This window comes from Siphateles boraxobius, unplaced genomic scaffold (assembly GCF_051911475.1).
Source record: "Siphateles boraxobius isolate OS27281-9 unplaced genomic scaffold, OSU_SipBor_1 1, whole genome shotgun sequence".
In the NCBI taxonomy this organism is placed as follows: domain Eukaryota; kingdom Metazoa; phylum Chordata; class Actinopteri; order Cypriniformes; family Leuciscidae; genus Siphateles; species Siphateles boraxobius.
The window spans coordinates 10,780,910-10,846,439 of NW_027508699.1; the positions used below are offsets into that span (position 1 = coordinate 10,780,910).

Genomic DNA, 65,530 nt, shown 5'->3' on the forward strand with positions numbered 1-65,530 from the left:
TGTTGTTGTTTGTTCTACTGGCGTACTATCTATGCGTCCACAGTATCAAGTGTTTCATTCAACATATGAATCAAGCTTCTCACAAGAAAATCACAGTTCCTACCAGAATAGACTATTACCTGTAGGAACGTCATGGACCCTAAAATTGCATGTTTGTTTCTGTGTCAGCATGCAATTGCAGAAAAGCAAACACAGAACACGCATTATGTGCCTGTAACGATCACAAGTTACAAGAATTAACTTTTAAGTGCTTAAATTTGTATATAATGTGAGAGTTATTAGAACTCTCAAAGGGGGAAATGTAGTGTTACAAATTTATTAAATGTTTTTAGGTTCCAATACAATAGTATATACACTGAGAAAGTTTAGTAGACTGAATTTAGCATTTGAAGTATAAATGATGATATCAGAATTATCAGTAAGAGATTCATTGCCAGTCCTGATCTCTCTATTGTAAGTCAAGCAATTCAGGTGTCGGACATTAGCTTTTGTCTGTATGCACTTCCTGGCCATTAAGATGGGTGATACAGTCGGGTAGATTACTGAAACTCTCACCTTTTGCTCTAATGGCTCTCGGAGCCACTGTCCCAGTTGGTGAAGAGTCTGGCTGATTGGATTAGGATATTTACATTTGAATCACCCTGCTATGCTGACGAGATCAGGGCTGTGGAACTTCCGGTAAAGTGCTGATTCCTTTACTTCACATTTAAATGCTTTGTTCAGATTGCCTCCCCCCCCCCTTTTATGTAAATCCCTCCCCCTTTGGAAGGATAAAACACTGTGTTTTTTAGATATTGAGTTAGACTTGGGTGAGATTTTGGACTTGGTGACTACAGCATGGCAACAGCAAAGTCTTCAATAAAGAGTAAGTTCTGCATTGAAAGATATCCCAACGTCTCCTGGTTTTTCGCTTCTAAGTCTCCTACACTTAAGAAGAACAAAGTTTACAACAGCTGAACATTCAATCATAGGAAAGTTGGTTGATGTTGACTATTGTTTGAGCTTGTACTCATCTCTGTTGATTCTCTCTTCTTTGCACAGCTCCTCTCATTACTGTGTTTCTGGTCAAGTTTGTCTTTTTCCATTCATGATTTGATCACTCTGTTCAGATCAGTCTCTCTCACACACACTGGCCAGCATACACTCTTACAGGTTGTGCTCTAAATGTGGCACTGATAATTTTAGCCACAAGGTCTGGTCAGGTCAACACAACTAAACACTATTGAGAAGTGTCAATGATCATAAGGTTTAGTTTAACACCATTGTTATAATCCTTTTTTTCTTTTTACAAATTCTAATAGTAAGTATTTTAGAATATTAGGCCTGCCAATGTAATTTTTCAAATGCATTTTTTCATTTGTTGTTCTGATTTTTTCTATTCTTTTTGCTTTTTGCTCATGAGCCGCTTTAAGAAGAAGTATTGGAGTTCTCTGCATAATCTTGGATCCAGGGCCAACAACATTTCCATCTCATCATCCCAGTTTTGAGAGCTTTTTTTGCGATTTCATAATTTTGGACTTTTGGAGTAATTTTTCTCTCCAATCTATATCTCTAAAAACTTACCAAAACAAAATAGAGTGACCAGTATCATTGTTTTGCAAACATTAATAATAATCTTTGACATTTTGTGTCTATCTTTTTCTTTGCCACAGAATATTTTTTCTAATGCTTTTAGCCCTATAATCGTTTCATATAATAGGCCTCACTATACCAAATCCAGCCTCAGATTGAACTATTTAGTGAGTTGAGCACCCACTTGTCTGTTTCAGTGTATTTTCTTTCTTTTTTATATGGCTATATTAATAATAATTAACTAAATTTGAAGCAGTCTCTATAGAGGGATCATTGAAGTTGCCAGACCTGTGGTGCCTCTAAGGGAAGGATGCCAGTCGGTTTTACTGTTTTTAGATTATCAGTCTGTTAAAGCTTCATGGCTGTCACTCTGCATGTGTCGTCAGCCTGTCACTCAAAGGCTTGGTGTAGTAAACTGTATATTGGCTCTGTTGTTTCTCTGCCTCTTCCGAGTTTGGGCTTTTGATAGATTTTGACACAGTTTTGCATCTCAGGATTTTCCTCTTGTCCTCAGGAAAAAGTCTCCAGTGAAATAGTGAAAGTTTCACCTTTTCCAGCATTAAATCAGTCTTTCTCCATGCTGAGTTTTCCAGTCACTGGTCATCTTCAGAAGGGGAGCTGAAAGCCCCTCACCAACTCTTCTTCTTCTCTCTGCAGTCGTCTTTGACCTTTCACCTCTTCCTTTCGACACTGGAGCCATCTGAAACTTGAACACTCAGAGAGCTGCATAGATCAAATTAATCTTTCTAAATATTTGTTCCTGAGCCAGGGTTTTTCCTGCATAGACAATTATGAGGCGGCCGCCTCCGTCAAATTTCATGCGCCTCGGCCTCTCGTCAAAACTCGGACAGACAGTCACGTGCTCATATACACTTTTTCCACCGTGACAGTTCTGTCGCGATTCCCGCTTGTGTCCATTCTCTAACCGTGTAGTTTGCCGATAGTGCTGCAAGGATCATAATCCGCGGGTCGAGTAATAAAAACATTCCATTCAATCGAGGGTGCATGACAGCTAAATGAGTGTAATAAAGACACGGAACTCCCATCATGGTACCTAATGTACGAACGGTAACAAAGTTGCGCTGTTGAGTCTCGCGCAGTTATTTATAATATTAATTATAGTTAAGAAACCTACACACGACCAGAGTGCTGTTTTCCTGAATGCCATCACGATTGAAACCGAGATATTAATTTCATAACAGTTCAATAAACAAATAGTTAAAATGAAGTTAAGTTCATTTTTAGACTGTTTTTGTTCTGTTTTAGCAGCGAAAATAGTTCCAAACAACAGAACCATATCGCGTCTCACAGCAACACTCATCCATGATTCATTACTGAATCATTCAGCGTTTTGAACTAATCGCTTGAGTCAAAGATTCAATTGCCCATTATTAAACCGCCTCATTCTGAATCAATCAGCCGTTTGAACGAATCGTTTACATTAATGACTCAATGACTCGCTCATTAAGACGGCCGCCTGCCGCCTCCTACTGGCGGTTTAGTTTCAAAGTATCATTCTTTTCAACATTCCTTGTATATTCAAAAAATATTCAAAATAATCTCATTTAATACAGTTATAATTTTTCAATGTAAATGATTTAATTTGATTGGTAACAGCCTAGTGTCTTATTTTAATTGAATGTATTGATAAAAGAGCAAGGTCTCTTTTACGATCTTGATCTTGCTACATGCACAAAGCGCTGTACATGCTAAGAAATAATTATTCTTCTGTGGCCATGGAAGATATCCTTTTCTTAGAATAAATTAATAATCAAAAGCGTTCGTTGGACGAACTGAGTAATTGATTGTAATATTAATTTAGCCATGTCAAGTTAATCCAATTAACTGACCCAAATATTCATAATTAATCATAACAAGTTATTATTGATTATTAATATTTCTTACAGCTAAATTCGCTACATCGCCTTGGGGTTCTAAGCATGTGTCAAAACCGCCGCCATCTTGGAACAGGGGTCTTGTCATAGGAAGGAGTTAGGTCATGCCGCTATCTACGCCTGTACTGTACTGTACGAATTCATGGATGATGCCGGACTTTTGTGCTGCGTATGGATGTTCACACGAACGAAATCTAAAAACCAGACAGCAAGGGATTACATTTCACAAGTAAGAATGTGTTTTATGATATTGAATGTTACGAAATTATATTTCTGGTTACGTTGGTTCGTTTCAGTCCTTGGTTAACGACTGCAGCAAATCCATGCTAGTTAGCTAGCTAGTTCCCCATTAGTTTTTGAAAGTTAGGAAAACCGACAATGAACAGAATGTATTCATATGAATGTAATATGATCGTAACATGTTGGAAATGTGGACAATTGTTTTGGTCTCTTTTCAGTAGTTTCTCCGACTGGCGCTGTGTGACCGAGTTCAGTCTCCGTCTATTTCCAGCTAGCATGCTACGCTAACTTCAGTCAGCATTCTTGGCTAACGGAGATGAGTCTTAAGTTAAAACGTCCACCTGAACAACATGCTGGTACTGGCTGTTTACCCCGATTGTATCTGATGAGATACGACGTGACGGAAAAAAAAGGAAATGGTTTACAACAACAAAGAACCGGGAACAAACCTTTTCAGCCAGGCCCTTTACTCTGCTCTCACTTGGCTATGTCCCTTGGAGTACACTAATAATACACTAAGAATGTGACTAATAAACTTAGACCTACTAGCACTATGCATTATATTTTGAAAAAGAAGTAGATTATCTTAATATCAAAACCCAACATTTTCTCTGGACTCAATGATAAATACATGTCTGACCGTTGGAACAAACCAAAAAAACTAGAAAATCGCATTCATGACGATTCATGGTGATTTTATTTACGTTAGACCTTTTCCTACATTGATGTTGATGCATTACTGTACGTACACACCACTGCCGACTTGAGCTTCCAAAGCTACCGGAAGTCACTCATTTTCAATCGAAGCTGGCTTCTGTCAGCTGCAAGGAGCGTCAAATCCATCAGCGTTGCGTTTCGGGCGTTTTGAGCATCAATCAGAAAGTTGAAAGTAGCCCAACTTTATGGTAATGAGCTATGACGCGGTTCAGCGGCAAAACGGCAGCAACCAATCGGAATATAGACGTCCTTCGTGCTGGCTGATTCCGGAGAAACATACGATGTAAACTTTCATTCCTACCAAAACATTAGTTCCGAGAAAATGGAGGAGAAGCTTATCATCACCGTTGCTGAGTTTCCTATATTTTATGATATGACGTTGTTTGCATATAGATAACGGTCCAGGAGGGTGTCATGAACCCAAAATCTCTGAGTCCGACTTCTTTTCCGCAAATACAATACAGCAGCATCAAACAACTTTGCGATGATCCATAATGATCCACTGATACTCATTTGAGGATGAGCGCAACTTTTATTCGAAATATTACAAATGCTCGTTTTAAGCGGGAATGCAATTAATTTGCTCACGGTAACACTGATGTGACCAATTGTACTAGATGCAAATAATAATTATTATTCTTTTTTTCCAACCAAATGTAACCAAAACGGTTATAAAAATGCTGTCATTTTACATTTCGTGTTGTGACACTTCTCCACTCTCGAACATAGAATACTCCTACATCAGAGCGGCCAAAGCGTCAACAAGCTTCCCCGTACTTTCTGACAAGCGTCCTTGACAGGGCGGCCAGAGCTTTCTTTGCCGCTCAAGTCAGCGGCGATGTGTACATACAGTTAAAGGGTAACTAAACACTAAAACAACTTTTTTTAGTTAATGATCTGTAAGAATGGAGCTTCCTAAATGCTGTTCATTGATTCGAGTAAATGTTTTGACATTTGGGTATAAAGTGTTTTAATTTTCAAATATTTGGTGTAAAAACGTATGAGTGCTGCCCTCTTCAGGTTAAACGGAAAGCTCCCGAAGTAGGGGTACTCTGTGACGTAGGGTACTCTGTGACGGAACTCTGTCATGGCACGCCCTTGGTGCGAGCTCACCACGCCCTTGGCAGCCCCTGGTATAAAAGCATCTGGTTCCGTCAAAACTACTGTAGCGAGTCAGGAGTTGGAATTACGAGTATTGAAAACGATCAGGATAGTTTTATATTTGAAAATCAACAAACAACAAATAAAACAAGCAGCTCTATGCACTTTTTAAGGCAAGATTCTATTCTGTGTCATTTCCTTCTGACCGTCGTCAATAGCCACGCATTATAACACAGCGCAAATCCATGTATTACAACGGACCCGCTCTCGTTTCATTCAAATACAACTTGCCGTCTTGCGTCTCCGTTTTTGATTGTATTGAAAATGAAATCAGAGTTAATTTATTGTTTACAGAGCTTGATAATATTGTTGTGATCATCTTGTTTGGACGATTGTTTTGTACGCTGTACAAAATGGATTTATAAACAGGTAAGATTTAAAACATTAATGCGAACTTTTCTTCGTGGATGCTTCACGTTTATTTCAAGTGAGTGAGCAAAACTCAAAACAACATTTTGAAGTGTATTGCAGCGACTTTTTTTGTGCATGTTCTGCAGACAGGGGGGCCATCATCTATTAAAGCGGCACTATGCAGGATTTCTGTTTTTGTCAAACAGCGATCCCTAGAGTCGCTGTAGAGTACTTGTATTTAACGTTACTGTCGTAAACACCAATCACGCAGAGCGTATCTGCACTCACAGCCTCTGCACTTCATAATAATAAAGTAGCCTACCGCGTTAGGCTTACCTGAGCCTAAATGCCAGATGACACCAATAAAGTGTATCATGTACGTCGCTTTATTTCACAGGGCTCTCAAGTTTTGAAGACAGGCAAGAGTGACATCCAGCCGACAGATACATTTTTGTCATTGATTGTTTCGTTAAATCTTACCCAGATACAATAGTGATATTTTCTGATTGGTCATTGTGTAGCTCGACGAATAACACCAGAGGAGACGCGCTTGATTCCTGCCGGTTCCACAGTGAGAGCGGCGCGGCCAGAGTTTTGGCATATTAAATATATTACAAATAGTTTTTCAGCGTGAGAAATACAATGTGTGGCGGGAGAGCGTGACAAAAGACCGAAATGAGTGACTGTCACGCTCAATGCGTGACACTTGAGAGCCCTGATTTCGTAACAATGTCCGTTATGATGTTGTTAGACAATTTATCATAATAGTTTGCAAATTGCGCTCATTTACACTATTTACAACATGTAGGCTTATTTATATCCTGATAATTATGTGAGATATTGACAACTGTTCTCATGATAATAGCAGGAATCAACTTTAACAGTGAAAGCTTGAGCGAGTGGGACTCTTGTCCGGTTCCTCGTGCTGTCAGATTCTCATTACCTTTTTCTAGACTTTACCGACCGCGCTTTCTTCGTTTTTTTTCGCCATTCTGAAAACGCAGGTCCGATGTTTACTCGTGTCTGACTCCTCGCTCGGTCAGTCTGCCATTTCCTCTTTCTCTGTTCCTCCTAGAATGGTTTTCTAGCTTTCTGCTTCTTATATGCAAGCTTTGCCATGGGACGATAGTTGTTCTTATAGCTAGCCGTATCCTGGATGGGGGCGTGTACGCGTGCAGTGCCGTAAAGCAATTCGTCACCTCGCGAGACCTGATATCACACGATACTTCGTAACACTGAGGCCGGCGCCCCGCCGGCCCAAAGTTGCAAGGGTGGTTTTGCGGCTCACAGGCACCAGGGCGGTGCGAGACGACCACCATTCAACACGAAATCAGTAATATAAACATTACAATGACTCCAAAGCTGTTCGGTTAAGGTAAAAAAGTTACTTAGTTCTGCTTTAAGTTTCCCTCAGGACTTTTGTAAAAGCTAAAATATGACCACACCTCAGATTTGGTCCTCTTAAAAGGCAGAAAAATCCGGTGAAGGTGGGGAAGAAAATACTTAAAATGACCGCTCTGTTGCAAAGCTACTTGCATCACTCCAGTTGCTCTCCATTTTAGCGAGTCTGACAGCAGCTGTCAATTAATCCGTCACTGCGGGTCTCAGGTGCACGCCCCCCCCCCGCTCAGCCCCGCCCTCGGTTTGTCCCCTCTATCTCTGCTGGGGTCTGCCCCCTTTTCCAGCATTTTTCAAATATTGCCAGTGGGTGGAGTCAGGCTCTGACCAGGGGTTTAGTTACCCTTTAAAGAGGTAACGCTTAATTCTGCTCCCCTGTTCCATGATTGCGGCTCTATTGACGCATTCGTTTCAATCTACTGTCATGGCCAAGGCGACATCTAGTGTATATATCTATGTGCATATTTAACGACTCTTGGTCAATCAATTGACCCTTTCACATTTACGGGTTTCCCAGAAGCGGAAGTTGTCATAGTTGGTAATATAGCTGTGAATGTGAGTCTACATTAAATATGTTTTTCATGTTCCCATTTGCTCAAATAGCAAAAGGAAAACTCCACAGTAGTGTTTTCAAAACTTACAAAAAAAGAGTCATAGAACCATTCCAATAACTCCGAAGCTATTCAGTTAAGCTAAAAAAACTGCATAGTGCCGCTTTAAGAGAAAGTACACCGCCATCTTACTCCGACGAAAGTGGCTTGAACGCACCTGCCGTCGTAAACACGACTTCCCACCTCGTAAGTACGAACTTCCCAGGAGGACTTGAATGCACCATATGTCTCCCTCATTTAAAGGGGAATTCGGCAACTATTTCAACTTAATAAAACCATTTAGAAATCATTTGGATGGTTTAATTACCTGTTCTGGTGAGAATGGTGACTTTCCCCGCTCCCCCCAACGTTCCTAAGCAAAAAACCAACCTTGCAAGATGGGGACTAACGTCCCGGTAAGTTGGAAATAGGAAGTCACGTGAGAAGCGAGAACGAGCGAGAAACACAAACTGCTTAATGGCAATTCGACATAAACACACTCTCACACCTCTATGCGTATGATGTATTACCCACCTCGGTAGACATACAGTAGCTCCACACGATAAAGTTGGCCGGCTCCGATAATAACAAATGCACATGAGCAGCGGTAGAAATTGGGAGGAGGGGTCCGCAAGTGAGTTTTTTCACGACCTTGTTGTGAAATATACCCCCCACAGCTGTAGGGGGAGCTCGTTGAGAAAACATGCGACAACAAAAGTGAAAATCAGCGAAGAAATATCTAGAGTTACCGAGTTCCCCTTTAAAGGAGCATTTCACCCGTGGGAACATTCATGTTTATTGAAAGTAGCTCATATATGAAGTCGAAATATAATACAATTTTTGAATTTGGTGCCTTCCTGACCGAGTAAAGATAGAAAGTAACTTTAGGGCGCATTTGTACTGAAAACCACAACTCCCACAATGCACCACATTGCACAGGTCCGCAAGCCACTCCCACTAATCCAGAACAACGCTGAGGAGGTATCCGCCTATCAGATTCAGAGAAAGCACTCTACCGTCTACAAGGCTGGATGCCGCCAGAGTTTGAAATTCATTTCAAAGAAAAGAAAATCTAGTTTGTTGCCGAAATCATTATTGAATTACTCCTCGTTTCTATTTATGTTGAATGTTCAGTCCGAACATTGTAATGCAATTTGGATTTTCAAAATAAGAATAAAAATATGTAGGCATGACCATTTTTGTTATCTATTATCATGTAAGGTAACAGTAGGTTAGTAACATTAGTTGCACTGATGGAATGTTGGTCGTCCAAATTTATCTAACATACACGTGGAATAAAACACTAATAAGGAAAACAACGTAAATGTGAACCATTTATTTCAATAATGATATCAACAAAAATAATTATGTTAACAATAAAAGTTCAACAATACAATAGTAACAACAATAGTTCCTCCTGAGCTTCCTCCACTTGCTGGTGCCCGCAGTACTGGCAATCTGGAGCTGGATATTTCACGAGCTGGAACGACAGGACCGTGACCTGCCTGTCACGGACGAGGAGCCCGAACTGGCTCAAGTTGAGGCGGGCTGGTCATGTCGTTCTACCTGCTCGTGTTGGCAATCTGACACGAGCGGGTAGAACGACAGGACCGGTCCGCCTCAACTCGAGCCAGTCTGGGTCTTCTGATTTGGCTGATGGAGGAACAGGGCGTGGCTGCTGGGGCTTCTGCAGCCGATGCAGAAGAGCTGCCTGTCACGGACGAGTAGCCCGCACTGGCTCGAGTTTAGGCGGACCTGTCCTGTCGTTCTACCCACTCGTGTCGGTAATCCGACACTTCGCTGTATTGCGGCTCATAAAGATAGCCACGAACATCGGATTTGAGCAGAAGACTTTCAAAATCATCTTCTTCCATATCATGTTTATTTCCTTCCATCATTGTCGTAACTTCCCTTCTGGCTCCACAGCACTTGTTAGCTTAGCTTCCAAACAAGATGGCGGATATTGCTATTAGTTTCTGCAAGTGAAGTCCCACCCACTGATATGTAATAGGTCTGTAGTGTTAGTGGGCCCCTTCCCCTGAATAAATGATGAGCTACTGTTTGTAGTCTTAACCCTTATACAAAGAAATGGGACTTCCTGCTTTTCATGACGCAAAATGACGATTTTTACATCATAAAAAGCAGGAAGTGGAACACTTAAATCCTTATTTCTCCCATCTCAGGGGAAAATAAGGGAATAAATCATGACCATTCAAAAATATGACTTGGTTTCTAAAGATACAAAGCTTAATGCAAATGGGTGAAGTGTCCCTTTAACAGACCTGATTCAGATCATCAGCTCTAGTGGTGGGCATTCCGGCTCTTTTTCGTGAGCCGGCTCGTTTGACTCAGCTCACTGAAAAGAGCCGGCTCTTTTGGCTCACAAACGGCTCTTTTAAAAAAAGAAATGTTTTACCTATGACTTTGACTATAATAGGTGTGAAAACAATTCCAATTAAATTATTAAATAAAATCATACTCCCAATTTCTTTAAAAATGTATTGATTTGTTATGAAAAAAAAACTAGGCCTTAAACATTTGCATTTACATTTCAATTACAACTTTTTAAACTTTTTAAAAACAAAATTCAAAACAAATACAATCTGAATCTGAACAACATAATAGAACCCATATTAAAGAGAAATAAATAACTGGAATACCTAGAAAAGAGCTCTAGCTGAACTGGGTGTGTCAGATAAAGGAGGCATGGGCTATAAAATGTGCAGAGCTGTGGGTCCCCAGGACGAGGATTGAGAATCACTGAAGAGACTACACTCTTTTCACAAAATATGTCTAATTTGACGCGCGTGACGCGTCCCCTTTAACATTAATTTCAACCAATACGGTAGTGTCCTTGTCTTACACACACACTCATTCCTCCTTAGCTCACTTTACAACTTCCTCAGAGCAACAGTTTGTCAACGAGCAAACCAGGACAGCGTTCTATTGTAAGCCGACCTGGTAAGTCACTCTATATGCTCTTTAAGTTTTAATTTTTTGATATAAAAAAAATATTATTTGCCGAATAACAAATTTGTCATTAGTCATCACATTTACTTTGTTATATTGTTAACTTATTAACTTATCTAACGCGTCAAAACTAACATAAAACTGAAATATAGCACAAACACGCTTTTAATTTAAACCATTTCAGACAAAAAAAGTTTAAAGTATAAAACACAATAATACTGTTCAAAGGGAAGACAGAATGGTGTTTGGACACTTTCTGCTGCTTTGTGAACGTGAGGAGACCTAACTTCGTAGCTAACGTTATATCCACTAATCACTTACTTAAAAGTCAACCACTTATAAAAACAGATCAGAGGTTCAGAAACGAAGCAGGTTGTTCTGAGGAAAAGTCCAGCATTATTTGTTTGCAGTTGCTACTTGGTTTGTAAATATTATGCATTTTATGTTCATAAGTGTCCTGATACTTTTTTGTGGCCACTGTATGTGACTGCCTCGTCTATTTCAAACACAAAGTTGTTAAATCATAAGTTTTAATGTAATTCAGGTATCTGAACTCATCTCAGATGGGTGCTATGTTCTCATTTTTACCTAATAAATCAGGCGAATATACTGGTGAACTCCACTTCAGTTAAAATTACTCTATTCTTAGCATTAACTTAGCATTTTTGTGTAACTTGTCAATTTCCCATTTGTTATGGGAATGGTTCACCAAAATTATAATTATTCTATCATTTACTCAAACCTGTATGACTGTCTTCTGAGGAACCCAAAAAACATTTGTTGTTTGTTCAAATACAAATACAGCTGTTTTTGTTCATATTAGGGTAACTAAATCATGACAAAATTTAAGATTGTGGGTGAACTATCCTGTTTTTAACATCTTGTTGCTGTGAATGCTGGTATACTAGTTAAGCTTGTTCTGAAGTTACTGAGAAATTACCGTTCGGTGGGATCCGAAGCATTCTTCAACTGACACTTCTATTTTCATTCTTGTTCAGGAGTTTTTTTAAACTTCACAAATAATTTACTGAACCTTAAAAGTGTAACCGTCTGCAATTTTAAATTGCCTTGTTCTGAACTACCTCTGAATCAATCTGCACAGAGAGAAGACATTGCTCCCAATGGTCATGTGTTCTTAGGAATAGAAAAAAACCGTCCTTATCCTCAATGCCCTGACATCACCCTTTTGTTCCGTCGTATGTTTTCTTAAATCTTAGACCCAGTCTTCAGAAAGATATCAGGGATGTCATTGGGTTTCAACAAAGAAAACACAGATACAGATACAGATTCGTAAAATAAAGATACAAAATACCTCACTTAAAATTTATCAAAATAAAATACCAAATACGGTGTGGACATTTTTTTAAAATGTAAATAAATATAATATTTTGTATTTTAAAAATATTCATGTGAAATTGGCCATTCAGTGAGGGGTCACTATAGGCTGAAATTTATTGAAACCTATTCTGAATCCTCACCTTATCATATTTCTTATGAATGCTGAAAATTCACACACCCGATGCTAGATGAAGTCTTAGAGCAGCAGTTCATGTGAATGAAAGTTGTGGTTGGTACAGGATATCAGCAGCCTTATAAGGAGGTAGACTGCTGCAAAGTATTTTGAAAAAAACTAAACTTAAATGTATAGTATTTCTACTATACAGTATTTTAATAGGCCTTAAAATAATAAATGCAAAATAGTATTTTGTATTTCAAATACATATTTTAAATGCATGTATTCCCATCCCTGCCCACAGGCCTGATTTTCTCTTCACATTTGCATTGCATAATATTTGCATCGCATAACTTTAGATGTGAGAATATGACGCATTTTCTTTTAGGATTGCATAGATAAATCATTGTTTTATTCTTCTATTATTCGTAAATACTGCTTTTTTTGTAGTTGCTCTTTCCATCATCTCAAACACTGGCAAATTCTTGCAAGCATAGATTTGCCAATCCGATGAAAAGGTTACTCAATTCTACTCAAGTTACTAAATTGAGCAAAGATTGGCATAACAAGGATCTTGCTTGGTTTACAGTTGGATAGACTAGATTCTTGCAAAACAGGATTTTTCGAAATGGCATGCATTAGAAATAACCACCAAAGCTTGCTAAACCATTACATTTGAATGAAATGCATCCAATGACCGCTGAGATTGAAGGACAATGCTTTGTTGTAGCACTACTGTGGTGGATTTGCATGGGGAAAAAAAGTGTTTTCTCTCTCTTCAGTTTTTCCTCTTTCTGATTTTCCAAGATTATATATAATCAGTCTAATATACTATATAGCCTAATCCGTATTAGACTGTACTGATCTGAGTATTCTTAGCAGAAGGCATGTCTAATGGTAGAAACGTAAGGATAGGAGATGATCATTTTGTCAATGCCAGTTTTAAGTAACCTTAAAAGGATGGTTTGCTAAAAAATTATTTTGTCATTTACTCACTCTGATGTATCTCCAAATTCTTTTGACTTTCTGTCTTCTGTGGAACATGAAGGAATATATTGTGAAGAATGTTTTTGTCCATATAATAAGTCAATAGGGTCCAAAGCAACATGGCACAGAAAATACTTTTTTTTTCTCTCTCTCATAAATATCTTCTCATACATGATTGGAACGACATGAGGGTCAGCAAATGATTACATAGCTTATTTTTTTACTCTACATATTTTTTTTATATTTAAGACCCATTAATATTATACAAAATAATAAGGTTTATTTGACATTACAACATGTCCTAGTAATTATTAAAACAGTATTTGGTGTAAAACAACAAGTAGTATTTGAACACTCTGCGACGTGGCTCAACTTGCCCACAGTGCAAGTTGACCCACATTACGAAATGTTCAGGGATCTCGGATATTCTTGTAATTGATCACGTCCACTTGGTCATCTCGTCTTTATCCCTATTCGGACGGTATTGGTTTACCATGGAGAGTTGGGGTAAAGTAATTATTACCAGAGCTTCTCTGTGATTTTAGTCCCGTCCGAATGTGCCATCTCAGTAATCGTTACGGACGTAATCAGTAAAGATTACGGCGACTTTTAGCTTCTGTAAAAAGGTCCGGAAAAATTAACGTTGGTGATACTAATCCTGTGAGAATAGACCCGTTGTAAATATGTACGTAAATATTCCGTCATTTCCTGTTTAAAAGTAGTTTTCCTCGGTTTATCAAGTATGGAGACGCTTGAAAATGCATTCAGTTGCGATCTAGGCGGTGGGACGTCAAGTCTGTGGCAAAACTATGTTTTCCACATACCATGCAGATCAAAAAGAAGGTCGAAAGCACTTGTTAGAGGCTTAATACATCGTTCTACCGGACCTAACTATTTTATATAAATATAGGTTATATGTGTTTGCTCATATAATATCAGGAAGCAACATAATACACACAGTGTGTAAATTGAGTTACCCCTCTCTTATCTGCTAGTTTTACTGAGATATCTTATCCCGTGTGAATGTACCATTATTATTATTATAGACGTCCTGTGGTAAAATAACATTACTTCATTTACCTTTGTAAAAGTAATCCTGAACAAATAGGGTTTTTGGTCATCCTTGTACAGGGTAAGTCAGCTGATCATGTACATTTCTCTTACAGACTTCCACAATCACACCGGGTGAACCTCATTGATCTTTTGTCATGACGAGGGCTTCAACATCAGTGGCAGCTGAGCAATCGCAGTACCTGACTATTTCTCTGATTTCCAACCCAGACTTGGACACGTTTTGAAGGCCATGTTGACTCTAGTGAAACCTAGCCAGGAATCTCATGAATCAGAACTGGAGCCAAAGTCATGATGTTTCTCAAAATGCCTAGATTCAAAAAACACCAACTGCGGCTAATATCAGTGTGCTTTAGTGCCCTACTGTTCATGGTGTACTGGGAAAAAATTGACAATAACATTGTAAGCCACGTAAAGTCTTTCTCTTACCGCCACCTTCTCAATAGCTTCACGTTCATTAACGCAAGCTTAAGAGTCAATCCCAAAGACTCTCTACAGTACAGATACCTCATAAACCACGAGAGGAAGTGTGATGAAAAAGACATTCTGCTCCTGCTCTTTGTGAAAAGCTCCTCTGAGAACTTTGAAAGAAGACAGGCCATTCGCTCCACTTGGGGAAACGAGACGTACATTAAGAAAACGCTGGGTGTTACTGTGAGGGTGCTGTTTGCTCTCGGCCTCCATCCCGAACCCGAGTACAGAAGCAAACTTAAGAAGCAACTGTTCTCTGAGGACCAAAGATTTCATGACCTCATCCAGCAGGACTTTAAAGACACCTTCCACAACCTTACTCTGAAGCTGCTTTTGCAGCTTGGCTGGAAAGAAAACTACTGCCACCATTCCCAGTTCCTCATGTCTGCAGACGACGACGTCTTTGTCCACACTCCCAACTTAATTCGCTACTTGCAAGGGATGGGCCGCTGGAATGCCAGAGACCTTTGGATAGGAAGGGTGCACCGCGGTTCGCCACCCGTCCGAGACAAAGAGAGCAAATACTACGTGTCCCGAGACATGTACCCGTGGGTGTCTTACCCAGATTATACCCCTGGATCTGGGTATGTCCTTTCCAAAGATGTAGCTACAAGAATCTATCAAGCTTCACTCTCCATAAACGCTTCCTTTCACATTGATGACGTCTTTCTTGGAATCTGTGCTAAAGTGCTGGACATTTCTCCTAAGGATCACTCGTTCTTCGCGGGAGAAGGAAAAGCTCCTTATCATAGTTGTATCTACAACCAGATGATGACCTCACATGGACACATCAGCGATATTCGTGAAATGTGGAAGCGTGTAACGGAAGATGAAGTTGGTAAGGTGTCCTCAGGACTGATTCGGAGGCTCTTCTGCACTATCACAAAAGTGAGGCTTCTATGTTTACCGTTTATTTCAAATTCTTACCCATGTAAGGCAGCTTTTTTTTTTACATGAAGTAAAAATAAGAACCCTTTTGTAACAAGTGCACTTATGTTGTGGTCATGTTGCTAGAGAAACTGTACAGTTACACATGTCAGTTAAGGATGTTTGTGGTATGTTGTGGATGGGGGAAGTCATTTACTGAAATAAACATGAACTAGTTTAAAATGAAGGTTAAACGAAAGCTCAGTGTTGCGACGTATATCATATTTAAATATTTATGAATGAATGTTTATTTATGAATGTTCAGCTTGCATTTTTGTTGGTTCCTATGTTAGGTTGAGTTGCAATCAAATTAATTTAGCTTTCATCCATATACATGTTGTTTTACTCTGTGTGTGTGTGTGTGTGTGTGTGTGTGTGTGTGTGTGTGTGTGTGTGTGTGTGTGTGTGTGTGTGTGTGTGTGTGTGTGTGTGTGTGTGTGTGTATATATAATGGACCATTCCTTTTCCATTTGTACATTTGACATCTAATATCTAATAAAGATATTTAATTAAGAGTACTATACTACTTTGGGTTGTTGGGTTTTTCTTAGATTGACAACATCCAGTTGAACCAAATCCATTCCTGGCCTGAATGAATAGCCAGTCTATTGCAAGACTAATTGAAAACAGAAAGAAGAAAGAAATGTTCTCTCAATTTCAACTGCTTTTATTTCCAGTCAGTTTTTTAACATTCAAGTATGAACAATAAAATATTGCAACAACAGACATAAACTGACCAAGTTTCACAGAGATTGGATGAACAGAATGGATTAATGAGTCTGTGAAAAGAGCAGGGGTTTCCGCGTCAAAAGTAGCAGTGAGTGTCTGGTGTGGCGCCAGATGCTTGAAGTTCTACTGTGAATCTCCTTCTCACAATCTTCTGTCCTTCCTGTCGCTGTGTCGCTTGTGCAGCTTATTGCTCTGTTCACATGCCCGCCCCGCCGCCTGCAAACTGTCTTCCGAACTGTTCCACAGGTGCAACGAATGTTTATGATTCACTGAAAAAGCATTAGAATATAGTTTGAACCCGTGGATTACAAGGTTAATACACCTCACTCCATTTAATAAATTGTATGCCTCATTTAAAAAAAAAAAAGCATTGTGACATCACAGACATCAAACTTTCCATCATGCCACATTATGCTCTCTTGAGGTTGACGCCAGTCTGTCCTCTCACGCATCATTCTTCTGCTAATCATTAAACAGTTACATGTCCGAGGTATGGTCATGCATACTTTACAGGGAGCAGAATATATTGCTGTGCTGCTTATTTCATGTGTGTTCTATTTGTAGAATACATCTTTAGAATATGAATAAAAGGGCAGCTTCTAATTATGATTACATTCCTGTACACATAAGTGGTGTTAAATAGTTAACAATGACAATATTTATATCCCGGGCAGGGATCATGGTGTGTATGGGCCATTCTATAGAATTGGTTCTACAGCGCTTAGCATAAGTGAACACACCCATGCTAAAGTTGAGTAAAAAGTAAAAGTAATCTTTTGGAAATTGATCTTAATGCCCTAATTTAGGAAATGAGGAAAAATCCAACCTTTAAGGACACCAATTTTCTTTGTGAATGAATTATGTATCGTAAATAAATAAACGTTCTTCCTTAAAATACAGGTTGCATAGGTCAAGACACCCCTATGTTATATTCCCATAGAGGCAGGCAGATTTTTATTTTTAAAGGCCAGTTGTTTCATGGATCCAGGATACTATACAGCATCCTGATAAAGTTCCCTTGGCCAAAACATCACACACACTTCACCGTACCTAGAGATTGCCATGGGGCACTTTCCATAAGATCATCTCTCAATGCAAATCATACCAGCTATTAGCCTAACTGACTTAAAACCAAGCCAATCTCTAGGCATGGTAAAGAGAATATGATGATGTGGGATATTTTAATTCCAAAGGCCAAGGGAACTTTATCAGGATAAAAAGTCTACTGGATCCATGAAATAACTGGCCTTTAAAAATAAAAATCTGCCTGCCTCTATGGGAATTTAGCATCGGGGTGTCCTTTTAAGGAAGAACATTTATTTATTTACAATACATTATTCATTCACAAAGAAAATTGGTGTCCTTAAAGGTTGGATTTTTCCTCATTTTTTTAATTAAGGCATTAAGATCAATTTCCAAAAGATGATTTTTTTTACCTTTCTGGGCCTTTGGCTGGTTCAGAAACCTCTCGGATTTCATCAAAAATATCTTAATTTGTGTTCCGAAACTGAACGAAGGTCTTACGGGTTTGGAACGACATGAGGGTGAGTAATTAACGACAGAAATGTAGTTTTTGGGTGAACTATCCCTTTAAATAATGTGTTGCCTGAACCTGTATAATAACCAAAATAGCTTGTATGATCGCTTACCTCTGGCAAACTCTGAACTTTGCAGAATTTGACCCCATTCCGTAACCTGAAACAACCAAAGGAATCAATATTAACACTTTAATTTCTGCAACCACCTCATTCAAGTTGTTCAACAACAAGTTCATACTCACTTCTTGCATTTTTCACAGCTGTACATGTTGTCTCCTGAAAAACAAACAAACACCCAGGCCAGTAAGAATTGCACCACTGATGTGCTAAATATATAAAGTTCACTATAAAGTGAAAGATTTCCATAATTATCTTCATTTTTGTTTCTTTCATTTTTTCAGACTCAAAACAGTACTTATCAGCTATTGGTTAGTTTGGGTGACATAAAGCTTTGAGAAACGTCAAACCTTTTAGTTCATCCCTGGCAAAAAATGCAGCCGGACAGTCCTGCAGCGTGACCACAGGCCCCCAGAACCAACTAAAATCAATGAGCAGAAATAAACAATAAGGAACACTCATTCAAAACCAACACGTTAAGTCATTTTCCCTGGTCTACAATGTTATACATGGTTATACACAGGGACCTAAAATGGGCACTAGCCAAGTGCCAAATAAGAGTATCGGTGCTGGTGAGTATATGAAGCGTGTATCGGTGCTGGTGAGTATATGAAGCGTGTCAATCACAAGTTGCCTGGTAACATTTTTATGAATTTTAATAGGCTTGCTGCTACTAGTTGGTGTTCAGCCACAAAACTATTCCATCACTTGCCCACCACAGTAAAGTTGAGCTTCCATAGGAATTAACTAAAGACGCCCGCTCTGTACCAGTGGACATGCACCACAAGTGATTTAAAAGCGAGGTGGGGAAAAAAAAGGAAAAACTCCAACGTCCCCCTTAAGGTGATACCAGTATTACCGCTGTTGTCAGACATTGATTAACCGGTAGGAAAATTTCCTCACCGTCACATCCCTCAAATCTAACGATGCAAAATGGCGAGAAGATGCACAATTTAAGCCGTGCCAATTTAAATATTCAAACTCAAGACGACGCGAAAAGGAACTCAATTCGTTACTCGAGCGATTGTGGGAAGTTTTCTGTGCACAAACCTCCGAAGCGCGCGCCCAGAAATCCGCATCTCAGACAGTGCGCGAATACTGAATTGTATTTCACGTCGTCTTGTGCTTGAACAGACATATTCAAACAAAATTATGTCAAAATGGCCGTCTTGGAAAGTTCTACTTAAATGAGTCAAAAAAAGAAAAATCAAGAGAAAATCAAGTTTTTCTTTTTGTTTATATGTCTGTGTGGTGTTTGTAAATTGCTTTAAGACAAACCATGTGTAAATTCATCAGCCAACACAATTGCTGAGTATTTTCTCCTTAAAACGGCAGTTTACCAAAGACAGTCTCAAAAACGAGGTATGAAACCGCCCCTTTTCTCTACGTCACGAGCACGTAAGCAATCCCGTGGGACGGGGCCTTTCCCTATCATTATTTCTAAGGATGCTGATTTTTAAAAGCCAGCGTCTAACTCTGAGATGGCGAACGGGAATATGGTTTGTATAACATAAGCAACACATTATTAGTTGTTTGATAACCTAGTCAAACCAAAAGCTAATATCAATGTTCTTCCTTAAAATACAGGTTGCAAATACACACGGATGCACATGTGTAATGTGTATGTAATTCCTCTTTTTAGTCAACTTTAGCATGGGTGTGTTCACTTATGCTAAGCACTTTAAGTCAGAGTTGGAAACGTCTTGAAAATATTTGGTCTTTTTTTGCACAAATTTTGCATGTATGCAAATTGTAGAGTATATAAAGGTACACATTTCTAGTAATTGTGCTGTTAATTATATTGTATTATCAGAAAGTTTTGGAATATTTTTCCTCTCCCCAAATTTGTCACTACCGAAACACAATAATAAATAATTTGATTAGGCGGTTTATATTGGCCTATTAATATTTTGTTTACATCTACCTTGTACATACAGGTGCTGGTCATATAATTAGAATATCATAAAAAAAGTAGAATTATTTCAAGAATTCAACTTAACAGCTGAAACTAATATATTATATAGACTATAGATACATGCAAAGTGGGATATTTCAAGCCTTTATTTGTTATAATTTTGATGATTATGGCTTACAGCTTATGAAACCCACAAAATCAAAATCCCAGAAAATTAGAATATTACATGAAATCACACAGTAATTACACAGGAATACCATGGTCATTGAACCAGGTTTTGGTTATTTTGGCAGTGTGGGCAGGTGCAAATCCTGCTGGAAAATGAAGTCAGCATCTCCATAAAGCTTGTCTGCTGAAGGAAGCAGGAAGTGCTCTGGAAATGTTCTGGTAAATGGCTGTGTTGAGTGAACAGCACAGTGGAACAACTCCAGCCGATGACATGGCTCCCCAAACCAACACAGACTGTGGAAACTTCACACTGGACTTCAAGCATCTTGGATTGTGTGCCTCTCCATTCTTCCTCCAGACTCTGGGACCTTGGTTTCCAAATGAGATGCAAAATGAGCAATCATCAGAAAAGAGGACTTTGGTCCACTGTTATTTATTAAATCCAGAGTCAACGCAGCCGTCTACCAGGACATTTTCAGAGCACTTCATGCTTCCTTCATTTTCCAGCAGGATTTGCACCTGCCCACACTGCCAAAAGAACCAAAACCTGGTTCAATGACCATGGCATTCCTGTGTAACTACTGTGTGATTTCATGTAATATTCTAATTTTCTGGGATTTTGATTTTGTGGGTTTCATAAGCTGTAAGCCATAATCATCAAAATTATAACAAATAAAGGCTCGAGATATCTCACTTTGCATTGTAATGAGTCTATATACTATACAAGTTTAACTTTTATAACGGAATTACTGAAATAAAATCAACTTTTTGATGATATTCTAATTATATGACCAGCACCTGTATATTTTTTGCTATTTCAAAAAAAAGTTTTCACAGGTAAACCAATAACTATTACAATTTTAACTATATTTCAAGTGTAATTCAAAACGATATTTGTAAAAACAACGGAAAATTTTGAAAAGAAGAAAAAAAAAACATTTCAAAATTTTCACAAGTTGAAATTTAGTGGTTATGGTTATGGTTTTGGGGCAGCCCCCTCCCAATTGAAAGTACCCAATAAATGATGATTTTATATATATATTAAACGTACTGATATTTTAAATATTATTGTGGGATTCAATGGATAATAGAAAGATCTTTGTAAACATCTAAAATTTGAATACTTAAACACATTTAAAAATAATTTGTTTGTGGGACTTTAGTTTGCACCAATTCTGTAGAATGGCCCATACAACAGATCATAGCAAGATCAATGGACTTAGACTGATTGCAAACCCTCAAGCAAACATGAACAGGCAATCCATCTGAAACCTGGCATTTGATTTGAATGAGGTGAGCGGCAGCCAACACAGTAAGTTTTCATTGCATGCTTTTCATATTTCAGAGATCATTTTCTGTCCTTCTAGTGGACTACTTTTGTTTACTGGACACTTTAAAGCTCAAGACTTTGCGACAGGTCTTCTGTCTGTAACCACACATGGAAAATGAGCGGATTTGCCATTCAAATGGCAACAGGATGCGTTTTGGGTTGAAGAAACAAAATACTTCCTGAGGAAATGTAAATCCCATTTTTATCTGGCGAGTGATGTATGCACATATACATTACATGGTATTTTTTATACACCTAATCACAACAACCCAAGTTTTCTTTTGGATTGCAGAAAATAGAATCTTGACCACTAAACAACTTAAGCCTAAATACTATCAGCAGAAATAAAAAGCTAAATGGAGGACATAATCTACAGTAAAGTCTCATGACAACTCTTTCAGTCTTCAAGACAATGGAAGTGCTGAAATGCTTCCTCCTTTCTGGATTTTGGTCAACTCAAACATATTCCTTTGAACAGGATTGGCTCTGCCCAGATTCCAAAACTAAAGACTGAGAAAGTGTCGGAGCATGTTAGAACTCAACTGGAAATAATTCAAAGCATGTTGACAGGACACCAGACCCACTTACTCAAAATGGAGGACCAAAAATGAGGAAATCACTAATGGAAAATTCCCAGAAGCACGGAAACTTGAGTGAATGAAGGTGTGGGATCCACATAACTCAGGATCTTGGTGTTGAGCAGGGATTACATCAAAACACGGTCCATTTCCCTAGAGCGTTTTTCCAATTGATGAGGTAAAATAAGGTCTGTAGTAAATAAGTTATGATACTCTGAAATTTTGTTCTACAAAGTAAATGACAAACACCCATTCTGAAAACATTGGGCACAAATGTGCAGTTTATGTTGCAGTAGAACAAAAAGTATCATCAAGGTTTTCCTATGGGGGTTTTCAATTTATGAGTAAAATAAAGATTGTGGTAAACAACTTGAAGTAACCAGCAGCAGACCCGTCGCCAGACCTCAGTCTTAAGGGGGGCATATGAAATGTATGGGGGGGCACAATTATTATTAGCCTACTACAGTATGTATAACTTATTTAATAATCAACTCTAGTCGCGCAGCACGTAATCATCACGTTAAACATATAACCAACAGCAATATGACCAGGTAGCCTAGCCTACACCACATTACACCGAAGCAATGTTATGAATATCCATAAAACACTTGACTACACAACATATTAGATGTAGCACTAGAAGCATCTCTCAAACATTGCATTTTAAAGCAGTCAACAGAGGGATATGCATTGCCATGACACACACTCGCACAGATACTTTGAGTGGAGGCAGCGCTATCCTCTGTCCAGTCCCAGTACAGCGGGAGGAAGCGTTTCTCCGAGCAGAACCTCATCAAAGTATCATTCCACTCGGAAGGAACTGAAGCGAGTAAGCCGGCGAAAACTCGTTTTGAAACAGCTTTTTTGGGGCTTTGGGGCACAAGTAATTTTGGGGCGGGCCCGGCCCCCTATGGCCCGCCCATAGCGACGGGTCTGACCAGACGCAAATCAGTCTTCCGGGTTCTGACATCATCCCTGCACCACTATTTATCCAAGCAGAAATGAGGTTCAAAATAGCAGCGATTTCTCAAGATTCTGAGTAAGAGGTTCAAGAGACATGGAACAACGATTCATGGACAGAATAATCATCCTCTTTATTGTCAAATGGGCCAAACACTATATGGAACATCGAGTGAAAGCGTTGAGACCCACCTTTGAAGAGGACTTCACAAAAAGTAGTACTTGATAAACAATATACATTTAAATTAATACATTCCACAGAAAAAAAAAAAAAGCCTTTATATTACTAAAAGAAAAGGTAGGTGAAGTGAACAGTTAAACTGCACACATATGTTAGCATAACATAATTAGCAGACTTAATGCAGCACTTGTATTTTTTAGTCCTCAAGTAAATTACTAAACGATGAAGAACATCTAATACATACATTTTAAGCATACTAGGGAAAAAATACCTGAAAAAGAATACATGTAAAGAACCCATGTTTCGTAAACGCCACCAGCAGTAAATACTGATATGGTTGGAGTCTACAACCGTCCACACAGACTCAATGTCACGTATCGAATTCGCAAGTTGTGTCTTCCAATAAAATAAGCGTAAATGGAAGTGATAATTCAACAGCTATCCCTGCATTCAAATCTCCAAAGTTTAAATCAGGTCGGCGACGTTCATGGGCATCTCCTCAACAGTTGTGTTGTAAAACGTTTCAATGTCTCGAAGAATCCTTTTGTCTTCTTCAGTCACGAAATTGATGGCTACGCCTTTTCTGCCAAACCGACCTCCACGGCCAATCCTAAGAGGGAACGATTACAGCAAAAGAATAAACATCAAATGCATTAATGCAGTCAGAGACAAACATGTCAACACCAGCAGGTTTACTCACCTATGGATGTAGTTCTCTCTATTTGTTGGCAAGTCATAGTTGATGACAAGAGAAACTTGTTGAACATCAATTCCACGAGCCTATGGAACAGATTTTAGGATTACTAAAATGGACAAAACTCTTAATTGAAGGTTTAAGTCTATAGGTGATGATACACAGGGCAACGGTGCAATGTTGCTTGGGCACTTTTCCCATTGAGTATGGGCAACAAATTTCCATCTAGATACTTTAGATCGGTCGTGGGCCCTGCCTCGCACCTAGTTGCCCGTTGACGGCAACATTGCTCAAAAAGTTGTCCCGTGTATCATAACCTTATGTCATTTTATAGAGGTATTTTCATGGTAGAATTCAGGTATATATATAAAAAAAAGGTATATATATTTAAAAAAAAAGAAACCTATACGAGTAGTCATAGCTAAGTTTAATTCTGGAGCGATGGTTAACCTTCAAGAACATTAGCAGGATAAAATGTTTTTGCTCAGGTCGTCTAGATATAAGTCATTACGCAACACTTGACTTTTCCATACAAGTATTTCCATTAATCACTGTGTAATAGGGGTGTTGGATTTAATTGTTGCATCGATGCAGAAATAGACCATAATAGATCATAGCCTACTGACGTTTCTCTGACATCATTCGTCACATAGACGCTTCTCACACTTGTGTAAAATGGCAGAGGTTGGCGAAACACAAAAGAGAGAAATAAATGCACCCACTAATTTAATATTTACAGCATGAGGCTGCAAGTGTGTATGAGTGTTATTGTAACTTAAGTACACTTGTCAGTTTCATGCGCTTTTAGTGTTAGTTCTAAATGGTCCTGTCGTCTGTTGTTCAGACACAAGTTGTGTTTGATGTTTGCTACATTCAGGAAGTGGTGTCAAAATGTCACCTACGAGCTGAAGAGATCTTTGCAACAAAAGGTGTTGCATGACAAATCGATAACCTGCCATTTCTTAGAAATGGTCCCTCATTCTCTCACGCATTCTCCAGAGAAGGAGGGACCATTTTGAAGACAATAAAATGTCCTTATATGGTATACATGAATATCAGTCACATGACCTCTTACATCATCCGCTCTTTTTCCAGTTGACTGCCGCCATCTTGAGTACCTGCCGAGGACTGTCTACAATACTGAAGGCATTTGCTAGGAAGCAGATTTTCTCTGTTTGTTTCACTTTATACATAACCAACTTTGTTTATGTAAACCCTGTGTGTATTTGACAGTATTCGCGCAATAAGACCAGAAAGATAACTTCGTTCAGTAACCTGTCGTTAGACAGGCTTAGTGTACGTGCGCGTCGGGTGTACGCACTAAGAAAAGCGCTCGTTAGAACCGCGCATCAACACGTGAATGACTTGTTAGCACATACAAATAATGAACTTATGTGAACTGCATTGTCCCGTTCCTTTGCGTTAACATTTGATGTGAATATACGTTGCGTTGTAGCCTATGCTGAGACGGAGGCGCCAGAACTGCAACTGATAGAGTGCACGATACTACGACATTTCTTCAAAAGCAGACGGTGGATATATTTTAATCCACGATCAGGCCATCCTTAAAATATTCTTGTTTGCCGTAACCCGACCGACCCTGTCAATTTAGGACTGACCCAATTATTATTATTTTTTCCCTTTTAGTCCGACCGACTTGCCGGTTGTAACTTGCGTTAAGACCGACCGGCTTTCAAAGATTAGAAAAAAAGATATTTGAGATGAAACCATTACAACTCATTCTGTCTAGCGCAACTTCCTTCCCTTCACAGTGATCCGCTGTCATTTCTTCCTAAAACCCAAACGTACCGCCAGAATCAGCACGATCGGTGATTAGGGGTGGGAATCTCTAGGCACCTCACGATTCGATTACGATTCAGAGGCCTGCGATTCGATTCAAAAGCGATTATCTGAATCTTTTGTGTGTGTGTGTGTGTGTGTGAATATAAATACTTTGCTTTAAAAGTACAAAGTAATGACCCATAAAGAATTAACGTACAATATATTTTATTAACATTGCAAAAGAACCAACAGGAAAATAAAGTGTGCCTGAACTAGCAGCATACTTGTAGTAAATTAATAATATAACAACAACAGGTGTTCTGACGATTCATGCTACCCATCGAGATGTGCTATTTACTGGTGCATGTGGAGACTCATTTTTCTTCTGCTTACCACGCCCATAAATCTATGCATCCTTGCTGTGGAGACTTGTAGGAAACTTTGACAGGTCAAAGATGAATATTTGATGATAATTTTTACTTTTCACAGCGTTTTAAAAATAAAAACAGTACATTATACTGTACTCTTAACTTCGAATTTTATTATAATTTTATTTCATATAATATTATCATTTTTACTTGTTATATCAAATGTGATAATTGCTAGTTCATTTAAAATATCCAAATATGCTCCCCATACACTTACCTTAATTAAACTGAAATAACGATGTTATAATATTGTGAGATTTACACCATTATGGAAACAATAGAGAATGAATCAACATTATCTGTGATCGATTCGCGTTTGGGTAGCATTTTTCGACAAGGCAGCAGAAATCGTCTGAACACCGGTACAGCCCAGAGCCATAGAGAGAAACGGCTCTGGTACAGCCGAGTGTTTTTCCTCCTCTGGGTGGAAACGTGTCATATGGCTTCTCATATTTGTCGTGTTGCCGAAATATTGTAGTTTTATTCTACAAAGCTTACAACTAGTGTGGCTCTTGTCCAGCTCCTTTCCCCCTTCAACTTCATAGAAGCCAAAATATTTCCACACGTCAGCTTTTAACGAGGAGGGTGTTTGGATTTCGCGCTCAGCCATCGCGTCTCTGTTATGTGCGCACGCCACAGACAGACGGTCCGGGCACTGCACTTCCGCGCTGCAGAGTTCCGTCTTTTGCGTTCCGTCAATATTACGTCATTATAAATAGGCTACATATCTAAAAAAAATTTTTTTTTTGTTGAAAATCGATTTTTGACATTTGTGAATCGATTCAGAATCGTCCACGTCCCCATCGCGATGCATCTAAGAATCGATTTTTTCCCCCACCCCTATCGGTGATTGTTGTAAAATGCAGACTCTACTGTTGCTAAATTGCGGACGCGTTTAATCATTAAAAGAGCTATTAAAAGCACAAAAATCTGCGCAATCTGTTCACAAGGCGACGCGCGCTCCGAAATGGACTGCAAAGAGAGAAGAAAAGTATACTTAGTTTAGATGCGCACATGAAGCCCAAAGTTATCAAATATTCATAAAATATAAAAATGACCAGCTCTGAGATTCACTGAAACACAGTTTGTGTCTTAAATGGACGTAAATAGTTGTGAGAAAATGATGGTGCATCATTCACCTATTAGATCTGCACTCGGTCTTAACCCTCTGAGGTCGGCTATCGCGCCGGCGCGATAGTCTCGCTTTTTTTCTTATCAGTGCAAAAGAAACTCAAATAACTCCGTCGATTTTTGTCATACAGACAAGTGTTTTGCATTTTTAAAAACTGTTAAATGTCTTTTTTTTGTGTACACTAATAATAAAAACAAAAAGTTGTGTTTTTCGTAAAATAAAGAAAAAAACATGATGCACGTTCTGTCTTCTCTCTCAATGTGAAGTTCATTCTGAAACGCGACCGAAACTGATCTGTAACTCAGCCAATACTTGCAACCCACACATGAAAGTAATGTCTTTACAAAGTTCGAAGTCTCCTTTTTTAAATGAAGTAAAACATATCAAAAACAAATATTCTCGGTTTAAGAAATCCGTATGAAAGCAACGACATGTACAGTTTCTCCAGCCCGAGCTCATTAACTTTAATTTGACCACACCCCCACGCGCGCAGCTGTTCTCATTCAAATTATCCACGTGAAGGAACGCAGAGCTGTTAACGCCCTCATCAAATCTAAACAGAATCAGCGACTCCAGTATTTCTCTACTTTTCATCAGTTTGGAAGACTGTTTGTACTGTGGAATTACCTAAGAAGGACACATTTTTATTATGAGAACAATTTTTAAGGTAAGAGACATATTAGTAAGTGTTTTATTGTTGCATAAACTTTACATTGTAGCTACTAAACTCAAACTGGTGCAGCCTAAAATGTTATGAAATGATATACAAGTAGGCCTATGCTAGTATGAATGTTTATTCTAATATGGTGAATATTTTAATGTTTAGACCTGTGTTTACTGTTAAATACTGTTTGTGGATATCTGCTCAAACGTAGATGTATAATGTAACAACAATGTTTCATAGTTTGGAGCGGCTCGATCGCTGCACGCTATATACGTTTAGCGATATAACAATATATGTTTGTCTAGTGTAGTGTTACTGAAAAGTGTTCATTTTTAACGATTTATAGGCTGCCTGCTATCTAGGCTATTGTTATTTTATGCAGCCCTACACATGCCTATATACAAGGCACAACAAACTAGGTGTTCCTATATATATTTACAAAATACATATACATATATACACTGCCGTTCAAAAGTTTGGGGTCGGTACGATTTCTTATGTTTTTAAAAGTCGTCACTTATGATTAGATTATTTTTCAGATAAATGCTGTTCTTTTGAACTTTCTATTCATCAAAGAATCCTGAAATAAAAATGTAAATAACTGTTTTCAACATTACACATACTAATGTGCTTTTTGTCCTTTGTTGTGTATCTTTGGATGATGTTGTGTTGTAAATAAATCCAGACAATCTAAAAGCCATTCTTTTCTTAATTTCTCCTTATTCTTTGTGCAAGGCTCCTCATAATGATCAGGCCTGATAGCACCTGATAGGGCCATTAGGTAAGGGTCTTTGTCTTTCTCAGGTGTAAAATGCATTCATATTAATGAGAGATCCACACCCCTTTGCATAAAGCTTATTGTCTTCTCTAAATGAGTATGCAGGATGATTTTCACATAGTTTTGGAGCAAATATTCTAGGCTACGTGATACAATTTTCAAAAGTCTTGTGAAGAAATAATCACTATGGGTTTTATGACCTTATTTCAGTGACATTTGTTTTTTGTTTTTTCACAAACCACGCATAAACATTATTATCTTAAAAATACAAACATGTACATACATGTTGCTCACATATTACGGTAGCCCCGTTTGTGCTATCTAGAGTGAATTTACACCTTTGCCATTAACATGTTTATAAATAACTGAAAAAAGCACAAATGTCAGAGCATGTCAGAACACCTCCAGGACCCAGAAAACACCTTAGACCTCAGAGGGTTAAAGGGGCAGCGTCTAATAAACCTGCTGACGATTGAGCCGTTAATGCGAATCAAACAACAAAAGGCAGAGAAAATCACTCACAGCTCTTGAATGAATAACTTAGATTAATGCTTATTAAAGTTTATCTATGATAAACTATGCAGTGTTATTTTACATTTGATTACTAAATTAAATTTATTTTCAGACAGAAACACTTAGTCCTACCTGAAAAGTAATTTTAGACCTTCCTGAAATTAAAGCACTGTGTATATAATTTGTATCTTTGTTTAATTGTACTCTTTTTTTGAACATGTGTTTGTACTTGTTTTTGCTTATCGTATCCCATCTCATTTTTATAAAACAAAAAAGCCTGCACACTGCTGCATAAAGCCTAGATATTTTATTCGTTTTGTTAAAGCATTGATTTTTCTTTTGCTATAGATAATTAACATTTGCTTTATATTTTGAAATGTAAAATATTACCCGAATGTAAAAAAAAAAAAAAAAAAACACCAAAAAGAATACCTTTAAAGTACCGGATCGATAAGCAGTATCGGTAAGAGTAGTAATACCATTAAAACCTTAACGATACCCATCCCAAGTAATGATGAAGTAAATAAAATGTTCGCGGTCACCGTTCAAAGTCATATGGGTTTGGGCACCATAATAAATGCATTCTAAAAAATGCATTAAAACATCCACAACGCTTTAACTTGGCACGAAGTTCTGGAAAAACTGTGCCCAGATCTTTCCACCTCCTTCTCACCTGTCTAACGGTGATCGTGTCGACTGACCTGAAGGAAACCACTAAAATGTTGGTGGAGGGAACTCAAACTATTGAGGACGTCCTACAATTTGACCCCAAAATCAAAGTGGTTTCTTTTAAATTGAAATTTCAAAGTGAGCCACCACCGGCCTTTTTTTTTTTTTAAACCAAAAATGTGTTTTAGGTGGACAGATCAATACAGTACACAGAACATGTAGGATCTTGGAAAATAATGTCTTTTCTGTTAACCAAATGCTTTTTAATATTCACTGTTACTTCAGTGCAAGTGAACATGCTCGCCGTTATTTGTTGCTCAGTGACGTGTGTGTTCAAGTAAGCCAGAAATGGGCAGATTCTGCGCAGATGGCCTCAAATCGTGATATCGCACACCCCTAAGCTAGCGTAAGCTCATTTTTTACATCCACTCACCACAGACAACATGAACACTGCACAGAGAGTTTGCACACACAAACCACTGTTATATATATATACACACACACACACATACTGATATATATATATATATATATATATATATATATATATATATATATATATATATATATATTATATATATACACACACAAGTCCTTCTCAAAAAATTAGCATATTGTGATAGTTCATTATTTTCCATAATGTAATGATAAAAATTAAACTTTCATATATTTTAGATTCATTGCACACCATGGAAAATAATGAACTTTATCACAATATGCTATTTTTTTGAGAAGGACCTGTATATACATACATGCACACATATAGGTAATCACTAAAAAAAGAGAATGATTTGGTTTATTACATTTATACTAAGTAGTGATCGATAGTGGATAACAGGGTATCTGCACACTTTTAAAGTCAAATTTAAGGCCTTTTAAGACCTGAAGAAATCAAAATTAATACCTTACATTAGGGGTGCACAATATTGACAAAAATCGAAAATATTTTCAAAGTTTTGTTGATAATTAGATATTTTACTGATTGTGTTTGTGTGCTGGTGCCATGGCTGGTTTAGGCCTGTTGTTGACAGCTGACTCACGAAGATATTCATATTTTTCATATTCTATACAGTGGTCAGTTCACAGCAGTGAAAGAAATTAAAAAAAAAAAATTATTAAAGGGCAATATTTGCAACCTTAAATCGAGTTCCAGGGGCATTTTCACCCATATATGTACTTTTTTTTTTTTTTTACTTAAGCCCCTTTCACAGTGCGTTGATCCCGGAAAATTGCCAGAACGCCTTCTGTGTGAACGCAAACATGACCTGGGATTGATGCCGGGATCGATACCGGGTTGGGGACCTAGTATTGGGGATTGCCGTGTTCAGTCCCGGAAAGCGCGCTGTGTGAACAAAAGCGGTGTCGTAATGATGGCGCTGAAGTGAAGTGAAAGCAGGAGTGAAACGGTACGTACTGCGCTAGTTTATGATCGAATCAGAGAGAGAAAAAAAAAAAATGCACAAGTGTGGTTTCTCCAGAGAGAGAGAAAAATCACAGCTCATAAGCAAACTATAGACGCTGCTGAGACATTACATGTCACATCGATGTCACGTGTCTTTACGGGATTTTACGGGTTGTGTGTGAACGCACGGAAAATCACTGGCAGTGTGAATTAACCAAAATCAAACGAACCCGGGTCAAATCCCGGGTCGCTTTATCCTTGCATTTTCCGGAATCTCTGTGAGAAAGGGGCCTTAGAGGTATGCATCACCTTTTATGTGAAATTCTAACTTTCAAATTAAATTATATTAGAAGAATAACACAATACCACTGTTACCAGTTAAATTAAATCATTAAATCAAAATCCATCTTTGCAGTGCAGAGTAGACACAGAAGCGGCATCAGAACTGGCATTAATATATTTACACTCCATTTACAATTGCATAAATAGAGCTATGAGATATTCAATTCTTTCAATTCTTCAATTCTTAATTCAATATTAAAATATGGTGAACTGATTTCTAATTGTAACATTTTAATTACAGGGTACTTTAAATGTGAAACTAAACCCACCAGTAGGTGGCGGCAAGTCACCGTCTCAGGGAGTCACTCATTCAAATGTATTCAAACGGCATTCATTCAGAAAGTGCAAGTGATTGTTCATTGAATCGTTAAAATTATTCACTCAAAACATGGATTTCAGTCAAGAAATCATCGCTGTTGTTGCATTGAGACTCTGCTACGGTTTCATTTTTAAATTCTCGTCAGCGAATTAAATGGGAAACAAACAATATTGTTTATAAAATTTAACTCACAATGTTCATTTAACTGTTATATAAAATAAATATCAAATTTGCTATTGTGCACGGGAAAACAGCCCTCCTGCTTATGTAATATTGTATGATAACAACATATGATATATAAAATACAAAAACGTTATACGTCTATTAGGGAACATACCTATAACTGCACTGACACATCACGCAGTGAAAGCAAGCATGAGAGATAAATGCGATGTCAGCTCGCAGTGCACCCTCGTATATACTGAAGTTTAAGTATAAATTATTACAATATCATAATAGACAATACACATCGCACACCACTACACACATAGAATGAACTTACAAATTGAACTGAAATTTACCAGCTTTCCTGCGGTCTTGCGTGCAGGAGACAGACGTAATGCTGGCGCGAATGTGACGCGAAAGAGCAAATCCACAAAGAACGAATAATAAATGAAAAAGTACGCCAATTAGATAGTTTTAATTTGGAAAACATTTAGATATGTCTAAGTCAAATTGCCATCGAAAATTTAAGACCTTTCATAAGTAAAAATAAGACTTATGACTTTTTATGGCCTTAAATTTTTCAAATCTAATTTAAGACTTTAAGGACCCGCGGACACCCTGGATAAGATAGACTATTACTGATGGTAGCAAAGTTGCACTGTCAAGGCTCACGCAGCCTCTCGAGAAATGAAAACAAATGAGATAAGCTCACAAAGAAACTCCGTAAACATTCGTTCCAGCCTGCATCCACTTTTGTCTCCCTAAACGCTCGTTTTTTGGGGTCGACAGCTTATAAAAACTTATTTCTGGGTTTTTTAGCTTGTTTGCTGTACGTCATGTCACAAAAAATAGAGATGCACCGATTACAATTTTCTAGGCCGATTCTTCCATTCAGTTTGACTTGCCGATACCGATTTTAGCCGATTTCGATTTCATTTTTTCTAACCACTTTACAGCGCACACAAATATTTATTTTCTCTTTTTTTTGTGCATAACATAGAACTATATACTCGTGGTGTGGGAAATTCACACACATCTAAAGTGCAGTGTTATGGAAGAACTGTTTCCTTTTCACATCCAATATCCAACAAAAAAAAAAAAGTGATTATTTAGCAAACTAAACATCTGTATGAAAACAGGTAATGGCAATAAAATATTATATAGCCTAAATAACAAATAAAAATAGCCTTGCAGTATAAAGTTCTCAAAACGCAGACCTATTGGAATCACTTGTACATCAATGGCAAGTTTTTCTTCACAAACAGAAGCATTTCAGCTTTTTCACCAGATAGTCTGTTTCTTCTCTCTGCCACATGACCAGCCAGACTAAACAAGTGCTCTGTCAACGCTTGTACATGGTGCAGAGAGGTAAAAACAAGTTTAAATGGGTAAATTTTCTATAAATATTTGAGTTTTTTAAAGATTACATTTTCTTTTCTGACATAGCCTACTCCAGTTCTTGTTAAAACACACCAGACATACAAATTCTATGCATTTTGGGCACTTTTTGTGTGAAATCAGTTACTTTGTCCATCAAAAGTATGGTTTCACTTTAATTGAGCATGAGCAGCGCAGCAAAAATATACTCGGATCTGCTTCACGGTTGATCACACGCTGCTCCTGCTTGACGCTCACACAACGCTCCTGTGAATGCACTCATTGATTAACAAGCACGCCGAAAGAAAAAAACGCTGCTAACGTTGCGGTTTGAAACGGCCGAAATTCACGAGGTTCCCTACATGTGCGTTCCGTGTGCACGTGTGATACTGATGTTGCGCGATGTTAATCATGTGGCGCCGGAATGCATTTGACCGGCATAAAATTGGAATATGTCAGACTGGCTGATCACGTGAAAATTGTCCAATTCCGGTCACCAGCCGATCAATCGTGACAAGGAGGCAGCTTCTTGCAATGCAAAGTCAATTGATTGGGGATTGTTTGTATATTCAAAAATATTTCAAACAATCTCATAACATTTAATGCCGTTGTAATTTCTCCGTGTAATCGATTTAATTAGATCAGCCCTAACTACCTAACTCTTATTAAATGTATGCTTCATCTATCATTTTAAATTCCTAAATTTGATCAATTAATCCAAATAGAATAAGATTGGGGGGGGGTATATGACAATATGCAGATTTAAATATATCAAAGCTGATTCAACACTGTATATTTATTCTGAAGCAATATTCTCATCAATTTATTTTTTCGGACAAGCAACTTTTTTACTCTGACAAGTGAATGACAGATTTACTTGTAAGGAGGACAAGCAAATGAATATCATATCATTAAATAACCATAATGTAATAACTCCAGTATTTAACAAATCACCATGCAAAATTCATGACAAACTAGATTTACAAACAAGAAATTGTGAAAATAAAGGCCTACTCACCAGCAAATCTGTGGTTATGAGCACTCTGCTGGAGCCAGACCTGAACTCTCTCATGATTATGTCTCGCTCCTTCTGATCCATGTCTCCATGCTGGAAGACACAAAGACTTTAACTTGGACGAGCCAGCATAAATGCCTTGCTTGGTTACAAGATCTGGATAAGTATGATCAGTTGTGTTTAAAAATTTCTCCATAAGAGGTCAGTCCCGAAAGATGATGAACATCATTTCATACTTCATCCAGCATTAAACAATGTGCTATCTGTCCTTTAGCTCAAATCACTGGCCCACAATTAACTGCTTAAAATCCAAAACACAGTTTGGCACATATGTTCTTCTTGGACCTACCAGAGCAGACACAGTGAAATCTCTAGCATGCATCTTCTCGGTCAGCCAGTCAACCTTTCTTCTCGTGTTCAAGAAGATAACAGCCTGGGTGATCGTAAGAGTCTCGTAGAGGTCACACAGTGTGTCCAACTTCCACTCCTACAGAAGTAGTGAATTAAACATTAGCAGAGCAACAGTGCAAGGAATAATCTACATCAATATACTGAGGTTCATGATGTGTATGGCACAAAATCTCGAGACCTTGGACACCGGACATTAAGAAAGAGGTCCTTCCTAGACTCATTTCCGACCGTGTGCTTTTGCTCTACCTTCTTTGTGATTAACCAGTACTAGCATGAACACCAGAGCAAGACCCGAAGGTCTTGGGCTGGTGATTTTAGCATGGTGCTTTTTAAAAGAAGGGACATTAGAGACAACCAGTGCCTCACCTCTCGTTCTACATTGATGTAAAACTGCTTAATACCCTCCAAAGTCAGCTCCTCCTTTTTCACCAGGATGCGAACAGGTTCACGCATGAACTTGGTGGTCACCTCCAGCACATCAGCAGGCATGGTGGCCGAAAGCAGCACAACCTGACAACACATGCAAGCAGTTATATAGCATGAAAAAAACAACAACTATACAGTGCAATAAATTATGAAACAAAAAAAAATGAAAGATTATTCTGCATTTAATATAATTTGTAATGGGTAGATATTATCAGCAATAATTTAGAAAAATTATAAAAAAAGAAAAGAAAAAAAAACACTTTAGTAACTAAAAAAAGAAAAAAAAAACACTAATGATTTCCAGTTGAAAATGCGTGTATTGTCGCACTGGACCTTGAAACACAAGCCACTGGACATTAAGAAAGAGGTCCGACTCTGTTTCATTTCCGGCGCAGGGCTACTGCTCTTCTTCCACATGATACTCTGCTAGCATCATTGCATTTACCAGGAGAACCTGGACTCTGCAATTTTAGCACAGTTCTTTTGAGCGGAAGACGCCTCCATTCAGAGTCGGGCATCAGGGCATTGACTTACTTGTATGTTTGTGCTTAATTTCTGGAAAATCTCATAGATTTGATCCTTGAAACCACGGCTCAGCATTTCATCTGCTTCATCAAGGACAAACATCTTGATCCATTTGGGAGCTGTTTACGCAAAAAAAAAAAACTCTACTTTAATTGAAATTTTCAATAAAAGCATTACATGGATCACAACAATGTTGGTGAAATGTATGATCAGTTGTAAAGTTGTAAATATCTCCATAATAGGTCAGTCCCGAAAGATGGTAAGCATCACTTCATACATCATGCATGTTTTCGGCTAATTAGCATTCACCACTTACACAGGTACCTCCTGTTCAGCATGTCAAACACTCGTCCTGGCGTGCCAACAACGATGTGTGGAGCCTCCGCCTGCAATTTTTGCATTTCGTTCCGCACGTTGGTGCCTCCAATGCAGGCATGGCAAGAAGCGCCCATGTAGTCACCCAAGGCCAGGATAACCTTCTGAATCTAGCAAGTGAACAAAAACAGATGGGGTTTAAATAAAACACTTAATATCTGTACTGATGTTAGTCAGTGTGCACTAACAATGCCAAACAGTGGACAAGTATGATCAGTTGAAAAGGTCATCTCCATAACAGGTCAGTCCCGAAAGATGAAATAGCATCATCTCATGCTTTTGTCCATAGCTTGATCCCAGTGAAATCACCTGGCAGTCTAACATTAACTAAAAATCTAATTTCCAACCACTTACAGTAAACACTCCTGGCCATTACAGAAAGATTGAATTATTCTGGCTGAAGCATTAGCTAGATAAATACTTCCTGCCGAATAGTTCATCAATTTGTGCAATTTAAAATAATATAAACCCACATTTCATGATTTTTGTATCAGGAAGAACAGCAAAAGTGTACCTTGAATCGGGCTACTGCCAGAATATGCCGCCTTGGTCTGAGACACACTTAAGTTTATGGTGACCTCAGGTACAGCATACCTGCTGAGCGAGCTCTCGGGTTGGTGCCAGGACCAGAGCCTGAGTTTCTTTCTGCTCAATCTCCAGCTGCTGCAGGATGGAAATGGCAAACGTGGCAGTTTTACCAGTCCCTGACTGGGCTTGAGCGATAACATCATAACCTAATGGAGAAATTTTTTTAATTCACACGAATGCATAATGCACCAATTGAGCAAACTAGAATTTGACTACTAGACCAGGGTTTCTTAAACTGGTCCTGGGGACCCCCACCACTGTCTTCTAGGGCCCTATAATTTCCGCGATCACGGAGTCTGCAAATTAACACGGAATCTAGTGTTAATGCGGAATTTTACATATTTGGAATTAAATTCTGTTTTTGTGGGGGAGAAGAACGTTTGTCTGGGGAAAATGCAGACCGGGGGAAGCAAATCTGGGCGACAACCCTTCCTGTCATTTCTGCTGCTCGTCTCCCTTCAAAAATAAAATAAAAATAAAATAAAATAAAAAAAAGGCGAAGCGGCTTTTTCACGGCTCTGCTTTCGTCGGCAAAAAAGTTAGGAAACTTGACGCTAAGCTCTCAGTACCGAGCCGAGCAGTTCCCATGTGACAGAGCGCTCATCAGTGCGCGAGAGAGACCGAGAGTCTCCGAGAGCGCGCTTGACAGTGCGCGAGAGAGACAGTCTCCGAGAGCGCTCGACAGTGCACGAGAGAGACCGAGTGTGTCCGAGAGCGCTCGACAGTGCACAAGAGACGAAGTGTGTCCGAGAGCGCGCTTGACAGTGCGCGAGAGAGACAGTCTCCGAGAGCGCTCGACAGTGCACGAGAGAGACCGAGTGTGTCCGAGAGCGCTCGACAGTGCGCGAGAGAGACCGAGTGTGTCCAAGAGCGCGCTCGACAGTAAGCGAGAGAGACTGAGTGTGTCACAGAACGCTCGACAGTACGCGAGAGAGACCGAGTGTGTCAGAGAGCGCACTCGACAGGGCACGCGAGAGAGAGAGACTGAGTGTGACTTATTTTAACTTATATAATTTATTTTACTAGACAATTTAAAGCTCATAACATTAATATTTTTTGTTACCTGAAGTACTTTGAGTGCACCGTTTGCATTATACAGTATTTGTCCAGAAAAGTACTGAGTAAATGTGATGTTTGTGACCTCAATAAATAAGGTCATTACTGTTATTTTAGTAGTAAAAAGAGTGCTTTTAATGTTTAAAATGTACACAAATAAAACAGGAAAGGGTAAAAAAAAGAAAAAAAAGAAACTGAATTACCCAAAATTAAAACGGAAATAAAATACGACAGATTTTATAGGGCCCTAGTCTTCCTCATCGGACACACCCGATTCAAGTCTTGCAGTCTCTACTATAGAGATGGTGAGATGAATCAGGTGTGCTACATGGTGGGGGGGGAAAAAAAAGAAAAAAAGGTGCAGTGGTGGGGGTCCACAGGACATGTTTGAGAAGCACTGGGTCTAGACCACAAAGAGAAGAGCACTACGCAAATTTTAATGTATTTTTTTGAAAATAATCAATTATACTTGACATTTGCTAAACATGCTTTATGAACTTGTTTGTACCTTTTATGCAAGGGATTATAGCTCTCTGCTGGATTGCCGAGGGTTTCTCAAAACCATAGGCGTAAATTCCACGGAGAAGAGTTTCCTTCAGGCTCATGTCATCAAAATTGTCCGTAATCTCGTTCCAGTTGCTCTGTAAAATAAATGGAGATCTCAGTTTGAGCCATTACACATATCTAAAGTGGCAAACAGCTCACTGTCCCTACTGTAACCTGAAAGAACATGGGTAATATGCCGCCTTAAAAAAAAAAACGCATTAAACATGCGTGCATGAAAAGCACCACAATATTGTAATTAGAGTGGGATTTTCTCTAAGCTCCCACTCTCCGTTTTAGGGCATGCTCATTAAAGAATTGGTCAAGTCTTAAATGGGAACAAGCTGTAATTTTGCTGACTTTACGAACTGACAGAAATTTCCGACTACCTAGAAGTCATAATTATGAGTCTGTCACATTCAAGTGCTTTAGGCTGTGTCTGAAATTGCCCCTAAATAGGCCACTATTTGTAGCGTCCGAAAACAGCGGACTTTAGAGTGCACTCATTCAATCCCACAATAATGAGTGTGAAACCGATGTACACTCAATGGTCAAAGAATACTCATAATGCACTGTGAGAATCATGCGCTCAATGAATTCCTGCTTCTGACCAGAAGATGCATCATCCATCCACTGTTCCAATTTTGCTACAGCATGATATCATACAGTGTCTCAACCTTAACCATCTGGGGTCGACAAACGCGCCGGCGCATTTTGCTCTATTTTTTTCACATAGCAGGAAAATAGACTTAAAATACTCTGTCATTTTTGGTCATGCACACTTAAGAAATATAAAAAAATAAACTGTTGAATGTCTATTTTTTTATGTGTCCACTTACAATCGAAATAAACATTGTGCTTTTGTAAAATAAAGAAAATAAACAGGGTGTGCTTTCTCTCTCTCCATCTCGGTTAACCTTTTTTCTGGTGCACGTCTTTAAACTTAAAACTCAGCGAATACTATTCACCCAAGCATGAGCAATATATCTTTATAATCATTTAAGTTGGTACTTTTAAAATATCTAATTCAAAACTAAAATAAATATTCTGTTTATGTAATCTATAAAAAAAGAGAGGTGTCAGCCGATCTCATTATCCTTCTCTCAGCTCATTATTCTGCTAATGTGACACGCCCATGGAGCGCGCTCGGTATTCAAACGCAAATGATCTGAAGCACACATGCAAACGTGTCAACACCCCTCATAAACGCGATAACACAACAAAATTAATCATCAGATTAATGTACCTTGTCCTCTTGCGAGGCTGTGACTGTGAGGAGTAATCCTGGGACATTTACCTCAGAACACGTGCTGGTTTATTTTCATTTTGAGGAGCGACCGATCTAGCCGAGAATTGCGAGTAGCCTAAGTTTTTTATTCTTGTGCTTAGTCTTTTTGCATTTACAGACATTAGAACAGTTTCAATTTGAATCACGTTTCTGTGTGTGAATGAATTAACGGCACAGATGGGCGCTGTTGTTTATGTTTAGCCTACTATTTTACAGATGAAATATGAAAGAAAACATTTCGTAGTTTTGGATAGATTATAAAGTTTTTATTCTAAAATATCAAATAAGCTTTTGTCATCCAGTTTCTGCTCATATTTTAAATATATAGTAGGCTACGTTCTGTCAAAAATAAACTCATCAACTAAGATGTTAATATACAAAGTAAATGAATATTATAAAACTAATGAATCCTTAACTTTAAAATATCTATGATAATACTGTATGATAATACTGAGGAATACTGTAGTAAGTTTTTTTTCCATTCTCAAGTGAATCGAGTTTCTGTGTGTGAATGAATGAACGGCAGAGATGCGCCGTTTCCCACAACTCGCAAAAAGAGTTTAAATTTGAATCGCGTTTCTGTGTGAATGATCCGCTTTTAGCAAACTATATTGCTATACTGAGAGGAGTAAAAATCGACTGAAATGTTGAAATAAAATGTATTTGTGTAAGCAACGTATTAAACTGCAAATTAACATTTATATTTCTTATATAAAACGAAAGACCTATGTTACAGACATATGAAAGACAACTTTTCGTTGACTAGTTTTGGATAGATTATACTTGTAAAATATTTGCCACCTCAAATAAGCTTTTGTTTGCCAATTTTTGCTCATATGTTAAATAGCCTATAGTATGTTTTGTCAAAAATAAAGTAATCAAATAATATGTTATTATGTGTTTGTTCCAATGTAGCCTATAGGCAATATCCAAAGTAATGAATCCTTAACTTTGAAATATGTATGATAAAATGCATACTTTAGTTTTTACAAAGAAAGATTGCACTTGAATTGTAGTTGTAATTGTAACATTTTTAATAAAAAATTATATTTACAAGGTAGATGTAAACAAACTATTAAAAGGTAAATTAAGCCTTTTCTTTAAATAATTTTTATTGAGTTTATTAGTGACAGATTTGGGGAGAGGATACATATTCCAAAACTGAAAATACAGTATGAGAATTAACTGCACAATTACTAGACATGGAAAAATTTAAAAAAATGAGATGCTTCCAACTGAGAACCAATTTGATATATATATATATATATATATATATATATATATATATATATATATATATATATATATATATATATATATATATATACATACACACAAAGGTCCTTCTCAAAAAATTAGCATATTGTGATAAAGTTCATTATTTTCCATAATGTAATGATAAAAATTAAACTTCCATATATTTTAGATTCATTGCACACCAACTGAAATATTTCTGGTCTTTTATTGTTTTAATACTGATGATTTTGGCATACAGCTCATGAAAACCCAAAATTCCAATCTCAAAAAATTAGCATATCATGGAAAGGGTCTCTAAACAGCTATTAACCTAATCCTCTGAATCAACTAATTAACTCTAAACACCTGCAAAAGATTCCTGAGGCTTTTAAAAACTCCCAGCCTGTTTCATTACTCAAAACCGCAATCATGGGTAAGACTGCCGACCTGACTGCTGTCCAGAAGGCCATCATTGACACCCTCAAGCAAGAGGGTAAGACGCAAAGAAATTTCTGAACAAATAGGCTGTTCCCAGAGTGCTGTATCAAGGCACCTCAGTGGGAAGGAAAAAGTGTGGCAAAAAACGCTGCACAACGAGAAGAGGTGACCGGACCCTGAGGAAGATTGTGGAGAAGGGCCGACTCCAGACCTTGGGGGACCTGCGGAAGCAGTGGACTGAGTCTGGAGTAGAAACATCCAGAGCCACCGTGCACAGGCGTGTGCAGGAAATGGGCTACAGGTGCCGCATTCCCCAGGTCAAGCCTCTTTGGAACCAGAAACAGCGGCAGAAGCGCCTGACCTGGGCTACAGAGAAGCAGCACTGGACTGTTACTCAGTGGTCCAAAGTATTTTTTTCGGATGAAAGCAAATTGTATGTCATTCGGAAATCAAGGTGCCAGAGTCTGGAGGAAGACTGGGGAGAAGGAAAAGCCAAAATGCCTGAAGTCCAGTGTCAAGTACCCACAGTCAGTGATTGTCTGGGGTGCCATGTCAGCTGCTGGTGTTGGTCCACTGTGTTTTATCAAGGGCAGGGTCAATGCAGCTAGCTATCTGGAGATTTCGGAGCACTTCATGCTTCCATCTGCTGAAAAGCTTTATGGAGATGAAGATTTCATTTTTCAGCACAACCTGGCACCGCGCGCTCGGCCATCAAATCTAGTCCCGCACCGCACTCTATTGCGTTGGGAGTGCACGTCTATAGATCAAGAGCCCGGCCCGAGGATAGTGACGGGAAATATCGGCCTGGGTCGGGGCCAAGTTCGGGCTCGGGCATAGAATCTAAGTTAGAGGACTCACAGCCTTTCAACACATGTTTTTTTTCCACGCTGTGATGAGTCGTTCATGAACGATCCGTTCATTGCCTCTGTCATGCCACAAATGAACAAAAGACTCGGAAGGTCAATTAATTATTAATGTTCCCTGAAAATTATTTTTGACAGCATAATGATTTCTTAATTCAGAATATGATCAAGATTGCGTAGGTGGATGTGTTCGGGGAATCTGCCTGTTAAAAGTATAACATTTAAAGCTGAAATGACTAGAAAAAAAGATTAGTTAATTTTGATGAACGAGATTGAACAATAGAGTCAGTAAAACGATCCGAACTTTCCATCACGGGCACGACATTGGGGGCGTGGCAGCATCGACGATTCCATTTTTTTTTTTCGTTTTTTGAGATGTGAATTAATTTCGATCGATTTCGATTTAAAATTGAAATCAATACACACCCACACACATATATATTGCTCTTGCATTCTTTCTTATGGCTCAGTGACACCTGAATGAATGGCTCATTAAGTATGCGGGCCAGGGCTCGAGACTAACGGCGTCCTATCGTCCTGGGGACGATAGAAAATGTGTTTAGGACGAACAGAAATATTCTCCAGGACGCCTACAGGACGAAAGACATTTTTGTATGTGTGTTCATTTATTACTATCCTATTAGGCTAACTTACTTAGAAAATGCCAAAATTAACCGACCAAACGCTGACTACAACGGAGCGCGTCTTCTCATGTTGTTACTATAGTTACTATCACTGGCCGCTACTCACCCGGAGACGTGTTCAGCGGTACCGGGTGCATATGGGTGCATCTATCAAATGACTTAAATGACATCGCAAATATGTTGCGCTGGTTAAACAACGGTAACGTAAAACAGATTGCTTTGCTTTTCATATTTGCTAAATAATAACTACCATCTGTGTCTGCCTCAATGGGGCTGTTTACACCTGGCTACTTCATGCGTTTTCTCAGATCGGATAGCTATCCGATTTATCAAAACGATTCCATTTACATCTGGACACACAAATGTGTTTATCGCGATCCGGAAATATCTTCAATATTATTCGATCTTCAATTCCCGCGCTATATGCAGATTTAATATAGTTCACGTCACCGAAAGCAACAGATATGAGCTACATTTTATTGATCATCAGCTAAAATTAAAATCAAAGACCGCAATAAGAGAGCAGCAACAGCACTGGTGAGATCATTCCGTTTCTTTACTTTTAAGGATAGTGTTAAGCATCTGCAACTTTGATTTGCGGTAGTTTGCACGCTGGCTTGATGAATAGATCACTCATCTGCGGTGATGCTGAAGTAGCACCGTCATATCTGGCTATAACATGACATATAACTAGGGCTGCAACTAACGATTATTTTGATAATCGATTAATCGGACGATTATTTTTTCGATTAATCGATTAATCGGATAGAAATTAAATTAGATTTTTTTTTATTATAACTAAATAAAACCGTAAATCAGGGTATTTATGTGTAAAAGTGTACTTTAAAAAGTGCAAAAGCCACACATTGAGTTTTACTAATATCAATATTTGCATTGTTTTTAATGATAATTGCTGATGGCAAGTTGACAAACATGATTATTGTTAAAAAAATGATATCCAACATATTATGTTTTAACACAATTTTTGTTAAAACAAATTTACACAGACATGTTGTTCAGATGTGAATATCTGAACTAAAAACAAACTAAAAACATCTAAAATATATAATTCATTTAATTTTTATTTAAAATTAATTATATATAAGGAATATAAGGATAAAGAATATAATATATATTATATATAATATATAAAAGAATAATATAAGGATAAATTGATTAAATAAATATAGAAAGACTGAAAACAATTGTGTGAATGTAGAGCCGCAGTAGATCGCGTTTGAAAAACAATTAAAACTTAGTAGACAAATGCTATAAAAAGAGAACGGAATGGAGGTAACGTTACCAGGCTTGAGTAAAGGACAGGAGAAATTATGCATTAGTGCACAAGCATTCGCTGAAAACCACTGAGTACAGTGACTAAAAAACAATATTTTACTGCTGCTGTTATTAACTGCCTTTATATTTAGTGCTTCGCTTTGTAAAGACCGTTTTAATTGAACCTATTTCTGCGGTAGCGCTATTTTAATCCATCACTTACGTTGCGAGCGAACTGATTGCGCAACCTGATGCTCGAGACAAAATACAGACATCCCAAGATCCCGGAAGTCCCGGGAGTCTCCCGCATATTGATTGCGGCTCCCTGATGCCCGCGAATTAGTTCAAACTCCCGAAATCGCGCAAGCGAGACAGAAGAGACTGCTCCAAACCGTGTAGCGCGCGCGCTCGGCAGAGCGCCTGAGGGAGAGAGACCTTGCGTGTGTGTGCGTACCAGTAAACGCTCCCCGTGACGTAAGCAGACCAACTAATCGATAATGACATTCGTTGACAACGATTTTCATAATCGATTATAATCGATTTTATCGATTAGTTGTTGCAGCCCTACATATAACCTCTCACACGTTTATTTTTTAAGCATGGTTGGGAGGAGTTAAATCTACATGTGGTTTCAAAAACCAGATGCATTTACACTTGTCCAGTTTCGTCTGGAATGAGTCTCAGATCTCCTCCTGAAGTGGTTTGAGTGATCGGATTTAAATCCGTCTCGAATGCATTTCGGAGGGCATTTACACCTGGTCTTTTCACGATCGGAGAGCTATCCGATCACAGAAAACGCATGAAGTGGCCAGGTGTAAACAGCCCCATAGAGCTTGCTTTGAAAAGCTTGCGCGCCAACATCATTCATTTCATTGGATCACTTGTGGTGACGATGCTGTGTGGGCAGGATTAAGAGTCCACACGTGGGGTAGGAGCCGCTGATTGGCTGAGAAGCTTTCACTCAAAGCTTTCTTCGGGCTGCTTATTGGATGAACTGCTAAAATGAAAATCACTCACTAGTCACCATAGGCCTGGGTCAAAATGGACAAGCCCAGTATTTATTTGCGATTGTTTAATCCAACCAACTCAAACCATCAAAATGTTTTGAGCTGTATGTATTTTTCTCTTAATTTTCGTATATGTAAAAAAAAAGAAAAAAAAGATTTGTTCTGCATGAATAAAAAAAAGCATTTAACTCCTGATATTTTTTATTAAATCTGTTTTTTTCAAAGCAGGGTTTTTTCCCCCCCGGCGTGCATGTTTATCAATGAGTGCATTCACACCGAGAGCAGGAGCAGCGCGCGAGTGTCGAGCAGGAGCGTCGCGTGAGCAGCAGTGAAGCGGGATTTCGGCGCAGAGTCTATTTTTGCTGCGCTGCTCGCGCTCAATTAAAGTGATTGTTTAGCCTGTCTGGACATGTGGCAGATGAGAGAAGAACTGTTTGCGAAATAAAACTTGCCATTGATGTACAAGTGATTGCAATAGGTTGTGTGTGTGTGTTTTGAGAAACATCTTTATACTCCAAGGCAATATTTATTTTATTTTTATTTGCTATTTATATATTATTTTAGTGCCATTACCTGTTTTCATACAGAAGTTTAGTTTCGTAAATAAGTAAATATCACTTTTTTTTTAGTTGAATATATGGAAATGATAATGGTTCTTCCATACCATAACTCTGCATTTAGATGTGAATTTCCCACACCAGGAGTAATAATTTATATAGTTTTATTTTATTTGTTCAAAAAATGTTCTATGTTCTATGTAAAATGTTCTATTAAAGAAAAGATAGAAAATAAGTATTTGTGTTTGCTGTAAAGTGGTTAGAAAAAATTAAATCGGAATCGGCTAAAATCAGTATCGGCAGGTCAAACTCATGAAAAATCGGAATCGGCTTAGAAAATTGTAATCAGTGCATCTCTAGTCAAAAGTGTTGTGGACACATTTAGTTGTGTTTTGTGGCCTTATTTCAGAAACTTTATTTTTTTCAATAACCATGCATAAACAATATTCCCTCAAAAATACAAACATGTACATACATGTTGCTCACATATTATGGTAGCCCTGTTTGTGCTAAATAGAGTGTAATTACACATTTGCCATTAATATGTTTATAAGCAACTGAAAAAAGCACAAATGTCAGGGCATGTCAGAACACCTCAAGGACCCCAAAAAACCCTTAGACCCCAGAGGGTTAAGTGTCTCAAGCGATGAGAATACTTTGTGCGCAAAAAAACCCCAAAAATATTATTAAACTATTCATTTTCTTCCGTGTTGGCCTCTGACGCGATTTCACGAGTGCCGCAACGCATGCGTGAGAACTGAGATGCAGAAGGGTCTTGATGTAGTTTAAATGGTTCTAAAGTGTGCATTCCCTGGATGTCTGAATCGTGAGAAACCAATGAGAAAACGTAAAATTGCCTTACCAATGCCGTAAAATGAATTTCACACTTTCCCATCAAATGATCGTGAGTCATCTCAGTTCTCGCGCATGCGTCGTGGCACTCTCGTGAACTGGCGTCAGAGGCCCGCACGGAGAAAATTAATAGTTGAATTAAGTCTTTTTTGTGCACAAAAAGTATTTTCATCGCTTGAGAAACTTAAGGTTGAGCCGCTGTAGTCACTTGGACCATTTTAACTATGTTTTTACTACCTTTCAGGGCCGGTGTAAGGATGATAAAAATGATGTAATACTGATACATTAAATATTGATACAAGTTAAAAGATACTTAATATGGTTCATAAAAAGGGGCAAGCTAATAATCTTTATTTTATATCTTCACTTTTGTAGCATTTTAACTTTTTAAAGTTATTGCATTGCTGCACTGTTTGGTTAAGAAATATTTAATTCATTTCTTTATAAAACAGGAGAAAGAAAATACACTTATGGTCGGTAGATCAGTAATCCATTGCTTTTTGGATAAAGGAGGCTAAAGAGATTAATAAGATAAAAAGACGATATGTGTTTAAAATGCTGTCTTATTTAACTTCTATAACATTTTGAGGAAATGCACCTTAAATTAGAATATGCAGTGTTTGCTTGTTTATATAGGTTTCACTTTCTTTTGCCGTAAGTTTAAGTACCGGTTTGTGATCGTGGATCTGCTAACGATTGCTAATGCCTCGTTCAGCCTGTGTACGGAAAGTGCGGCTTACGTTCGTCCATTACAACATTGGACTTGACTGAAACCACATTGTGTCCGTGTCGTACTTTCTATTTCCCTTTTTACAGGAAAGTGGGCTGTAGCATGTTTGAACAATTTATATATGCGTTTAATACCATAAGGAACATGCAGGGAGTAAATGTTAGTGATTATAGTAATTGATATATGCACATTTAATAGGCTAACCGTGAAGTGTTGCTCCAGTGTAGCCTGTATGCTAGCTATGTCATGTGGACGAGCTTAAAGCGTGGTGGTAATGTAATACACCCGGAGACACCAATGTGTCCCTGAGCAAGACAGTTAACCCCTAGTTGCTCCAGAGGCGTGCGACCTCTGACATATATAGCAATTGTAAGTCACTTTGGATATAAGCGTCAGCTAAATGAATAAATGTAAATGTATACGCGATGGTACTGTCTTTATAAAGTATATTATTATTAAACAGTCTGTACACTTACAAAGTTCTCAATGCTTCGGTTTGTATATAGAGACCCTCATTAAGCTACAGTGTTAGTGTGGGGCTATTTTGAGCCTTGTTAGTGGTATTAACTGGCGATCTCTTATTACTTATTATATGCCCCATATACTAGCATTATAAGCTAAACAGTTTTTAGAGATAAAACTCTTTACACTCGATTATGAAAACAAATCCCAGAGAACAGGCGACTCGGTACCAATGTGTTATTACACCCCAGGTTTATTTTGCCCCGGAGTTCTCCTTTAACATTAGCTTTTTAAAAATGAAGGGTACTGTATCGAATAGCATACGTTCAACAAATTAGCATAGTTACTTCAATGGTAGTTCCTATAGTGCTGGGTTTGACCCTACTCTGAAGTAGGAGCTAATTTAGTTCCCCCAAAAGATGTTCCTATAAATTCATTCCCAGCTCCTGCGGTGAGAAAGTGTCAAAAAGTGGGTACTTCCGCCATTAGTTCCTGCAACTGTGAAAAGGTCCCTCCGGTGTTAAAGCCTCTAAATATTTTTCTCCTCTGACCTGATTAAACCACTCTATTTTGCATTACTTTTATGGTGTCTTTATGAACATTTTGAAAAGTGAATCTTCTTTTCAATGGAGAAACAGAAATTGAAATATCATTGTTTATAGGAATTCTTATGCGTTTCGAAATGACGAGTAATTGATGATAATTTTCCTTTTTGGGGTGAACTACATGCCCCTTTAAGGCAGCAAAATGTAATCGATTAGTTCAAAAGCTTTATATAAGCCAGCCCAGATATGTATCCACCAATCCAGACTTCACTAAATTATACACACCTCGATGATACCATCAGGCTCCATTCCTTCAGGCCCCCCATGGTCTCGATCTCGTGAGCTAAAAGAAAAGACAACTTTTGATTATTATCAGCGGTTACTCAAGCTGAAAGTATTGAACTCGAACCTCCACGAGACGCACGTTCCAAAACCGTCACGTGGCTCGCCGTTAACGGTCAAAAAGATACATGACCAACGTTACTTTAGAGAATAATCGGTTGGTTTCCGTGATAACGACTTGTTCATGGTCTACCTTAAAACCTGCGCCCAAATTTGGTCTTATTTATTTACAGTACAGTGCTCTTCAGCTTTAATGCGTCAAGAGCAGCCCATAACCGTTGTGACGTTACATTACCAATTATTTACCTCCTGATAATAAAACGGCTAAAACAAATACAATATATACGACATTACAGAGTCGTACGACACAATGTTATGGTATTGAAGGCAGTGTGAATCCAAGGCCTCACGCATGGAGGCCACGCGTTAGATTTCAGGGTGGGTGTAAAGGCTAGCTAAGGTTAGTCGTTTTGATCCTTAATAACACCACGTATATGGGTATAAGTTCTATACATACTTCAAAAATTAAGTGTGAATAATAACCATTTAGTCATGTGAACACTGAATAACGTTACTTGAAAATACACATAACGTTAGTAGTATAGGCGGTAGTTTGCTGTGCGGCCTAACGTTAGCTACTTAATATCACACGCACGGACCGTGTTAAAATTCATAGCACCAGCACTAAAACTAGCTCTAAGCCTCTCTATTTTAACAATTCACACATTTATGAACTAAAAAAAAGTATAAAGGATATGTGTCATAAGGGGTTTACCTGTAATCAGCAGAACCGCTAGACATGGTCCGTTCGCGACTTCGGCACTCACTCGGAAAGGAAGAGCATGTGAATCTCAGGCTATTTTATCTAACCGGAACCTCTTTTTATATATTTACAGTGAAACTAAAAATATCACTAAATCAGCTACACGTCAATTACGTTTTATCGACGATGACACTATAGGTAATTCGAGTTAAATAGCTGTTAATATTAGAAGTGTTTATCTGTATTATGTCGAAATTTATTGGGGACTATATGGAGAAGCGCAAGCATATTGCACCATTTATAGGGTGTAGTAGAGTCGCTACGGGGTCTCCACAAAATGGGACTGACTTAAAGGGATAGTTCACTCTAAAATGAAAGTTTTGTCATCATTTATTCACCCTCAAATTGTTCCAAACCTGTATGATTTTCTTTCTTCCGTGGGACACAAAGGTTTTCGGGATTAACAAACTCAGTCACCATTCACATTCATTGTATGAAAAGGTTTGGAAAACATAAAAGAATGAGTAATTGTGACACAATTTAATTTTTTAGTAAACTATTCCTTTTAGTCCCCTTTGTACTATTTTTTTTCCTTTTTCTTTTTTTCTCTCCAAATGCATAGAACAAATGACTACTAGACCCAATTTAGACCCAGACTTTAATAGCCTTTATTTCACTTGATAATGTCTCTGTATGCTGAAAATGTTCATTCACATGTCATTTTAGGGATTATTTAACCTCCACCAAACAAAGGAGTAGGGGAAAAAGGGCATAAACCAATGGTTTCATTTGATGTGATCACAAAAAAAACCCCAAAAATTAAAAAATTAAAAACTTTTAATTATTGCTCCACTATTTTGAAAAATGTTATTTAGCTCAGATTGCACTTTGTATTGTTTGTATTTGTATTGTTTTCCAAATAACACAAACTATATTCACCAAAATATGTTTATCCATATCCATATTTAAATATATGGATAAACATGTTTTGGGTAATTTAGATTGTATTATTTGTAAAACAGTAATTAGTAACATTTAAATGCTGAAAATTTAAACACAAAATTTAGTGGATATAGATTTTTACAAATCTTCATTTGTCATAGATTGATGGGTCATATTTGCATTTGTGAATCAACTTATTTAAATTTATAACTTCCACAAGCACTCACAAAGATATATTCATTGAAATATGTAGCCACTATAAAAACTTCTTTTTAACTTTTTTACATTGAATTAATTTTAATAACTTTTCCAACTATGGAAATCAAAATTTTAAAGTTTAAACTAATATCAAATGTATTTAAATGTTTAAATACAAAAAACTTAATCTAATATTTCTGATATCTCCAAAAAGGAAAGAAAGAAAGAAAGAAAGAAAGAAAGAAAGAAAGAAAGAAAGAAAGAAAGAAAGAAAGAAAGAAAGAAAGAAAGAAAAGTATGTTGCGTAAAGTTCAGAATTTAGTTCAGTAGCCTATTTAGAGAACTATATCAAATATTCTGTTTATTCATCTAGGCCTGTATATAATGTTACAGTTCACATCGGTGGATGTTATGTTTAACTTCTGCAGATTTTTGATTATGAAAAGCAGTTATTTGGTGTCTGACCCAATGCAGTGTCTCTATGGCGAACAGCTGACTGCGGTACAAATGTCACTGCGCATGAGCGGAAGTAGTTGCAGGGTAGAGAGGGATAGCGGAAGAGGGAGTCTGGAAATCACAAACATGGTAAATGTAAAAAAAAAAATATACAAAAATCAAAAAACTATTATTTTACTATTTTGCGTTACAGTCACAAAATACCTATAAGCCGCTGTTGCGAATCCCGTTTAGTTATTATGATATTTTGACGATGACATTCCTATAAATGTACCTTGCAGGAGAGTTGGTTTATTGATGAATTAATTTTTAGACAGCTCTGCAGAGCAGGTAGCTTTGAAGCTAGCGAGGTCAAAGCAGTTGGACAACATGGATGTTAAGATCATGTAATAAACGAGTAGCCGGGCTAGTGGACCATAGTAAAGGATTATTAGTTTATAATCGCTTATAAAACCTTGTGCAAACAGTGTGGAATTCTGCTTAAAAGCAGTTAAGCAGACAGGCGTTTTCGTGGAAGTGTTTTTGTTATATGTGTGTGTGTGTGTGTGTGTGTGTGTGTGTGTGTGCATTTATATACACTTGTCAGTAGAGCAAATAAATTATTTCTATACCCTCGATTAAATATAGAATTGTAAGGGAAGATAAGCCATGTGTGATCCATATGCCATTGTGACATTGATTCTGACTGTGTTTGTACACAAGGATATGCAGCTGTTTTAGTCACTGTTAATATACAATATCTAACTAACTGAATCTACATTTATGCTTCTCCTCTACCCCTATTACAGAACAAGCTGAAATCCTCTCAGAAGGATAAAGTTCGCCAGTTCATGATCTTTACCCAGTCAAATGAGAAAACAGCTTTGAATTGTTTGTCTCAAAATGATTGGAAACTAGACGTTGCTACAGACAACTTTTTCCAAAATCCTGACCTCTACGTACAGAATCTAAAGGGAACATTAGACCGGAAAAAGTTAGAACAGCTCTACAATCGGTACAGAGGTAAGAATTTAGCAGAACATTCATATATATGTTTTTGAATACAGCCTCTTAATATCACCAAGGCTGCATTTATTTGGTTAAAAATACAGTGAAAACAGTAATACTGTGAAATATTATTACAATTTAAATTAAATGGTTTCTGTTGTAATTTATTTTTAAATGTAATTTATTCCTGCAATGTCAAAGCTGGATTTTTCAGTCTTCACACTTCAGTATTACATGATCTTTCAGAAATCATTCTAATATGCTGATTTGATGATCAAGAAACATTTCTTATTATTGTCAATATTAAACACAGCTTTGCTGCTTAATATTTTTGTGTAAACTGATTTTTTTCAGTGTTCTTTGATGAATAGAAAGCTCAAAAGAACAGGATTTATTTCAAATATTTTTTTGTAACAACTATTGATTTCATGAATGTCTTTACTGTAATTTTTTATAAATTATATGAGCCTTTGCTGAATAAAACTGATTTAAAAAAAGTCTTACTTAATATATAAATAAATAAATAAATAAATAAATAAATATATATATATATAATATGCAACAAAAAAAACATTGATAGTAATAAGAAATGATCTCAGAAGGATCATGTAACAGTGAAGACTGGAGTAATGGTGCTGAAAATTCGGCTTTGATGACGGTATAAATTACATTTTAATATCTTACAACATAAACCAGTTAATTTAATTTAAGAGACTTTAAAAAAAATTACAAGACCATAATGTTTTCAAACTTTTGACTGGTTGTGTGTGTGTGTTTGTGTGTGTGTGTGTTTGTGTGTGTGTGTGTGTGTGTGTGTGTGTGTGTGTGTGTGTGTGTGTGTTTGTGTGTTTGTGTGTTTGTGTGTAAATCTGGTATTGTATTTAATCTTGTATTCATTTGTACAGACCCTCAAGATGACAACAAGATCGGTATAGATGGAATCCAGCAGTTCTGTGATGACTTGGGACTTGATCCAGCCAGTATAAGTGTACTGCTAATCGCTTGGAAGTTTCGGGCAGCAACACAATGCGAGTTCTCCAAACAAGAATTCATGGAGGGAATGGCTGAGCAAGGGTATTTTTTTTAAATCACATCAGCGCTCTTTAAATAAACTAATAATTTTTACCATTCACTGCATCAATTGACTTTTTCATTGTCTTCTCAAGGTGTGACAGCATAGAGAAACTCAAAGCACAGCTGCCTAGGATGGAGCAAGAGTTGAAGGACCAAGGGAAATTTAAAGACTTCTATCAGTTCACATTCAACTTTGCTAAGAATCCAGGACAAAAGGGCTTAGGCATGTTTTAGGTTCATTCTCATTTGTTACTTTAATTTTTTGTATAGTTATCTAGTGTTTTTTCAGTTTTATTGTTTTGTTTTTCTCTAGACCTAGAAATGGCAATTGCATACTGGAATTTAATATTGGCTGGGCGTTTTAAATTTCTAGATCTATGGAACAAATTTTTATTGGTGAGTATCATTCTGTTCCTGGCTGTAAGTTGACTTTATAAACCTGAAATGTGTATTTTTTGCCCCACTGACATCACCAAACTAAAAAAAATAAAAAATAATAGTCTTGCACTAAAATCACAACAATGATCTTCATTATGATATTTCAATAACGACATTCCTTAATTATACCTTGATTTATTGATTCATTCATTGTTAGACAAAAAAAGTTTAATCTGTGATTGTGTCTAAAGGCTAGAATACAGTACTCAACTTTTTTAATCTGAACAGATTTTAAAACATAAGGCATCAAACACTTGCAGATTTAAAAAGATAACGGAGAAAAACTAAAAACTATACACTAAATGACAGAGGATCACACACTACCATACTTTCAGGTCGTTCCCAACACAACAAACTCACGAAACATGCGCTACATTGCTAGGAGACACAAGACAATTCGAAACAATATGTATAGTCTGAAGATAAAAAAAAGTTGGAGTTTGTGCCCAGCATACACTAGGGTTTTTTCTGTGAAATCTTCCCAAATCTTGACTGCCAAATATTGACAGACTTGCTAAGACTGAAAATTGGGGCAATGATCTGGGCAGAATTTGTGTAGTGTATTCCAGCCTTTACTAGGAAAAAAAAAATGTGTTTAATCATTAAAAACTGTATGATAACTCTTTGTGTGGTTTGCTTTTCCATTTGCAGGAGCATCATAAGCGATCCATTCCCAAAGACACATGGAACCTTTTGTTGGATTTCAGCACGATGATCACAGACGATATGTCAAACTATGATGAGGAGGGTTAGTTGGAACTTTTTTGTCTAATTTAATCTCTGCTTTCTTTTGTTTAGATAACTAGTTAACATTCTCAGCCATGGTTTCACAGACAGGGCTTAGATTAAACCAGGATTAGGCCTTAGTTCAGTGAGGACATTTAAGTAGCTTTTATAAACGTGCCTTAGAAAAAACATTACTGGTGTCCATCTTGAGGCAAAACAATTGCACTGTCATATTTTAAGTATTATAAATATGCATTTTAGTCTGGGACTAGGCTTAGAGGGATAGTCAAATGTTATTCCACTTTTGAGCATCTGCAAGAACTAATGAGGTTCATTCTCGTGTCACGTAGCACGTTTGAGCTTCATCAAGAACCAATGAGGTTCATTCTTGTGTTACGCAGCACGTTTGAGCTTCAGCAAAAACCAATGAGGTTCATTCTTGTGTTACGCAGCATGTTTGAGCTTCATCAAGAACAAATTAAGTCAATTCTTGTGTTACGCAGCACGTTTGCGCTTCTGCAAGAACCAATGAGGTTCATTCTTGTGTTACGCAGCACGTTTGAGCTTCTGCAAGAACCAACAAGGTTCATTCTCGTGTTGCGCAACACGTTTGAGATTCTGCAAGAACCAATGAGGTTCATTCTCGTGTTACGCAGCACGTTTGAGCTTCTGCAAGAACCAATGAGGTTAATTCTCGTGTTACGCAGCACGTTTGAGCTTCTGCAAGAACCAATGAGGTTAATTCTTGTGTTACGCAGCACGTTTGAGCTTCTGCAAGAACCAATGAGGTTCATTCTTGTGTTACGCAGCACGTTTGAGCTTCTGCAAGAACCAATGAGGTTAATTCTCGTGTTACGCAGCACGTTTGCGCTTCTGCAAGAACCAACAAGGTTCATTCTCGTGTTGCGCAGCACGTTTGAGATTCTGCAAGAACCAATGAGGTTCATTCTCGTGTTGCGCAACACGTTTGAGATTCTGCAAGAACCAACAAGGTTCATTCTCGTGTTACGCAGCACGTTTGAGCTTCATCAAGAACCAATGAGGGTCATTCTTGTGTTACGCAGCACGTTTGAGCTTCATCAAGAACCAATGAGGGTCATTCTTGTGTTACGCAGCACGTTTGAGCTTCATCAAGAACCAATGAGGGTCATTCTTGTGTTACGCAGCACGTTTGAGCTTCATCAAGAACCAATAAGGTTCATTCTCATGTTACGCAGCAAGTTTGAGCTTCAGCAAGAACCAACAAGGTTCATTCTCGCGTTACGCAGCACGTTTGAGCTTCTGCAAGAACCAACGAGGTTCATTCTCATGTTACGCAGCATGTTTCTGCTTCAGCAAGAACCAACAAGGTTCATTCTCGCGTTACGCAGCACGTTTGAGCTTCTGCAAGAACCAACGAGGTTCATTCTCATGTTACGCAGCATGTTTCTGCTTCAGCAAGAACCAATGAGGTTCATTCTTGTGTTACGCAGCACGTTTGCGCTTCTGCAAGAACCAATGAGGTTCATTCTTGTGATACGCAGCACGTTTGAGCTTCTGCAAGAACCAACGAGGTTCATTCTTGTGTTACACAGCACGTTTGTGCTTCTGCAAGAACCAACAAGGCTCATTATTGTGTTACACAGCACGTTTGTGCTTCTGCAAGAACCAATGAGGTTTATTCTTGTGTTACTCGGCACGTTTGAGCTTCTGCAAGAACCAATGAGGTTCATTCTTGTGTTACGCAGCACGTTTGTGCTTCTGCAAGAACCAATGAGGTTTATTCTTGTGTTACTCGGCACGTTTGAGCTTCTGCAAGAACCAATGAGGTTTATTCTTGTTACACAGCACGTTTGTGCTTCTGCAAGAACCAAGGAGGTTCATTCTTGTGTTACGCAGCACGTTTGTGCTGCTGCAAGAACCAATGAGGTTTATTCTTGTGTTACTCAGCACGTTTGAGCTTCTGCAAGAACCAATGAGGTTCATTCTTGTGTTACGCAGCATGTTTCTGCTTCAGCAAGAACCAATGAGGTTCATTCTTGTGATACGCAGCACGTTTGAGCTTCTGCAAGAACCAACGAGGTTCATTCTTGTGTTACACAGCACGTTTGTGCTTCTGCAACAACCAACAAGGTTCATTATTGTGTTACGCAGCACGTTTGTGCTTCTGCAAGAACCAATGAGGTTTATTCTTGTGTTACGCAGCACGTTTGAGCTTCTGCAAGAACCAATGAGGTTCATTCTTGTGTTACGCAGCACGTTTGTGCTTCTGCAAGAACCAATGAGGTTTATTCTTGTGTTACTCGGCACGTTTGAGCTTCTGCAAGAACCAATGAGGTTTATTCTTGTTACACAGCACGTTTGTGCTTCTGCAAGAACCAATGAGGTTCATTCTTGTGTTACGCAGCACGTTTGTGCTTCTGCAAGAACCAATGAGGTTTATTCTTGTGTTACTCAGCACGTTTGAGCTTCTGCAAGAACCAATGAGGTTCATTCTTGTGTTACGCAGCATGTTTCTGCTTCAGCAAGAACCAATGAGGTTCATTCTTGTGTTACGCAGCACGTTTGAGCTTCTGCAAGAACCAACAAGGTTCATTATTGTGTTACACAGCACGTTTGTGCTTCTGCAAGAACCAATGAGGTTTATTCTTGTGTTACTCGGCACGTTTGAGCTTCTGCAAGAACCAATGAGGTTCATTCTTGTGTTACGCAGCACGTTTGTGCTTCTGTAAGAACCAATGAGGTTTATTCTTGTTACACAGCACGTTTGTGCTTCTGCAAGAACCAATGAGGTTTATTCTTGTGTTACTCGGCACGTTTGATTTTCTGCAAGAACCAATGAGGTTCATTCTTGTGTTACGCAGCACGTTTCTGCTTCAGCAAGAACCAATGAGGTTCATTCTTGTGTTACGCAGCACGTTTGAGCTTCAGCAAGAACCAATGAGGTTCATTCTTGTGTTACTCGGCACGTTTGAGCTTCTGCAAGAACCAATGAGGTTCATTCTTGTGTTACACAGCATGTTTCTGCTTCAGCAAGAACCAATGAGGTTCATTCTTGTGTTACGCAGCACGTTTGAGCTTCAGCAAGAACCAATGAGGTTCATTCTTGTGTTACGCAGCACGTTTGAGCTTCAGCAAGAACCAATGAGGTTCATTCTTGTGTTACGCAGCACGTTTGAGCTTCAGCAAGAACCAATGAGGTTCATTCTTGTGTTACGCAGCACGTTTGAGCTTCTGTAAGAACCAATGAGGTTTATTCTTGTTACACAGCACGTTTGTGCTTCTGCAAGAACCAATGAGGTTTATTCTTGTGTTACTCGGCACGTTTGAGCTTCTGCAAGAACCAATGAGGTTCATTCTTGTGTTACGCAGCACGTTTGTGCTTCTGTAAGAACCAATGAGGTTTATTCTTGTTACACAGCACGTTTGTGCTTCTGCAAGAACCAATGAGGTTTATTCTTGTTACTCGGCACGTTTGATTTTCTGCAAGAACCAATGAGGTTCATTCTTGTGTTACGCAGCACGTTTCTGCTTCAGCAAGAACCAATGAGGTTCATTCTTGTGTTACGCAGCACGTTTGAGCTTCAGCAAGAACCAATGAGGTTCATTCTTGTGTTACTCGGCACGTTTGAGCTTCTGCAAGAACCAATGAGGTTCATTCTTGTGTTACACAGCATGTTTCTGCTTCAGCAAGAACCAATGAGGTTCATTCTTGTGTTACGCAGCACGTTTGAGCTTCAGCAAGAACCAATGAGGTTCATTCTTGTGTTACGCAGCACGTTTGAGCTTCAGCAAGAACCAATGAGGTTCATTCTTGTGTTACGCAGCACGTTTGAGCTTCAGAAAGAGGTTTGTTTTTGCACGTCAAGCAGTTTCGGTTGAGCTTCTGTATATGTTCGCTGATCAATGTTTATATGTGAATACAAGCCTAAACTCAATCTGTTCCAGACCCGTCGGCAGACCTCAGTCTTAAGGGGGGCATATGAAATGTATGGGGGGGCACAATTATTATTAGCCTACTACAGTATGTATAACTTATTTAATAATCAACTCTAGTCGCGCAGCACGTAATCATCACGTTAAACATATAACCAACAGCAATATGACCAGGTAGCCTAGCCTACACCACATTACACAGAAGCAATGTTATGAATATCCATAAAACACTTGACTACACAACATATTAGATGTAACACTAGAAGCATCTCTCCAACATTGCATTTTAAAGCAGTCAACAGAGGGATATGCATTGCCATGACACACACACTCGCACAGATACTTTGAGTGGAGGCAGCGCTATCCTCTGTCCAGTCCCAGTACAGCGGGAGGAAGCGTTTCTCCGAGCAGAACCTCATCAAAGTATCATTCCACTCGGAAGGAACTGAAGCGAGTAAGCCGGCGAAAACTCGTTTTGAAACAGCTTTCAAAAATGCGCAGTAACTGTAGAGGGGCTTAGTTGTATGTCACGTACGTAGCCTACCGTTCTTTTGTAAGGCCGTTATAATCTGTTGCAGTGTAGATTCCCATCAATCAAACTAAATCACACCATTGTTTCTTTATATTTTTAATATTTTAATGATAAAGAATGCAACATTAATGCAACACAAAATTAGCAACTATGAAAATATTAAAATTAAATTAAAATTAAATTATCTGTGCCTCAAGTGGGGGGGGGGCACAAGCATTTTTTGGGGCGGGCCCAGCCCCCTATGGCCCGCCCATAGCGACGGGTCTGATCTGTTCATCATATAAAGTGATCGTCTCATCAGAAAATTTGGCTAAACCGCTCAATTCATATGGATTAGTTTCATGATCTGTTTATGAACTTTCTGAAGCGTCAAAGTGTTAGTTGCGTAGACTGCCAATGAAGGGACTGAAAGCTCTCATATTTTATTAAACATATCTTTGTTCGTGTTTCGAAAACGAACGAAAGTCTTACGGGTTTGGAACGACATGAGGTTAAGTAAATAATGACAGAATTTAAATTTTTGTCTGTGAAACCAGGGGACAAAGTGTTATGATTATGGCTTCTTTTAATCCAAATCTTAATCATGAGTAAAATTCAAATGAAAATTAATCTCCTATTAATGGTATGTCTGATTTTTCCCATTTTTTTAGGAGCATGGCCAGTTCTTATTGATGATTTTGTGGAGTTTGCGCGACCGTACATTGGCACCAAAAGCACAGCTGTATAAGTACATTCCTTCTGAGGGCCGCCTGGACCTCACAGAAAACAAACAGCTTCTGCAGAGGATTGAACTGAGATTTGCATTGCCTTTTCCAAGCCCTCAGGACTGAGACATTTATACAAACCAGAGACATTAAAGGCATCTTTTCTCTTCAGTCTTCAGTTAATGGTGGTTTGGGCTTTTATCTTTTGGGGCCATTTTTGTTGTTTTGTTTCGACTTCATACAGGATCTTATTCAATCTCTGGGACTTCAGCAGTCTCATCCAGATGAAGCAGTTTGTCGAAAACAAGCTGTCACAGATACAGTTAGGAAAAGTCAAAAATCTTAATTTTAATACTCCACGTGCATTCTTGCTTTGAATGTTTGTTTCTTTCCATCTGGTTTTTATTAAAATTATACGTTAACGTTCTTTGATTGTTCTCTCTCTATTTTTTATAAAACAGAGTAGCTGGTGTCTTGAGAGCCAGTCACATTTGCTTTGTTTTTGTGTTTTATTGTGATTTTCTGTTGATATCCAGACAGTGACTTCACTTTGCTTGATTGGTTTTGATTAAATCGATAGGTCATAATAACTGAGAATATTATATTTTACAAACCTAGAAATAATATTAATTTTAAGATTACCTCAGTTGCTCTTGATTAATGACTCCATTTGATGTATTGATATGCTGTTAGCAGTTTGCAGTTCATTCAGCACTTTGATAAGTCACATAATCCATACAATAAAATCAGGTTATAGTTCATGAATAAAGTCAGATGGCCTTGAAAATATTTTTTTTTGTGTGGTTGTCAGCGAATGTTTTTACACAACCTAACTTCCTTTAACGTTCCTTGAACTGCTTAGAGATAGTTCTTTAAAAAAACTCATCATTCACTCATTTTGACACTCATTTTGTTTACTTTTTATCTTGCCATTCTGACTTTTTTCAGAATTGCATGATATAAACTCGCAACTGCGTGTTATAAAGTTTAAAAAATCTTCAGAATTGGACTTTATAACTGGGTCATTCCTGGTATTTGGTGCCTCTTGGACATCATAAAATGTAGAAAATCAAACAGTTTTTAAAAATAGGGGATATAAAATGCAAAAATGCTTTTTTTATTTCTTTTTACTACATTTTGGATACTCATTCATTGTCACTGAATTATTTGCTGACTTTCTGAAATTATTGATTGTTAAACTGATAACAGGGTGATTAAAATAATAACAGGTGGACAAGTGGTATAAAGAAAGGATGGATGGATGGTTTCCAATCTGTCGCATACAACCAGTTAATTTTTTTTCTTATTTTGGACTGGATTTAGATGGGAAACAATATGAAGAGAATATGAAATTTTCTTCTAGAATGATCATTTTTATCAAGCTCGTATATTTAAGTTCAGTAATTTCACTTAAATGACAATGAATATGTCATTTTAATGCACTACTTTTAACAAACTTTAAATGCACTACTTCAACTTTAAACAAATGACTTTCACAATCAGTATCACAGTGTCCACTGAGTTAGCTCTTCAGGTATAACAGGGTGGACACTAACAGTGGACATTCTGACATAAAATCAGCCACTGCACCATGTCTAAGCAAAAAGAAGCTAACATATAAGGTTTAGGCTGTCTAATAAAGAAGTGCATGGTCTTTAAAACTGTAATTTTAAAAATAGGATTTTTCCACTAACCTTTTCATATTTCCATTAAAGGGGTGGACGTACTAAGGCTGACCATTTCAAATTTGAAAGATAAAATTGGTTAAAAAAAAATAGACAGTTAAAATAATCAAGTATCTCTAACTTGCCCAAGTTGTTTTACCTCCAAAGAAGTGATGACTGCTTTATTATATGATGCCATTTAATTTGTACAACTTTCAGTAGTTAAAAACTACAGGGTGGTCAATAAATGAAGTACAATCTAAAAACCTCAATTATAATTGTTAAAATAAATGTAATAATTGAAAGAAAAATTATACATTAAAGAGAATCATTACTGATAAACCCAACCATGTAACCATGTAAAGCAATTAGGAAGAAATCATGTAAAGTAAGTCAAATCAAGTCACCTTCATTTATATAGCGCTTTAAACAATATAGATTGTTTCAAAGCAGCTTTGATAATAGGAAATTAAAGTAACAGAGATTGTTTTGGCTTTACAGCAGCTCTAGAATAAAGTTATTGTCTAGCTAAAGTTAGTTTTGATTGATTCACTTCCATTGCAACGATCATTAGTTATTAAATTAGGGGCCGCTAACAACGACAACGTTTTAACAGAAAACCCTTAATGCGATCCGGCCGCTCATTTGCACAAAACAGTTCCTGGTGGCTCGAGAACGTAAACCATGAAATAGGTTAAGGTACAAGCCTTGAAAATTGTATAATAGAGAATTTTTTATTGCTCCTGCGTAGCCACGTGAACCGGAATTATCCCGACAACGTTTTATCTGTGCAGAGGTAAAGGGAAGGAGGCCTTCACAGGGGAGAGACTAGTTGACACTTCAGGACTGCGTTGTCGTCGTGTCCAAGCGCAGGTCCTTCGTCAGATCCGGATACGGCCTGGATCCGGCGGACTGCGGTAAACCTCGGGATAAAGAGAGAGACTAATATTAGCATAGACATCATCCTCAGGATTTATGGGAAGTGTTCCCGGTTCCGCCTGACCTAATCTACGCAGCCTAACATTGAATTATAGAGGTCTATAAGGTGTCATGTGTATGCTAGGTCAAAGAGATGTGTTTTTAGTCTAGATTTGAACTGACAAGAGTGTGTCTGCTTCCCGGACAATGTTAGGAAGACTGTTTCAAAGTTTTGGTGCTGAATAGGAAAAGGATCTACTGCAGCAGTCGATTTTGATATACTAGGTATTATTAACTGGTCGGAAGTTTGCGATCGCAATAGATGTGACGGACTATAATGCGTTAAGAGCTCGCTCAAGTATTGGGGAGCTAAGCCATTTAGTGTTTTGTAAGTTATCAGTAATATTTTAAAATTTATACGATGTTAAATAGGGAGCCAATGCTGTGTTGACAAAACCAAAGAGTATAGAAGTACAAAGAGGCGAAACTCCGTTGCAGTTTTGACAACAATCGCTAGATGGCGTCGTTGCCATTTTGGACTGAACCAACGGTTTTACCGTTAGTTAGCACAACTGTACAACATTATGTCTGGAAATAATTGGAAACAAAGAAAACAGTGTTCTGCCATCAATCGCAACAACTACCAGGTGTACAACCAATCAACTAGCATTTCATAGATTCCCCAAAGATCCAGAGAGGTTAAGTAGAAAAGGTTTTTATTAACGTTAAAGTGAGCAGCGTACGTACATACGTAAATAGCGGCATGGAGGTGTACAACAGTGAGTGCAGGGAAGTTGTGTGTGACAAGGAAAAGTGCAAAAACACTCTGGTATACTTGGTGAAACTATTCAATAGAGTCAGAATCCATCATATATTACAGACACAAAATCGACAACTCTCACAGCTCAAACAGAAGTGCAACCGACAATTTTTAAAGCTAAGTCATCTGTAATTCTGTACATTAAATCTCTCTTTTTGTATCAAATGTAACATGTGTTGTACAAAGTTTTTATCAGTCAAGATAAATTGAATTATAATAAAACTAAAGACTAAAACATATAGAACAGCTAATATACTTACCATTGACATTCTATTTGTAGTAAATGTGTGCACTTTACTTGCACAATGTTTGATTTGTGGTGTGTAATGCAGGCAGAAATGACGTGGTGATCTACTTACCATAATCCATTTTATTACTGTTCATTTTGTGATTATCTAGTTCTATTACTATTAAATATTCTCTCTTGACTAATGTGTCGTCCCTTTCACCTACTCACTGTTCATTGTGTTTTGGCTTTTTCAAGGAATTTCTTTGTCAATCATTTCATGAGAAACATGGGCTGTTGTTACTGGTGTTGTAAAATTGTGCTGTGCATGAAAACGGGAGTTATCCCCAAAATTTATTGGGGTAAATAAATATCCTATTTGACAGCTTCATGCTCTATGACGAAATTGTTTAATTATAAACCGATCCATAAACTAGAAACTACTATTCAGTTCCCTTAACCAGTTTTGAATTGGAACCGGTATTGTTCAATTCTATGACAGCTGTGTTGCGTTCGTTTCCTCAAACGCTGGAAAGAGCACTTCAGCCTCCTTCTGCAGCACACTACCTCCCCTGCTGATACCGCCATCTTATCGACCGCTAATGCTGCAGCCCTTAGTGCTGTCTGCAATACAGACCCTGTCACACCTGAGGAAGTCAGAGCCGCTCTGGAAAAACGTAACAACAAGAAAGCCCCCGGCATCTGTGCAATAACCGCTGAGATGCTAAAATCCGGGGGTGAAACCATCGTCAAGTGGCTTACCCACATATTCAATGAGGTGTGGGAGACAGAGAGGCTTCCCAGCGACTGGACCAGAGGAGTCATCTTGCCCTTCTGGAAACGTAAAGGTGACAGGCTATTTTTCGGCAACCACAGAAGCATTACCCTGCTCTCCATCCCCGGCAAACTCTTTACCAGGATCTTGCTCACTCGTGCTCTCCCAGCCATCAGAAGCAGCCGCCGTCCCCAGCAGGCTGGCTTCATGCCTAACCGCTCCACAACAGACCAAATCTCCGCCGTTCGCTTGCTGATAGATAAGACCTATGAATTCCATAAAGATCGCCATCTTTACATCAGGTTCTGATGTGACATAGATCTGAAGGCTGCCTTTGACACCGTTCGCCACACTTCACTGTGGAGTATCCTACACGCCCTTGGAGCACCACCCAAGATCGTTGCACTGTTCAAGCTGCTTTATAGCAACGCTCAGAGCTGTGTCCGTATCAACGGCAGAGACTCAGACTGGGTTCCCATCTCCAGTGGCGTTCGCCAGGGCTGCGTGGCTGCTCCTGACCTCTTCAACTGCATCATTGACCATCTGATGTCTAGGGTTTGTGAGTGGGTCCCCGGAGTGTCCTTCGGCAGTTACCACCTGACTGACCAGGAGTACGCTGACAACACCATCCTGCTCAGCACGTCCTACAGCTAGTTGAGAGACGCTCTGGGCATATACAGTGAAGAGGCTGAGAAGCTTGGCCTTCAGGTGAGCTGGACAAAAAACAAGTTCATGTATGTCGGTGGTGGACCGCATCCAACTTCCCTGCGGTTTGGCAATGATATTGTAGAGCCTGTCAGCAACTTTGTGTGTCTGGGATCCTTAGTGACAGACAACGGGGACCTAAAACCAGAGATTACCCGCAGAAGAGCCCTGGCCCATCAGGTCTGCAGTCTCTCTGGAAACCACTCTGGCGGCACCAGACCATCTCACGCAAGACAAAGCTCTGGGTTTACAACTCAGCAGTACTTTCCATCCTGCTTTATGCCACGGAGAATTGGCCCTTAAATAAGACACTGACTACAAGATTAGATGGCTTTGATAGCAGGGCCCTCAGGAGCATTGAGAAGAACAGGTGGCCCCAGCGGGTTTCCAATCAAGTGCTTAGAGCCCGCACGTGCCAGCCCAGAGCATCTTGCCTGGCTGCGCAACGTCGCACCCGCTGGCTTGGCCATGTCCTCCGTCTCCCTCCTGACCACCCGACTAGAGCCATTCTCCAGTTTGATCCGAGAGCCGCAGGCTGGAGACGACCACGAGGTAGACCCCGCACCCGATAGCTTGACGACCTTGCGGGCGACCTCCAACAACATGGAGTTGCTGTGGAGGATTCAGAGCAGCTGGCACAAGACCGTCAGCACTGCAAACATCTGGTTCATCTGGGCGGCTCAACGCACAGGGATGGGACACCCCACACCCATTGCAGGAGCCAAAATGAATGAAATGAATGTGTTGCGTTCAGTCCAAGATGGCGGAACTGCAGTTCTGCGCATGGGTGCGTTTGTTGCAATGGAACGTTCTATTGATAATTCTATACTCTTTGACAGAACCGGGCTAATGTGGTCATACTTCCTAACCGACGAAGACTTGACAGAGCAGCCAACAAGTGTTAGACAGTATTCTAAGTTAGTAT

The 65,530-nt window shown here is 38.4% G+C and overlaps 3 protein-coding genes and 5 non-coding genes across 8 annotated transcripts; 2 read left to right on the forward strand and 6 right to left on the reverse strand.

Moving 5' to 3' along the window:
• Positions 1-10,667: 10,667 nt before the first annotated feature.
• Positions 10,668-16,326, forward strand: b3gnt5b (UDP-GlcNAc:betaGal beta-1,3-N-acetylglucosaminyltransferase 5b). The gene is made up of 2 exons (XM_077202579.1): positions 10,668-10,885; positions 14,501-16,326. Exon 2 carries the CDS (start codon positions 14,697-14,699, stop codon positions 15,831-15,833), a length of 1,137 nt encoding a protein of 378 aa, XP_077058694.1. The 5' UTR covers positions 10,668-10,885; positions 14,501-14,696; the 3' UTR covers positions 15,834-16,326.
• A 6,921-nt stretch (positions 16,327-23,247) lies between these two features.
• On the reverse strand, positions 23,248-49,683 carry eif4a2 (eukaryotic translation initiation factor 4A2). Its single transcript, XM_077204271.1, has 11 exons — positions 49,538-49,683; positions 48,706-48,763; positions 38,489-38,621; positions 36,931-37,070; positions 36,278-36,446; positions 35,971-36,080; positions 35,377-35,520; positions 34,949-35,086; positions 34,603-34,692; positions 24,020-24,099; positions 23,248-23,929 (listed from the first exon to the last, which is right to left on the reverse strand). The coding sequence occupies exons 1-11, from the start codon at positions 49,561-49,563 to the stop codon at positions 23,785-23,787; spliced, it is 1,233 nt and encodes a 410-aa protein (XP_077060386.1). The 5' UTR covers positions 49,564-49,683; the 3' UTR covers positions 23,248-23,784.
• On the reverse strand, positions 34,764-34,835 carry LOC143742242 (small nucleolar RNA SNORD2). Its single transcript, XR_013205391.1, has one exon. It is a non-coding gene; the product is annotated as a small nucleolar RNA SNORD2 (small nucleolar RNA).
• On the reverse strand, positions 35,165-35,351 carry LOC143742240 (small nucleolar RNA SNORA81). Its single transcript, XR_013205390.1, has one exon. It is a non-coding gene; the product is annotated as a small nucleolar RNA SNORA81 (small nucleolar RNA).
• Positions 35,754-35,931, reverse strand: LOC143742239 (small nucleolar RNA SNORA81). Its single transcript, XR_013205389.1, has one exon. It is a non-coding gene; the product is annotated as a small nucleolar RNA SNORA81 (small nucleolar RNA).
• On the reverse strand, positions 36,165-36,238 carry LOC143742244 (small nucleolar RNA SNORD2). Its single transcript, XR_013205398.1, has one exon. It is a non-coding gene; the product is annotated as a small nucleolar RNA SNORD2 (small nucleolar RNA).
• LOC143742250 (small nucleolar RNA SNORD2) lies at positions 36,544-36,613 on the reverse strand. Its single transcript, XR_013205401.1, has one exon. It is a non-coding gene; the product is annotated as a small nucleolar RNA SNORD2 (small nucleolar RNA).
• A 1,470-nt stretch (positions 49,684-51,153) lies between the features above and the next one.
• dcun1d1 (DCN1, defective in cullin neddylation 1, domain containing 1 (S. cerevisiae)) lies at positions 51,154-60,286 on the forward strand. Its single transcript, XM_077202706.1, has 7 exons — positions 51,154-51,250; positions 51,910-52,123; positions 53,014-53,182; positions 53,275-53,405; positions 53,496-53,578; positions 54,272-54,368; positions 59,444-60,286. The coding sequence occupies exons 1-7, from the start codon at positions 51,173-51,175 to the stop codon at positions 59,518-59,520; spliced, it is 849 nt and encodes a 282-aa protein (XP_077058821.1). The 5' UTR covers positions 51,154-51,172; the 3' UTR covers positions 59,521-60,286.
• The last annotated feature ends 5,244 nt before the right edge of the window (positions 60,287-65,530 follow it).

Coding starts and splice junctions, on each gene's coding strand:
- dcun1d1 (XM_077202706.1), top strand. CDS start 51,173: ATGTCACTGCGCATGAGCGGAAGTAGTTGCAGGGTAGAGAGGGATAGC. Junction 51,251..51,909: donor GTCTGGAAATCACAAACATG/GTAAATGTAAAA, acceptor CCCCTATTACAG/AACAAGCTGAAATCCTCTCA. Junction 54,369..59,443: donor GTCAAACTATGATGAGGAGG/GTTAGTTGGAAC, acceptor CCATTTTTTTAG/GAGCATGGCCAGTTCTTATT.
- eif4a2 (XM_077204271.1), bottom strand. CDS start 49,563: ATGTCTAGCGGTTCTGCTGATTACAG. Junction 36,081..36,277: donor GCTGAACAGGAGGTACCTGT/GTAAGTGGTGAA, acceptor TTGCGTAAACAG/CTCCCAAATGGATCAAGATG. Junction 35,087..35,376: donor ACATCAATGTAGAACGAGAG/GTGAGGCACTGG, acceptor CTACTTCTGTAG/GAGTGGAAGTTGGACACACT.
- b3gnt5b (XM_077202579.1), top strand. CDS start 14,697: ATGATGTTTCTCAAAATGCCTAGATTCAAAAAACACCAACTGCGGCTA.